Source organism: Scomber scombrus, chromosome 18, assembly GCF_963691925.1.
Source record: "Scomber scombrus chromosome 18, fScoSco1.1, whole genome shotgun sequence".
Lineage (NCBI taxonomy): Eukaryota > Metazoa > Chordata > Actinopteri > Scombriformes > Scombridae > Scomber > Scomber scombrus.
This window is the reverse complement of record NC_084987.1, coordinates 6,758,432-6,830,520: the sequence shown is the minus strand read 5'-3', so window position 1 is coordinate 6,830,520 and position 72,089 is coordinate 6,758,432. Positions and strand designations below refer to the sequence as shown.

The 72,089-nt window shown below is 40.6% G+C and overlaps 1 protein-coding gene across 1 annotated transcript; it reads left to right on the top strand.

The window, feature by feature from the left end:
• Positions 1–18,708: 18,708 nt before the first annotated feature.
• On the top strand, positions 18,709–68,324 carry ngfra (nerve growth factor receptor a (TNFR superfamily, member 16)). The gene is made up of 8 exons (XM_062438488.1): positions 18,709–18,942; positions 22,178–22,340; positions 30,897–31,259; positions 38,746–38,992; positions 40,012–40,232; positions 46,874–46,930; positions 62,250–62,345; positions 68,146–68,324. The coding sequence occupies exons 1-8, from the start codon at positions 18,904–18,906 to the stop codon at positions 68,322–68,324; spliced, it is 1,365 nt and encodes a 454-aa protein (XP_062294472.1). The 5' UTR covers positions 18,709–18,903.
• The last annotated feature ends 3,765 nt before the right edge of the window (positions 68,325–72,089 follow it).

The following is a 72,089-nucleotide window of genomic DNA, read 5'->3' as shown; positions in this document are numbered from 1 at the left end:
AAAAGAGTGATTATTTGGCAATCATGGTCTATTTATCTCTGTCAGTCTTCATCTTGGGCTTTCTCTCTCGCATTATACCTCTTTGAATATCATTACCCCTTCAGTCCCTCTCCCTGCTGTCTTATCATCTATCTTCCTGCCTTGTCAACATGTCATTCCTCCACTCTATTCTCCTCCTCTCATTTTCTCTCTGCTCACTCACTTTTCTGTCTCCCAACATGTCTTTCTCTCTGCAGCTCTACATCCCTCTGGTCTCTCCCCTCCTTTCTCTCAAATCAAATCGTGAGTGCTCAGCCCTCCCCTCTCATTAAAGGAGTTCTGCAGCCCAGAAGGAAGCGCAGGAGAAATGGATCCCTTCTCCCTCTCTCTCTTTCTCTCTTTCTCTATCATGGAGGCAGTACGGGAGACAATTCTGGACCCACATCCATCTCCATTAGCGGGACAGCGCTGCAACCGGCACGACCCCCCACCCGCTAACCTGTATCACGTTTCACTGCCTGCTTTTTTTTCCAGGTGGAAAAAAAAAGCCAGGCAGAGAGATGGGGAGATGGGCAAAGGCTGTGAACAGGGGTTGGAAAAAAGAGGTTGAGAGAGGGGGATGATTTAGATATGGTGTAAAGGAATCATCCATCCTCTACTTCCCATCCATGCTCTGATACAATGATGTCCCCAGAGGGTGATGTCTGGGACACGGTACAGTGTAGACTAGTTCACCTCAGCAGGAGGACTGAACTTTCTACCCTTTCCACCCCATAAAGAAAGACTGCATTACGACCTGACAGTTATACTGATTTCACAAGTATTTGAAGCTAAAATTGAGACTACAATACAGGAACAGCTATATCAAGTGATGAGGACAGGTCATGGCTCTGTAATGCAAGTTACTGTGAAGTGAAGTCCTACTCACTGAGGCTGAAACTTAATTTAGGTCAATCCTGTGATAAACAAGAGAGAGAGGGTTTAATGGAGCCACAGGGAGTGTGGGCATGCAGGATATTCAAGGGATTATTTTCCTAAAGAGCAAGATACTCTTCTCTTAAGTCACCAGATGTGTCCACTTTACATTTGCACTAACAATATGTCATACTAGACCTCATTTTAAAAGGTCTTTTTGGGTAAGTCCAAGTGAAATTTTGAGAAAAAACACGTGCAGAGCCAAACTAACAATGAATTGATCCAATTTACAAGTATTTTGTGTGTATCCAAAGTCTGATGTATTGTATTCCTCCATGCCGTAGACCTGTGTAGTTGTTCAAAAACAATTACAAATATGTTAATGAAGCACACCGCTGCACTGGGTTACATGTTAACTAACCAGGAAGGGTTTGAGCATGTAATTGGTTTAGAAAAGGCTCCAAAGACTAATAACAGTGATCACGTTTTCAATCTCCAGAGAGTAGTTCTGTGTAATGCAGACGCCACTGTGCATGCATGGGATTTGGAGCGTCACTAGCTTGTTGTGTTACATATCATAACCTCTTGACTTTGTACTACATTATTAATGTCAGAATAAAAGAACATGTCACCCAATGCCTGAAAATCTCTTGGGATCCCCGAAAGGAGCTGGATGATTGTTGGTTCAGAATTGAAGCCTTTATCAAGACAAGCCTCAAGGAAGTCAAGTCTCACAGCAGTCTCTGACTCATACATAGCAATCGAGCAAACTCAGGACTTTAATGTGAGTGCTTTTGGCTTTGCCGAGACACAATTACAACACAACCTGTGGGAACAATTTCACTGGAATGGTTTAAGAATAAGTCCAGGCTTCAAGGCTTGAGGTGATGGAGGAGTTTGTGTCAGAAGTAAATGAGGTATATTTGGCTTTCCTGCCACCTGGCCTGGACCTGAACAACCACCAACTCAAACACACACACACACACACACACACACACACACACACACACACACACACACACACACACACACACACACATACACACACACACGCACACACACACACACACACACACACACACACGCACACACACACACACACACACACACACACACACACACACACACACACACAGGACTGCCCTCTTCATCTTCCCAAATCCACGTCTGTCACTGAGCCCCATCAATATATGCCAGGTCAGGGAAAACCTCAAGGGCAAAGTTCAGGAAACAATTAAGGGAAATAACTGCACACAAGTGAACCAAATTCCACTTCCAGTTTGAATATATGTCTGTTACTCAGAAGGTCTCACTCGTTAAATCATTAACCCCACAACAGGAGACCACAAAAGAGGAAAAGCAACACAGTTGTATGTTAAAAATTTAGACGCCATCTGCTTCAAAAGTGGCTATTATAAGAGCTATTACAGAGAGGAATTATAGGAGAGCCCTCTGTAAATCAATGGAGGCTTACCGAGTTTGTGGTTTGACCCTGAAGTCGATTTCACCTTCAGACATTCAGCTCCCAACAATAGCCAAATGAGGCAGAATGCTTTCACAGCATTTTATCACTGTGATATGTCAGTAGCACTTAAATTAGAAATATATCTATATCTATATCTAAACATCCATGTTTTTACAACATAGCAACCTGTGCAGGATTCCAATAACAGAAAGTAATAAATGTTGTGGAGACATGCTTTGGGACACTAAACACATGGAAACGTTTCTATGTAATGATTATTTAGGTGTCAGTTGCTGGAGGGGTCACAAGGTCGGTTTATATCAGATTTTTAGCCTCACCAGCAGCATAACTGAAGAATACTCCGTCAACTGATCCACCACTTTAGTCCAGGTTGAAATATCTTAATAAGTATTGGGTTGCCATGAGCTGTTGGACAGATCTTCATGAAGACCTTCTAACTTTTTCTCTATTGCACACAATTTGGTAGAGACATTCATGGTTTCCAGGGGATGAATCCTAACAACTTTGGTGACTTTGGTGACTTTTCCTCTATCGTCACCAAGAGGTTCATGTTTGTAGTTTTGACTCAACAACTACTTATTACCACAAGTAGTAGGCCTAGACTCACAGGTCAGTCTCTAAAAGCTTCGCTCAAAGAAACTGAGGACATCCTCCCAGCTTTTGTTGTTAAAACTGGGTGGAAACAATTAGAGAGTTTTTAAAAAATGCATTGCAGAACCAATCCAAAGTCTTTAGGGCGCCCCTTTATATTTGGGCAGTGACAGGCACTACAGAGGAGAATGGAGGGAGAGCATCACTTCTGGTAAAATGTAAATGGCATAGGTTTGTTAACGGCTGTTCTCACCGCTGTTCAAGTAACTATCATGCATTTAGAAATCCCCAGTCTTTGGTAGGTGAAGATCTCAAATTGTCTGGTATTGTGAGACTAGCAGCATCCCCACCCCGAGGTGCAACACCCCTGTCTCCATGTGGCTGGCAACCATAGGTGGCACTATTTAGAGGCTAGGAGAAGCCTGTAGGGATGCTATTGAGCGCCATACACTGCATACTGGTAAAGTTAAAATAATGAAAAGGCTTGTGTCAGCAGTTCAGCAGTTAATAAGACACAACAACACATTATGTAGCGCCGAAGTTAAGTGATAACCTGACCACGCTCACTTAAGGTGGAGTGACCTTTAAGTTGGACCATCTATTCTCATTTAAGTGACAATCTCAGCTGCTCCTCTGAGTTTTGCTCAGCCTCCCAGCTTATGCTGGCAAGCTATAGCTGTGCTGTTGCAATAATTTATTTTTTTCTGTCATGTGTGAGTGTGTAAAGATGTGGGAGTGGGAAAAAGAACCAGGCGTCCTCAACAGCGCGGAATGCAACACAGAGACTGGACATTACTATCCACCTCTATTTTCCCTGTAGGCTATATTACTTTTTAAATTAAGTTGAGCAGCACAAGCTCTCCAGGTCATTCCTTTATTGTGTATTGTATTGATGGATGAGTGTTTTTTTTAATAATTTGCTTTAAAGATTAGAGAGCAATTGTAAATGCTTCCATACATGCAGTAATGTCACTGCAGAAAATATGGTGGGACATTTAAGCAGCAAAAATACAAGCTGCAGTTATAAACTTGACAGGACAGAGGAAACTCTCCAGAGGAAACCAAATTAAACTTTTAGCTTCGGAAATAAATGTTTTAGACAGCTCTAATGGAGCTCAGGATTTATCAGGAGGACAGCTGCTTTACTCCAAACAATTTCACTCTATGAAACCGGACTGGACTGTGTGTGTAACAACTGACATTTTGGTTGTGTAGACGAACACAGATCATTAATTACCATTAATTCCTGACTGATCCTGTTGGTGTGGCTGGAGATTGAAATAATCAATGAAGTTACTCTGCTGTGCCTGAAATCATGTTCCTGCAGCTATGCAACTAATGCCATGAGAGTTTGTTCAGACAATCATATTCCCATCAGAATTACATGTTTTTTTATCTCTTAATTTTTAAAATGTTTTACCATTTATCCAATACAACGAAACACACGCAATAGAAAAAAAGACATCTTCCACAGCTGTACTTTGTGTTTAATACTAAGTAGCAAATGTTACCATGCTAACATGCTGAACTAAATGGTGAACATGGTAGACAACTATACCTGCTTAGCATTGATATTCAAGCATGTTCAAATCAACTCTGTGCCTAAATGCAGACGCACAGAGCAGCTAGCATGACTGCATCCAACTTGGATGCACTGGTTTTAGAGGTTGAATTAAGATCAGATTATTCTTTAATCTTTCTTTCTTTCTTGTAAAATACTGGACAGTTTTCCTTTTCCATATATTCTAATTTATATATATTGTTGAAGTGCTTACTGCTCACAGGAAGAAATTGTTTAATTTAAGGGGTTACAAGACAATAACTTTGGCACCTGCTGATTTAGAGGCTATAACGGGCATGTGTTTATTTGCTGTGACATATTAACATGTGAATATAGACAATTTCAACATCATTCTTTTGGTAGTGACTAAAATGTATATGTGTTTGGATGTATGAATTTGGTCTGGCTTTGATACAATCTTGACTGACTAATGGCCTGTAGCTATGTGATACTGCAGCCGTTGGTCTTTTTCTCCCCCCTGAGATAGAAAATGTATGGTTGAGTGGAGAAAGCCTGAGCTCTGCGGCTTGAATGACAACAACATAAAGGGATGTAAAAAGGTTACTGAGATGCATATTGTGCAAAGGGAGATATGTGAATGTGCTTGCTGCAAAATGAGATAATGGAAAAACACACTAACAGGCAAGAAAACCCAGATGAATACAGATTTTATGTTTAGAGCTGAGAATCATAGTAAATGGTCAAATACAATACACTGGCTCATGCACATGAACGCAGACACACCGTGAGGGTTTATTTTGCCTCTGTGTTGAGGATTTCCAGGACATTAGCAGCCAGCCATGTATGCTGGATGATTGAACATGACCGGCCCACACAAAGTTGCGGCCTTTGATCACTGCCAATGAGACGAAAAGCATGATGGGTCGGAAAGGCAACATGACTACACACCAAACAAACAAATGCGCAAACACACGAGCGCACCGATCAACCTTACATGTTGTTGCATGCAGTAATCAAGATGTGGAAATGCCTTAATGCACCTGGATGCATGCATATATTAACACATAAACAGTAATTATTGAGTTGTTTATGGAAGTCGCGGGCTCAGGAAAAGATCACATTTCTGGAGGTAAAGGATGCTTGGAGGAAGGTAGAGGAAGAGGATCAGGTTATCAGTGATTGCTATTCAATACCATCCAACCAAGTAATCGTATTACTCCCCTTTCTGTGCCCCACTGTCGATACTCATCCTCTGGTCCTCTCATCCTCGTCTGCCGTCTTTTTTCTCCTCCTCTTTGCTCTTAACACTTCTTTTCATTTGCTGCCATCTCGATCTTGGCCTCTCTTGCGTCTTTCTCGTCTTTATCCAAATGATGTTCGCCCTTCTTCCTGAAGTCAAACATCGGTGGCCTTTATTATCCCTGGATGCTCATGCAGACTAAAGGAAGCTTAAAATGATAATGTCCTGCCTCATGTTCATGACATTAAACTTATTTGATCCCAGGATATTATGCCAGCATTAGACACAATACGTGCGAGGCAAGTGAAATGTAAATATCTCTGTCTGCAGGGGTATTATGCAGATGTTGTGTTGTGTGTGCTTCTATTTGAGAATAAAATTGCAATTTCTCCATGTTTGCATATATTTGAATCACAATTTGTATGTCATAACAATAGCTTTTCTGATTGGTGCCGGCGAAACAGCACATTTATCTATACCGAGGTGCATGCCGCACTTTAAGGGGAGCAGGGAATAACACCTCAATTGACATGAAGGTTTAAAAATCGCACAACACTATCAATATTCTGTCACCATCACCTTGAGAAAAACAGATTATCCGTTTGGCTGATTACAGCGGTTAGCTGGAGTGTCATCATGAAGAGGATGGAGAAAAGAAGGTAAGAAACCAGATAAGAGCTACTCCCCTGCTTTATACAAATTGTCTTATCTGTGCCACAGCTTCAATTCACTAAAGGGAGAGAAAGAGGCTACGAATAAAGAAACTGTGTCATTACTTACCAGGAAAAAGCAGCTCTCAAAACCACTTTAACATGAAGCATATTTAGTGTCATTTTGGAAAAAAACCCACATACATTTAGACAGGAGAAATGACAATTAAATTACTAGTAATTAAAAGTTCAAAAGATAAAACAGAAGGAGATAAAAGTGAAAAAGGGGTTACAATCAAGAGGTTGTTTAATACCTAAATGAAGTACAATCAAAGCATCCTCCATTTCCCTCTAAAGAATTATATAGCTCACATTGGTGGGCCAACATTTACAAAATGTATCAAGCTTATTCTTTCTGTTTTTTAAATAAAATAGGTGATTTTTTTTTTCAAAGGCAAGACATGAAGTCACTCATTTCAGCATGCTGAGAGATTCCCCACAGACTGATATTCAGTGCTCACAGCAAACATCAAACAGAGGAATGTACACTATTTAGTTGTATGTAATTCAACTACTTAGAGTTGCAGGTTAGAAAAAGTGAATACATCCATAATTATTCTTTTCATTTATCTAGATATACCGATTTATGTTTTATTTTCTCAGGTTCGGACACATTTATCTGTGAGATATCTGCTGCTATAAAATATAGACAGTGAATGAAATAAATAGGTTTTTTATATAATAAAAGAACATTTTTGTCCGTGGTGGCCCGGTTAATTTGGATAATGTACATACTGTATATGTGGCACCAATAAGTGTGAACAAGTTGTGTTTATACAGAGTTTTTTTCCCTGTTTATTGATGTCACTACATTGGGCAACACAAAGGATCTTGATGGCTTCCTTCACACCCCCAATGTGAAAATGTTGTCATTTATTTTATTGTAAACATGCCTTCATATGACCTAAAGATGCTAAAGGTATCCTGCACTCTGTGCCCCGAGCCTGGCCCTGTAGGAGCGAGGCGGAGCACCAGACCTGTTGTTGTGTAGCTGATCAGATGCTTAGTAACTGATTCACGGAGCCAGGCCTTTATAATCTGTTTATTGTATCCTTGTGTGTGTGTGTGTGTGTGTGTGTGTGTATGAGAGGGGAGTTTGTAATGTTCTGCCTGGTCTGTGATTATGTTGTTTTTGTCGTAAAACTGGAAAATATATAAAATATATCTGTACAAAAAAAAAAGGGATAATGTTTGGACCATGCTGTCAACTGTTAAAATGACTTTCCACCGATGAAATAGTCCCAGTCTCTTAACTATAGTAAATCTTTCTGCATCTTGTTATCTGTATCAAGTAATCTATCTTTTTTAATTTTGCTGAACTGATCCATTTAGTTTTTTTCTTTTCCTGCCAGTGAAATCAAATCATTTTACTTTACTCAATTTACCTGAATAAAATGTTATTTCCCCCTCACACTAATACAATAATCTGCTTTGTTCCTTCTGTAAAAGATGAGACTTTCACAATATACTGCAGTGGACACATCTGAATTATTTCACCTTGTTACCAGAGATTTTCCACTCTGACCAAGAAAAAAATATTCACAGCTGAACATGAAATTAAATGACTTGTTAAGATTGACATTTTTTTGCAGCGAGTGTGTCAGTTAATCGACTTGTATACAGTTTCCTGAGAATCACCTGTGTAAATATATCCTGTGTCTTGTATCTTCCAGCTTCTGGTTCCCAGGTATATCGGGGTCATCTGTCGTGAGGAGGTCACATGTTTTACAACGGGGTGCTTGCGTGCTGCTGCCTCCCTGCACAGTGACAGCAGGGGAGCTGGAGACGAACACGATCTGACCACCGGCCGTGTCGAGACAGAAACAGGAAGAGCACTGAGGGCTTGTTTTTATGACTGTCCAGGAATCTGACATTGCACCTGCTCAGTGATACTATCCCTGCAACGTCTCTGTCTGCTTCTCTTCATGTACGAGGGGATTGCTGTTTAGTGGCTGTGTGTGTTGGGTCACTGTTAACACACTGAACCATCTCAGGAGCGCTGACAACGGCTCAGATGCTTCACTGCACCTCTGGGACACGAAGAGAGCTGCAGCCTCTGTCAGGAAATACAGCAAGTCTGAGAGGAGATGGTCATTCTGCACATGTGGACCAGGATCAGCTTCAAAAGCATCAATCAAACACACATATTTAGGTTATTTCAATTACTTAAGTTTATATTAATACTAATCTGTGTTGCTTATTAAGCTCGACAATATTGGGTAAATTATACTGTATATTCTCTCAGGAGTGTTAAGCTTTTGGGGAATTAAATTTATTATTTTATACTATTATTTCATCACTTACACTATATATTGTGTAACATTTAAAATGCTTGTTCATGTCCTCTTGAAGGCGTGGCTCTAGACAACAGGTGGCCCTATGTAATGTATATCGCCATGGTAACTTATGATGCACATCTAACCTGCCACTGAGTAGGTTCTGTTGGAGGTAATAGATCAGCGGGTACAAAAGCACCGCATATACTGATCAATTCTCTTGGAAAATGGCATCAGCATTTATAAAAGATCCCATGGAGCTCCGTGCATGGATCTCGGGAGGGTCTTTTAGGTGGGCAAGAAAACATCAGCTCCTTTCCTGTTCCACCTGCACCTCATGCCCTCGTCAATTTAGTTTGTATTTAAGCCTTATAGTTTCCAGTTTGTTGGATCCTCTGCTCCGCTTTGTTCTGCATTTAATTCAGTTCTATTCAGTTCATTGTGCTCTGTCTGCACTAGAGCATAAATACAGAAGTTTAGTCTTCAGCCATGCTCTGCCTATGGATTCACCTGTTCTGCTCTACATAACAATTCCTTTCATAGGGTTCCCCGGAGTGATCGATGCCATAAATTACACCCACAGGCCTATCTCCACACGTCTGGATGAGAATGAAGCTGATTATGCAACTCATTCAACGTTCAGGTAAATCTTGCATTGGTCTTTTGCAATGCACATTTTAAATTTGCATATTAATAGCATTATCTTGCCTCATGATTGAATTTTTATTCTATTTAGATTTTATTCTACTTACATTTATTTAGTATGGTACTTCCGTCTCTCTATAGATCTATCTAATAAGGATACTCATTGTTTGTCCATACTGGTACATTGGACTCTAAGGGTCTGCAGAAATGGCAGCAGTCTCGATAATTAAAGGTCATTCTCTTAAAGCACATATGGAAATATTCCTACAGCACAGGTGTCACAGTTGGACTATCTCTCTCTCCGCCATGTGGTCCTGGATGCTACATCGACTTGAATACTGTTATCTGTTGGAAATATTGTTAACCCCAAATGCTTTTTTGCAGATGACTTGTGACAATCACTGCAGGGTCACCAGTGTTCAGGCGGGTTAGTCTGTGACTCCTGGATCTTCAGGGAGTCCGCAGTGTGCCACAGATTTGAGCAGGCTATGAAAACTGTACGTTGAATATTTTTTCGTACCCAATGTCAAATTTGAAGCTCCTCTTGTAGAAAGGCCTCACATTATCTTCAATTTAAAACAAAACACAATACAGTTGATTTAACATTTTAAGCAATGGCGCTTGAAGAAAGATGCAAACATCACATTTGACTAACCTGTTTAAATTAAGGGTAATTCATTAGCATTTGTGAGTCTCTTGGCCTAGAAGTGGAGGGGACAGACTCAGCTGGAGGAAGATTTCTCTCTTCCTGTAAAATTATTGTAGCAATGGAAGGAATTGATTCATTTTTACATAGAGAGCACTTATCGCTGCAGTTATTAGTCCCATGTGCAGATGACCACCATGAGCAAGTAATGAAAAATAAATCAATTACAGCCAAAGGTCCGCACGCTCACCATCTGTGTTAAGATGGGAAAATTGAAAACTGAATAAAAGTGGTTACAAAAGACTATAAAATGTCCTTCCAAAGGTCTCCTTGAGCATACAGACGCTGTCTCATCAACTAGGGCCTCCACCTGAGAAAATAGGACAAGTAAATGGTTTATTTAATACATGATCAGCAACCACAGATGAGGTTATTTTCACTGTTATCAGACAGTGTGTAAATGGGTGGTGGTCAGCAACACCGACGTTTTTCCATCACCTGTAGAGAAAGTAATAATACATTTATTATATAATCATGTTGGCAACTCAGTATTTTAACATAGCAGCTGCCACTTCCAATAATAAATATGTGTTCTGAGTTTGTCGCAGCACAGAAACATGTGTAATTAATCACATAATTAATCATCATGTGCCTCAGATGAAAGTTTGTAAAACTTATATAAAATAGTAACCATGAGTATGTACACTCTAGTGTTTTAATAGTGGGGGAGGGGGAATGCTAGTATCCCCTTTATGACACCTGGCCAGCATTTCAGGCCCGCCCCAAAAAATCTCAATCTCAAAATCAAGTCTTTTCACGTTTTCAGTAATTATTTTCAGCCTGTCAGATAATTAGTGAATTAATGAGCATTAGGTTACTAATTCTGAATTGTAAACAGTTGTTAGCCACATTGGTGGTTGTTCCAGTGCAAATGTCACAGGTGAAGTCAAGTTAATTTTGTTTATATAGTCCATTATCACAAATCAGACATTTGGCTCAACAGGCTTTAGAGAATATACAGCATACGACATCCTCTATCCTTTGAGCCCCAATTTACATAAAGGAAAAACCGAAAATCGAAACTTTCAATGGGGGAAAAAATGGAAGAAACCTTAGGAAGAACAAGACAGAAGGACTCACTCTTCGTACAGTAAATGTTGTGTGTACAATGTTTTCTAAATGGATCTGCACAAAAGTTTGTATGGACATTCATGGCTTTCATTCCTGCTGACTATGGTGACTCCTAAACTTTAAAATGTTTCAATACTTTGGTTTATGAGCAAAAATCTGAAAAGCTAATGTTATTCACTTCAACCCCGGCTGTATTCTGTGTTTAGTGCTGATTAGCAAATGTTGGCATGCTTACTGTCGTCTTACCCAGAGTTGACACATGTCAGCGCCCTCGAAAAGCAGCAGTTTTATCACATTCTCTTCTTTTATCAGCACTTCTTGGCTACTGAAATGCCTTCAATGATGTGGCGCGTGGTGTGTTACAGATAAGGGGTTACTAACTTTCTCCTTTTTGGTGTGAGACACCCCCCTGTCAGACTCTATCTCGCGTTCTCATGCTGCCTGAACAAATCTAAAAAGAAGCCACTTCTCAGCAAAAAATATTGTTTTAAAGGTTATAGGCTACCTTGGCATACAGGAAAATGTCTGAAGATCAAGCTCTTCCTCACATTTTAGCATCAACATTGGCCATAAACATTACAAAGAGTGAAAAAAAGTTCAAGCTGAGCTGTTTGCCTCAAACTTCCCATGCGAGCTGTTGGCTTCAGGTCAACTCTCCTGCTCCTCCACTTTTGAATGTACGTTAGAAGTATAGTATTCGGCTGAAAAAAAAAAAGTGCTTTGAACATCCAAACACAATAGATGAGAAGGCAACTGCATGATGAAAAGTCCTGAATTTTGACTTTGCTTTGATTTTTGTGCCGAACTGTTTCCAATGAATTGCTCCTGAACTCAGAAAAAAATGGGCTTAGTAAACATGACTCAATATTACCCTGGGGGAAGGTGTTCTTTCTCTCTCTCTCTCTCTCTCTCTCTCTCTCTCTCTCTCTCTCTCTCTCTCTCTCTCTCTCTCTCTCTCTCTCTCACTCACACACATTCAGATAAGAACACACCCTCCTTATGAAAATAACAGAGGCAGAAAATTAGGGCCCATCCTGTTCAGAGGATTCAGAGGCATTGCAAGTCATTAATCACTCACCTTCTGTAATTAGCAGGGGAGTTCATTTAGGCTTCAATTAGCACTGCTCAGAGTAAAAAGAGATGGTAGAAAAGGCTTTGTCAAAATGTAACTCTACTTGAAAATTTGTGCAAGTGTTGCTGGATTTTATCTTTCTAATTATATCAGCAGGAAGTATCAAGTAGAAACCGCTAACCCTTGGTCAGATAGCTAACAACAGCTCGAGTCAGCCTTGGGTCAAAGAACCAGGAATTTTGAAATGGAATAGTTCAAGATGCTCAGTCGGCATTTACAGTATGTGTTTTGCATAAATATACGTGACATATGGAGACATTTTTGTGAGTAAAGCTTTCTGGTTCCTGTAATAATCCTGCAACATGCCCATTAAACGACTCTGATGGGATCTTCTACTTAAAAATCCATTTTTATTCCTCTCTTTGAACGTCTGATATTTGAGCTTACCGTTTGGGGCGTAGGCAATCTTTCAGAGTTAAACTTAACCAAGGGGAGAAAACCCCAAACATGAATATGACAGCGTAAAGACAGCCTGCCATAAGAAAAGTATACAGTCCCCTACAGCTCTGGCTCAGCTCCAGCTTTCAGCATGTATACTTTTTGTGGTTTATATTTGCAAATGATTTGTGAAGGCTGAATGCTTTTCTTCCTCTGTTTTGTATAGGAACTATAATTCTTATTTCTAAATGTTGGGTTGTGTGTAACTAGTCACAGGTGATGTCCTATCCCCTACTTGGCAGTCAGTTCAAGACATATGGTATCCACTCTCATGAACCCCCCCACCCGCAGATCTCTCAATGCATGCTGGGCCATAACTTTATATGCAGTGGTCATCCAACTCTTACATCAGCCCCAATCTGTCACCACAACAGCACAACGATAAGAAATCATCCCCAGATTGTAACATCACACTTGGGTCATACAGTCCCTAAACTGCAGCAGGAAAGGCTTCATGTCCTGACCACACTGAGATGTGTCTAAATTGTACAACATCTGTATTTTATCTCCACTGAGTGATGTATTAAAAGGGACGATATACATTCCTCAAGTTTGAATTCATCACCTTGCTTCAAATCTCAAGCCCTGTTTTTTAACAAAGTGGTGTTACCCTGACCACTTATTTGTTTTGCTTTTGTGTGCAAAAGCCAAGAAGTGATTGATTATGTGGATCACTTCTCCTCGTTGCACGCATAGCCAAAACTACTCTTAGCAGGTTCAAATTTGACCAGAACAGAGTTAAAGCAGTCCAAATTTAAAATCAGGATCAAAGCAGGCAATAAAACATAAGGACATATTTGTACATGATTCATGTTGAAAGATGTTGCAATTGTTTTAAGTTGCTGACCACACAGGGAAATTATGAAAAATAAAAGTTTTTATGCCAGAAGTAAATATTATTCCATCAATTCTCCAAAAAAAATCATACATGATAATATCATATAGATACAGTTCAAAGGTTAGGGTTTAGGGTTAGGTTTAAGAGGCACAAGTAGGAATGTTGTTCATAAAGAAGGTTTTGTAATATATATCTTCATTTAGACACAATCCCAGGTTTCCCTCACCACTCTGATGAACACATCGTATTCTTTCCACCCTCCAAAAACTGACAGTGCATGCATGATGCTCAGCATAGCGTGGTGTCACAGGATTATCCAGATTTATGCTCACTCGCCCTGTCCTTCAGACGTCTCTTAGTACATCCAATTTTTCCTTTTTTTTGGTGTGTGGGTGTGTGTGTGTGTGTGTGCGTGTGTGTTTATGTGTGTGTGTGTGTGTGTGTTTTCACTCTGTATTCCAAAATATTGGATCTAAAATGAAACAATGGCCACAGTAAAAGGGTTGACATTCAACTTTAATTTGAGGCTAATTATGAAGCGGTGCAATTGTTCATGGATATAAAAAAAACCCTTCAAAACAAAACATCCTTCAAAAGCTGAAAGTCATCATTTTAAACTCCCTCCCATTTTGAGTCTTTCTTCACTCAGAGATGTGTTTTGTTTACTGGCACTACACATGAATGTTTGAGCTTCACTGTGCAGAATAATGGAGGTGCAAAGTTTTTCTTTATATGCACCAGCTGAGAGAGTTCACAGTATATCTGAGTTTAAACTGTGTGCAAATGAGCATAATTTATGCTAACTAACTAGTTCGTGACTTACACAAGTGCGATGTGGAAACCTGAAGCCTCCATTGCACAAGCACTGAGAATGGGCTTTTCAGTGAAGTACTGTAGGAGACATCTTGCATCCAGCAGTTAAACTTTTAAAATTAAAATGTCTTTTCTGGATAGGGAATAATGAGATAAAAGGATTTCTAACCAGGTACTTGACTTTTTTTTTTAAAATAGAAAAACCACACCAGCCCACATTTTATTCAAAGCTGAATGTTTTAATATGTCTTAAAACATGCCGGCCTTTAAAACTCATTTCATTTCAAATCCAATGTGTTGTAGCCAAAGCTATGTGTTCCTGTTCAAATGCTTACCGACTGCAGTTGCAGATACATCTGCTGACCAAACACAAACAAAACTAGTTTTATTGTATTCACTGGTTTTACAAGAATTATAATCACAGTCATAAACTTTATTGTCGAACGCAAGACTATGGAACTTTGCCTTTGATGAAATTTAAAAGTAAGTAAAAACACACAGAGAGAAAAGAAATACACACAGCATGTTGGTACACATAACTATAAATCAGTAAATAGTTTCTGTAGAGCTCAGGAGAGGGTAAACCACACAGTAAAGACACTCTCACTATTTTTGGCTTTCACTCTTCATGTAGGTCCATAGCTACTGTATAGCCGCAAGCTAAACACACTTCCAGTATGCTGCTGGTTGAAGAGAAGGAATTGTCATTTTTACTGGAAGTAATTGTAAAACATTGATTGTAGTACTCCAGATAACAAGACTAAGAATGATTTGATATTATTGCATCCATTTTACCTTTTAAATTTTAACATTTTTCCAAATAAATACACATTTCAGCTGCCAAAACTCATTACTATAAATAACTTTCAATATACGGTCATCAGATGATCACCTCATATAACCAAGTTAACAATTAAATTCAGCAATAAAACAACAACACACAACAAAATAAAAAACAAAAAGTGCGTTCTGGTGAATTTCCTGTGTTGCTGCCCTCGTGATATTTCCATAATGACTTCCAGCAGACTGCAAATCATCTTCATCACGACTATATTTTAGTAGTGACCTTGCAGGCTGACGTGACATTTCCTTTCGCTGACCAATCATATGGCAGGAAATATGATATGTGTAGAGAGAAAAAATACATGTATCTACGGTACCAAAAGCCCTGTCAGCACATATCCATATATCCATAACACCAATATAGCTCACATTCAGAGGACATTTTTCTATTTTTGGCTGTTGGACGGATACATTTCATCTCTGGGATGTAGTACATCTCTGTTACGCTGTTGTTAGACAATGTCAACAACATGACTGGAGAGCGTTAAAAGTAATTATTCACTTTTTTTTTTGATAGATGAGTTGGAACTACAAATCCCACTGTTGACTACTTGCATACCAGTGGTGTTACAGTGTTTTCTTTTAGTCAGACTGCAGAGATTATGTACTGTAAATACTGGATTTAAGAGACTCGACGCGTGAATCCAGAATCAAAGAAGATTTTATTGATGGGGCGGAGTGCTGTCAGAGTCATCACAATGGGGGTTAGTCAGAGGTGCTGCAGGGGTGATCTCGAAGGAGGATGTAGGAAGTGGTGAAATTGATGTGTCCTGAGATCAATACTGGAGAGTATTCGTATCTCAACAGTGTAACTAAATCACCCTGTGGCTGATGTTGCTGCTGCTGCTGGAGCATCGGCTTCTCCGTCCCCTGAGCAGGTGATCTGTGTGGAGAAGGTGGAAGTTGCAGGGTCGAGGAGGAGCTTGAGAAGGGTTTAGCAGCGTTTTCGGTGACTATATCTGCTTCATCGTCACATTGTCTTGGATCAATACCCATCAACACTGGTTTTTTCTTAAGTGTAAAGGCTAAGTACCTCAACGAGCATCAAACACAATTACTATACTTAGACGTGCATTAGTGGCTTTGGAGTGGTCTCACCCAATTTAGCATCATCTTGAAAAAAAAAAAACTAAAATATCTGTGATGTAGCAGGTAGGGCTTGATGGATTCATGTGATTCAAACCTCAATAAACCTCAATATATGAGGTAGATGGCTAAATAAGTCACTCAAACTATACAGTATATCTTTTTCCACAACACAGGTGCTTATTAACACTTTATGGTACAGTGTGTAATAAAAATAGTCCCTAATTGAATAAAGAAATGTGTTGTTATCTAAAGGTGCGGTGCAGTTGTATAAAACCTGAGTGACACATTGACAGTCTTACATGGAATCTAAATGACATTGTTTTAAGGGAGGCTGTTGCAAATACATATAGTCAGGATGCAAACTACAAGGGAGCCATGGGGAGCTTATCTCCTCTTAATAATACATGAGCTCCCCTGACAACATGATTTTGGAAGGGGTCTCTAAAATATTGACAATATGCTACTTTTCCCTCTGCATTTCTTCTTCATGTTTCTTTATCTCCACTATCATGGATCATGCATAAAATTGGGCTATTGTTGATGTATGATTCATACGTAAGGGTTTTTCCACTACTAATTAACTCATCCTGCACATTTCTCAGCATTTCTCCAAATGGCCATGACTCATTTCTCTATGTTTGTAATCAGCAAACAGATGTGTCCGATATGTCAAAAAGAAAACAAGGAAGCTTACTTGCAAATTTGCACATAATTTCCCCTCCGATAAAAAAGAAAGTGAGCTCCCCTGAAAGCCATGGCATAGCTTTCACCCTACATTAAGTGCTCAACTGTGCAGCAGTGTAATATAGTAACATATGAAACATGAGACCTTTTCATAGTGCACAATCCTGAGTGAACTGAGGTGTTTGTGGGAAAGAACACCAACCTCATCCTTCATTTTTAAGTTCAAAATCATCTCACAGATCTGAGTGTGAGCAGCTGCTGATCTGAGCTCAGCTGAGTCGCCCTCTTGTGGTAAATGATGATACCATCTCAAGAGGGCTGAGCATGACAAGTCAGAGAACCTCGTAAGTAGACTGTTGGCCTTGGATGTTGCTTAGTAAGTAAGTAGCCAAATAGCAAAAGAATTATAATAAAATAGTAAAATATAATAAGGTTTTGTGGATCAGGCTCATAATCTAATCAGAAGTGGAACTAAAACCCCTATTTTTGTAAACATGTATTTGTTTGTTTGTTACTAAGTTTTGAGGCTGTATTTAGTTGTTTTCTTGTTTTGGAGTGAATCATCATCATTATAGTAATTTGAAAAGTGTCTAATATTTTTCCCACCGCTCACATACAGCATGCGAGGAAGCAAAAACATATAAGAAACACTATTCGAAGTAATTCAAACCAGCAGAAACACACCACAAACAGCTTTAGCACTGCCTCTTCACTACCTCAACAATAAATAAAGAAATTATATGATGATGAGACATACACTGCATGGCCAAAAGTGTATGGGTACTTGAATATTACACCCATATGTGAATGCTGAACAGTTCATTCCCACACTATGAGCATTAATTTTGAACCCTCCTCTCTTCTGGGAAGGGTTCCCGCTAGATTGTGAAGCCTGGGTGCAGGGATTTACCGCTATTCAGTATAAGAAACATCAGTGAGGCACTGATGTTGGGTGATAAGGCCTGTGGGGCTCAGAGTTGTACAACAGTTCAAGTCATAGGTCTTGGATGGGGGGTTATGGTCATAGGCTCTGTGGCGGCCAGTCAAGGTTTCCACATCAAACTGGGAAAATGATGAGAGATATTTGTCCGTGGGAGAGGTATCATGTTGAAATCCTAAAGAAGAGTCCAAGCTGAAGGCAAAAAAACAGACACAAGATCCTGCTGCTACTGCTGCTGCTGCTGCCTGATGAAAGCCACTGTTAGATCAAATGTCTGATTTTTGGCTTTTGCAAACTGTTTCCATGACACTACAGTCAAAATTATCATTGTATGGTGCAGCATTGAGCTTTTCCCTTCATTGTAAATAAGGGACCTGAAAAAGTGCATTGCTCCTTAATAATAAAAGTCAATTATTTCTATGCCAATTTTGCAATGAGTTGGACCTCACAATGAGATCAAAGCATGGGAGAGGAAAGCGAGAGAGAGAGAGAGAGAGAGAGAGAGAGAGAGAGAGAGAGAGAGAGAGAGAGAGAGAGAGAGAGAGAGAGAGAGAGCAGGTTGTATAGTCTTACTGCAGGAGTATCAGGGGTAATAAACTGGAGGGTGGACGTGCCCCCTCTCCTCTTCTCTCCTCTCCTCCGCAGTGCACTTGCAGCTAAGCAGCACTCCGGACAGGACGGTCTCCTCCTCTTCTTCCTCTTGCTCTTCTTCTTGTTCTTCTTTCTGTGAGTGTGTGTTGGTGAGGTAGTGATAGTGGTGGTGCACAGACCGTCGCATCTGACTCTATAGTCCAGAAGTCCCGGGCTGACGCTTGATAGTGCGGACTCATTGATAATAAAAAAAAAAGGAAAGAAAAAAAAGAAAAAAACAACCCGTGCCGCTGGAATTAAAATGAGCACTCCTGCTGAGCGACTCTCCTCCTCCACATAGCGCTGCCTTCTCTTCTCAAGATCTGTTTTATGTGACTCCAGCAGGCGACGCAGGATGACTACTACCTTATCGCTGGTGATTTTGTGCGCTCTGGTGAGTAGTCTCTACTGTCAACTGCTGCGTGTTTGCTCTAATTGCTTCTGTAATACTCTGCAGGGAGAGTAAATTAGTTTTTAAGTAACATCACGCACTTTATGACATTTTTTTAACATTGTGATTTTTATTTTTCCTGCAATATTTCAACTGAGGTTTAGTTTAAATCAAAATTTATTCTAGGCTTTATTGCTATGATGTATCTATAATATTCCTCAAGGGACTTTGGAGGAGTTTTGACATGATATTTATATATAATCTTTTATGTGATTGCTGTGATATTTCATCATAATTTGAAAATGGTTTGAAAATGCGTATCGTTGCTGAGGTGTTTCCCTTAAAAAAAAAAGTCATATTAAAGGATTAATGTGGCCGTTTTTGTCCTGCTAAACATGCTGCATGTATCTAAACAGCCACTGATATATATATGTGATATTATGCCCAGATTAGCCTATATTATATCCCCTTCAGCTTCACTAACACACACACACACACACACACACACACACACACACACACACACACACACACACACACACACACACACACACACACACACACACACACACACACACTGGGCTGCATCCAGACATCCAGTAGCAGTCTGCTGACAGGTGCCTTGGCCCAGAATTTAACATCATTAATGACTAGAAGTAATTAGTTTTTACTTTTTAGTTTCATTTTGCCATATCTGGGTCTTTAAGTAACAGGAGATAAAGATGCTGAAGCTAATGGAAAAGTAAATTGATTCATTAAAGTCTTATCCAACACGAGCTGTAAATGATTTTTGACATCAAACATGAGAATACTGATGACGTGGGAAAGTTGGTGAAGGAGGATGGTGGGTGATGGAGTCGGTGGCAGACGCAGAGCAGAGGGCACATCCTCCTCAGCGCCCTGGTATGTGTACAGCAGCTGGTCTAATTGGACCGTGCAGTTCGGTCATCATGTGAACAGCCCTGGATGTGAGGGGACACTCTGTTGTGACAGCTGGCTTAAAGGGTGGCGGCGGTCGGGTGCACTTTGGTGGAATTAAATTTAGAAATAAACTCTCAAATTGACCATGAAATTGGTAGAGAATACAAACCAAGCATATCGCAGCTGTGTCGCCGTACATTTTCTGTGTGCATGTATGTGCCTTCTTGCTGCTGGTCAACTAATTTCACTCTGAGTTTGCCCATTAATCTGAAGCTGAAGCTGAGTGATATTCCAGGGAGATGTCACAGGAAAGGGAGTTGGCCCAGCAGTCTGGGATATGAATCCCTCTCCTGCAGATACAAGATGGGGGTCTCTCGAGGTTTTAGGCTGCATTTTTGCAGACAAAAAAATTATTTTAATCCTTTAAATATACTCAAATAAAAACTGATGTTTGAGTAGAAATTTTGAGACAACTGGTGGTAAAATCAGGAGAAATGATGAGGAGGAGAAATGCAACTATGAGCAAAAATGAGGATGACAGAAAGGGGGAAATATTGAGCAAGAGGAGCGAGAATTGAGAAGGCTGCTGGCTGCTCAGTACATCTGTTTCTGAATGAAAGCAGGCACAGCGAAGATGGGAGGGAAGGGAGGAGAGGAGAGGAGAGGGGAGGGAGGCACCGATGAGAGAGAGAAAGACAGAAAAGATTGAATTGATGTCTCAGCAAATTTGAAATAAGTAGAAATGAGCTTTGCTTGTTACGTAATAAGAGCCATAGGACTTGAAAGTGTTTCAGTGTGATGATTTTCTTTGTTCTAAAGTGTCTGGATATTATTTTTATTTTATTTAACATTGTTGTACGTATACCACTGAAACAAGCCTCAGTTGTTCTTCCAGTAAAGCTGTGTTGCATTTAAATCAAAGAGGAAAGGACTGACAAAATGCACCGAGAGAGGGAGGGAGAAAAAGAAGGCGATAACTGGAGTAGATTAGACAGATTAGATAAGATTAGGGAGTGGTGAGATCCAGTCTGAAAGTAATTTTAACTATACTATAGAAGGAAATGCGTCTGTGTGAGGAAGACAGAATCACTGTGTATTTACAGCACAGTTTGGCTGCTGCACGTATTTACAAAGAAGTGAGCTTGAAGTATGTCTGTGATCAATATGCAAATTAGGACAGAGACCTTTATAATAATGTGATCATTTTAGCTATGGGTTAAGAGAGAAGGTTTGCAAGTTTGTGCACACAACTCTTTTAATCACAATGCAGTAACACAAATATTTAAACAATAACATTATGGGGAGTCATCTCCCATTTGGAAACAAGAAGCAGATCCGCACAATATTCTATTTCAGAGTTAAGACTTGGTTTGTGGTTTAAGTTAGGGTAAGTCTCCAGGGAATGAATGTATGTCAATGCAGTGTCCTCAAAAGGGACAGAACTTCATCTTTTCTGTTGTGAGACTTTAAGGCTGGTTCTCTTATTGAAAGTAATGTTTGAGGATTACAAACTGCTCATAAAGTCAAAGTTAGATTTGGGTTCAGGGTAAGAGATGTGTTTAAGTAGTTATGATGGTTAATGTTACAGGGAATGCATTGCATCAGTGAAAAGTCATCACAAGTATAGATGTACAAACGTGTGTGTGTGTGTGTGTGTGTGTGCTCATGTCTTTCGATCTTTGACTGAACCAACTTCAGTTGAAAACCAGCACTGTGAGGACATTGATGTGTCGTGAGAACATTTTGGTTGGTCTTCACAAATTCGAACGAAAGTTTGAGGGTTTAGGATCAGTTATTTCATTGTGATGGCGAAGTTTAGAAAAAGGTGCAAGGGATTATGTATGCATTATGTCAAGGAGGGTCCTCATAAGGATATAAAGACAAATGTGTGTGTGTGTATGTGTTCCAACACTGATCTGAAGCAGAGGTTGACGTTCACAGCCTTTCTCACCTTTAGACAGTAATTTGGACGGACATGTGTGTAATATCGTGCACACATGAATTTATGGTAACTGCCTTGTCCAGAGTGTCATAAGTTTACTATTAGAGCTGATGTGACTCCAAGGGAGCTATTAAGGCAGTTTAGATGACTGCCTTGTTCAAAGTGTGTCCAATGTAGGCGGAGACAACATGATTTATGATGAATCCTGATAGCAGTTGAACAGGTTGGACACCTGGCAGTAATTTTCATCAATTTGTTTTGCTGTGTATGTTCAACTCATTGTGGCTCTGTGCTGTGTGTGTTTGTTTTGTACTCTGGCTCTGGGTGTGAGAGTGTGGCGCTCTAATGTACTGTGTCACTGTCCCGGTTTACCAGATGGCGCTAATGTTGGCGTCTAAGACGGAGCGGGCGGTGCAGATTCCCTGTCACACTGGCGAGTACACCAAGGATGGAGAGTGCTGCAATGAGTGCCCACCTGGAGAGGGAGTGGTCAAGAAATGTGGAGCTACTCAGACTGTCTGTTCCCAGTGTTTGGACAGTAAGTAGAGTTTTTTTTTTTTAAATTGTTACTGCATGCATCTTCTTTAGCTGGCTGGGAGAAATCTGGGCAAATTAAAACTATGAACTACATTTGCTCATTAACTAATTAATATCCTGGACTCATTTCTTCTTTTATTCTGATCAAATCAAAGAAAAAACATTGGCACTACTTCCCAATAAAACGCTCATTATAAAGCTTTCACAAGTTGGAACAAATGACTTTTTTATGGTTAATAAATTATTTACTACTACTTTATGGATCAGCCAATACAAACAGCTTCTGGGTTGTGAAAAAAATCACTTTGGCGTACCTTCTGGAAAAAAGCCTCTGGACAATTTATCAAAATTTACAGCTGCATACTTGATTGAATATTGTAAAAGCTTTCTATTAATAACTTCTTATAACTGCAGACCCATGAGCATTGCTACCAAATAAAAAGCAAAGAATAAACACAAGGCAAGGGGATGAATTTAACCAACAGTAGCTGTTAGCAGTTAGTTACAGCTTGCAAACCTTGTTAGGAAATGGTTTTATCATTTTTCTCATTCACCACGCTGATCGTATCAAACCATGCACAGGTTCAAATTTCTTTTCCAAAGTTTTGAGTTATCCATCTTGAAAGCTGACAGCCCTCTGTGAACGTGCATGTGGGATGTTCAAAACATTGAAAAATTACCTCATGAAGACTAAACAGCAATGTGTCTTTCAACCATGTCAGCAGTCTTCATTGTTACCAGAAAATAGTTTTCATATTGGGAATGTGGTTCCAATAAAGACAGATCACAGCCTGCATGGTCAAAAAAAATGTTTTTGTGATAAACCCTTTAAAAGTTAGTGATTCAAACTTGACCTTACAGAAACACTTCTTCCTGAAATGTGTCAGATGGAAGTGGATTAAATTAAATTTGGAAACAATCTAAATCTGATATATACACATGTTAACTGTTGCACAGCTGTAAAAGTGCATGTCATCACCAGCACCACACACACACACACACACACACACACACACACACACACAAACACACACACACACACACACACACACTCATACACGATAAACGCAAAGTTTCTACGATTACATCATATATTTTTATTAATCTACATTAATTTTGCATATTTTATAAGGCAGCTCGGGCTCTGGACTCCAAAAAGAAAGAACGTTAAGGCCAAAACAAACTGTTATTTTCCAATTTGTTTATTTGTATGAAGTGTTTGCTTTGCCTTTATCAAGTATCCCGAGAAATAAGGAAGGAATTTATATGTTTGATACTTGTAAGTGGGACCAAATGTGTTCGCTTACAGCTCAGCTCAGGCTGTGAACCATTAGCACTCACTCTACAGACCGGAGCTGGGAGAGGTGCCAACACTGCAACATCACAGAGAAGAAGAAGAGCCGCTGCTGCAAACAAATATGTTCCTCTAGATTTTGGGGGTCTTTCTGCATCACTTGCCTGCAGCAGCTTTGCCCTTTAAGATGTTGGCCTGTACTCTTTTGTCAGGGCGCTAAGTAAACGTCAAAGTATAGGTCAGGAGCATCACTGCGTAGGAGAGGAGGGGCTGCAGAATTACGACAAGACAAATGTATCACACCTGCTGGTTTGAGTCTCTGCAGTGTTTCCTTTGCCTTCATTTAAAATGCACAGGCAAATTGTGGCAGTGCGAGACTTTGTGGGGACTGACACAGAGCAGAAATCCAAAATGAGCCCAGTTTAGATGTTTAGCCAGTGTGCACTCTTGGTTGAGTATTGATTGATTGCTTTAATCCCTTCAAACATCACATGTAAACACTGGAAAATTGTGCCTGTAAACAAGAAATGTTGAGCCAAAAAACAAAAAACAAACTTTAAACCTTAATTAATAAATTTCTTGAGCAGTCCAGACTGGCAGGAATGCTTTTTGTCCAAAGATACTTTGATTATCCCTGAACTCATGAACTTTTTTTGCACGACAGATGTTAATCTCTGTGTTTTGTTATATTTTAATGAATCTCAAGTCTGGCTGATTTCACCCTTTTTGAAGTTTTTATTCTTTGCCTCAAGGGACTTAAGAGCCACAGCAGAGGCTACAGGGGGCAGGGAGCCAATACTCTACATCTAACATGTGATAGTACAGGGTAAAAATAAAGTAGAAATGCACAACGTATGAGTTAATTTCACAGGAACCAACTTTGTCAAACAAAGAGTATGTTTGAAAATGTAAAGGGGTGAAATTAACCAGAAATATGCAAAAAGAAGAGAAATAAACTGGACTTTTTGTGCTTCTGCACCAGCATTGTTAATAACCCAGCCACACCAGTAGATGGAGAGTGAGCAGGCTAAATAATAGTCACCAGCAAACGATGCATATGATAGACTGGGGCAGGAAATTAGATGAGTGAATCTAAGAGGTGCCTGGAGTCTGTAGAGGAACACGTAACAGCTTCATAAGCGTCTAGACATTCTTTCCTTTGACGTCATGAAGAATTTGAGTTGCACGTCATATTCTTTTACATATTTCATGTAAACAGTGGCAGACGATGCGTGCATATCAAAACACAGCTCCATATTTAAATGATGTGCCTGCAAGATGGTTTGCCTTATACACATTTTTTTTTGTCCCCTACACAGCTCCCCCCTTTTCTTTTTTTCCCCCACTCACACCAGCAAATCCCACCAAGTCTTGTCGTGTCGCCTCTCTTTTCTCCAGCATCCCCCCTCCTCCTCCTCCTTCTCCTCATCCTCCCTGTTGCTATGACTCATCGTCTGTATTAGCGGATAAAACGGTATTAGAGAGCCAGGAACCAAAGGGCACGATCTGCTCATTCATCATGCATACTGTTACATCAATGCATCTTTACTCATTTGATCCAGCTAATTAAACCATATTGAAAAGCCTATTGTGCCTCCAACAGCGAACAATTATCTTCCTCTGCAATACTGGAGCGTTACTCACCGCTGATAAACACTCAACAATTAAGTTCAAATACCCAGAAGGTTACACTCAATTTCCGGTGCGAGTGCATTTTCATCGTTTTCAATATTGTTTCAGTTTCATCAGATAAAACCTTAAAGTACCTAAAGCCCAAAGGAACACAGTCACTAAAATAGGGCAGAGTGGGATTTATATGGAAGTAAGAGGCTGAAACACTGACCTTAGCTGAAAAACTACAGTTATAAATACATTTTAGGTGACTTCCTGAGTGCAGAACTGAATAATTCAAGAGTAAAATGCAACACATCCATTTGCTGTTTTATGGTAAATATGGGTGAATCTTTATTTACCACGACTCCCCTTAATTCCCCACTTCCTGTCAGTGTAAGCTCCCTTCACAACCTCACGATCTCAGCTTGGGACGAGTGCCAGCGTCAGCAGTGCTGTGAAATATTTATCAGTCTCCTCCACTTTTCTCTGCTGTCATGGGAGACAAGACAACCGGACCTGCCTCACTTAGTGAACCATTCAGAAAAAACTTGCCCTGCAAACTGACTGAAGATCTGAGAGAAAAAAGGCAAAGCCTCATGAGTCAATGTAGCGTTTAAGAGGAGAGCCCCGCTGGCCGGCTGGACCAGGGCTCACTGGGGATTTCAAGAGCAGGGAAAGTAGAATCACAGCCTTGTCTGGTGAAGACTGAAACAGAGCACCTAGAATGGCTTCCAACTTTGGATCGTCAGAGATGAAGAAAGGGGAAGAGGACATTTTCTCTTGGCCGGTTGACTGTAGCCATGGCAAAGGAAGCTTCTTCTCTACAAGGCAAACAAACCAAAAGGCTTAAAAGTGCAGGATGCAAGCATAACTGTTGATTGTTAAATTACAACTTGCTTCCTTTAGTCTCCTAATAATAGCTTTGGTAATATCCTAAAACACCGGTTTCAAATCTGGAGGGAAGCTAAGTGGACCAATGAAGCAGAGCGCTAATTACACACAGAAATGTTTCAGGTTTAAAAAGACAAACAAAGCCGTCACGCAGCTTTCCAATTGTTGACCACTTATCCACAGTCCACGAAGGGTCAACGGTTCTGGTGGGAAGAAAATGGCCTCTCTGCTGAGAGGTGGACTCAGACACGCAATGGAGTGGGAGAGATGACTGTCCTCGCTAAAAGCTTACACCTAAAGTGCTGATTGTGAAGATCATCGGGCAGTTTCAAGGCTGTCCAGGGCTACATTATTGATGACACTAATGGGACCGAAGCACATCAGTGTTTCAAGGGGGGTCTTCACGGGCTGAAGTGGCAAATTTTAAGTGCATCACCCCCCCACCCCCCCGTCAAGATCCCCATCTCCCTTTTACCAATAGTCATCTTTATTGCTGAACATGGAAAGACAGATCGCCGAGCTGCGCTGACCATCGCTCAATTGAGGACAATTAGAAAGAAGATCATATTTTATTAAAGAAGACTCACTCCACCTGATTCTTGATGGCCTTTTACTTTTGTCTTTTAGCCTCCTTCAGTGTCTCATAATCAGATGAAAGCGCTGACACATTAATTGGACACACACACGCAAACCACACACACACACACACACACACACACACACACACACACACACACACACACACACACACACACACACACACACACACACACACACACACACACACACACACACTCACTCCTTTCCTGTTGAACACTCAGTGCATATGGTCACATTTAGACATGTTTACACACACACACACACACACACACATACACACACACATACACACGGATTGCGAAGGGGCTCATGCATGCAAGTTAAAATTAGCAAGGAAGCCTGTGGGATAATTGAAATGAATGAGCAGAGCTTTACCAGTTGAGCCTGACTGCAAAGAAAACAAAAAGCTTCAAGCTCACAAATTCAAATAATCGTTTACCTCCGAGGTCTGTTATTTCTCTGGGTAGGGATCACTCAGTCGGTGTCGTTCACCTCTATCGCTTCTGCCTCCAGACAGTTATGAGAGCAAAGGGTGATGACAGATATAGAAAAGAAAAAACACTGAATCTGGTGGCGTGTGTGTCTATTTGAGAAGGAAACAACAAACTTACATCCCCTACTGCTCCATTTCCCCTGACCCCTTCCCCTCTGAGTCGTACATCAGTACTTCCTCAACACTTTGATCGCTAAATCGTGTTTGGAGCTTCTTTTTTTTTACCCAGGTTGCGCACCAGACCACCCTCAAAGACTGTTTCCGATTACTTTGAGCCAAACAGTCCTGAGCAAATCGAGCAGCCACTCCTGCAGCGTTTGTTGATCTGTCTCTCTCTCTACCTGTCTCTATATCATTACCTCCGTCTGCTCCGCTCTGTCTGCCCGTATAATGTGACAGCCCTTCGTCGTCGACTTCTTAACTGCACCGCTGTTTACAAGGTGTTTAGAGCTTCAGTCTGTGCCAGTGTTTACGTGCCAGACGATGCAAAGCAAGCCCTGGGACATTGCCGCGGGGCTTTCACACTCACAAAGTGCTATTGCTCAACATGACACCCACATATGTTATTAAAAGATGCGCACATCAACCCAGTCATGTGGCTTCATTTACAGTTACACCCAATCATGATGTATTTCACTTGAAGACAGGAAACCACCAAGGAGAATCTTACCCGTCGTAACTCGCTACAAGCATTGTTTTGTAAAATAAGGAGTTAAACAAGCGTCTCTGATGAATTATAGTTTACAAGAGCTGTTTGTACATGTTTTCTTCTCTCATAACCTCATGTTATGAAACCATATTGCTGGATGGATGCAAAAGCTTCCAGCTGCACGTTGCCACCCCTCCAAATCTTTTTCTGAATGGCAGCGGGGATTAAAACGTCACATTGTGCCTTTTCTGTCTAAACTGCAGCTCTTGCAAGGTGACCGCTCTCATGTTAAGCACCATACACACACACACACACACACACACACACACACACACACACACACACACACACACACACACACACACACACACACACACACACACACACACACACACAAAAAAAAGTAAAATGGGATTTGGAGAACAGTGAAGCAGCCTCTGTAGTGAGTCTCAGCTGCTTTCCCTGTCAGCGTCTCCACTACACTCCTATCTCATTCAGCCACTAAAACATACTCATAGGACACATGCACACACACACACACACACACACACACACACACAAACACACAGTTTTTCTTTATGCATAATTCAGCAGGCATCCAATTATATCTGAAAATAATTCTATATGAAGATGCAATATTAATAGATTACATTGCGCCCGTAGGAACTCTCCGTGTAAGAATAAGCTAATTTAAGGTCATCCCTTCCTTGGAGATGAACTTTCCCCGAATCCTCCCGACACACGCAAACCTTCCTAGAGAGCAAATCTGATGTGTTTCAAGTAATTGAAAAGCAGCAGGCAATTAGTTAGGACAGCTTTTACCTCATTCTGTTCAACTCTGTTGTACTCAACTGCTGTCTCTTTTGCTCACAACCCTAAAAAATAAATAATATATATATAATGCTGAGGAGCCATCACTTGAAATTGGTGTCTTTTGGAAACATGCACACATTATTAGGGGAACAGAATTTTTATTTCTATGATTCAGGCAAAGTTAATTTGCAGAACAACCTTAGTCCAGCTCAGCAGTCTAAACCCTGTGGAGTTTTTAGCAAATGTTTGACACAAACCAGAAATTACACACGTTTTAGGCACACTAATGGTATAGCTCTAGGGATGGTTGGAATAAAATTAGTAAAAGATGGATAAAGATATTTATGGATCCCAGTTAAATGAATGAATCTTTTGAATTTTCTTGTAGCGCCATCAGTACACTTTGTTTTATGACCAAATATCTGGAAAAGTAACATGCTTCCATCACATCCAGCTCTAGTTCATGTTTAGGATCTTTATTTTTAGACTAAGCGTCAAAACAAAAACTGGTTAAACTGAGCAAAACAGATCGCAGGTCAAGACTTGAACAGCCCACAGCAAACTGAGCCGAGGATCCAACAAAAACTAAACCGTCAACCAAGACTTAAATACAGACAGAACTAATAGAGGAATGGGGAACAGGTGACACAAGACACAAGGGCAGGTTGGGAGTTGATTGGCTGGGAAAAAACACAGAACAGGGTAGGACTGACGAAGGAAGGAACAAACGGGCTGCGGAGGAGTTTCACGAACACGAAAGGGAAACAGAGCAAACACAATGGTCTTAATAAAAACCAGGCATACAATAACGTGCAAGAAAACACATGAACCCAAGCACACAACACCATCAGCTAACCAATAAGGCAAGGTGGGCCTTCAAACCAGTAACCCAAATAATATAAGCAAAACCAAATGTTGGAAAAGGACTGGACAACAGAAGTATAACACAGGAAACCAAGAGAACAAAAACCATAACTCCGTGACACATGTAACCGTGCTAATTTTAGCATCAACCTCAAAGCACTGCTGTAACTAAGTACAGACTCACAGAACTGCAAGTGTGACTTTCAATCTTAAAATATCTCTTTTCCGGGCATTTATTCACACATATCAATTATGCATATCCTGATATTAATAATTTTAACTTCTATCACGCTGCATACAATCATGGGAATCATGTATAGCATGTGGGTTCTCACATTTTTTAAAATTGTGCTCTGTATGTTATCTGTAATGCGATTAATTGAAGGTTTTCCCTCTGACTTGGGGAAAAGTTTAATTAACAGGCATTTCAATTGGCTCCTTGGCTCCTTCTGTCTATTAAAAATGTCAACTTAAGCTATAAGTTTCAAGCATATAGTTAACATGTGCTACAATAAAGCTTCATAGTCGATATTCTTTGTTAATACTGAACTGAACTCTCCTAAAAAGTTAAATGCGTCATAGATTGATCCAAACTAACTAATAAGCACAGACAACTTGTTCTAAATATTAACCAATCAGAAGCAGGAGCTGTTTGAGGTTGTGTTTGGTCCTTGATAAATATTCTACAACCTAATTAAAAAGACCATTTATTGTTTGGCTCTAACAACAGTAGATTTAGGGATGCAATATAATGAATACATTTTATAATTAGCAGTGCATTAATTACAATACATTATATTGGGGTAACCCTAAATTTCAGATGAGTTTACATTAAGCAAAGAGAATAAACTATTGGCATTGCAACATTTTGCACAAATTCAATTAAAGCACCGAAGAAAAAACACATTAACTCATCTGTAATATCCTCATTTCAACTATAGTGATCATATGATAACTTTTAAAGATAGGTCTCCATCATCTGCACCTGCGCTGCACTCTGTGTGTATGACTGAGATTAAAGCTGTTTCCTCAGTGCAGCACAAACACATCGGGATCAATATCGTAATGAGCGCAGCAGGCTTTTGACTCGCTCCCCAACAAGAGCACCTTTCCCGTAGCACAAATCACTAAGAGCCCAGTGGATCAATGTGTCCTCCTTTCTAATGAATGTGCAGTAAACATGATTAATGTCATTAGACTCAGTGTTTATCCCTCTGTTTATCTCCTCATATTTCCTGCTCTCTGCATCTTCTAACCTCCTTTACTCTTTGCCCCCTCTCTCATTTCCTCTTTCTCCTCTTTCTGTCTCGTCGCCTCTGACCTGTCCTGTCATCTACAGGTGAGACCTACTCCGAGGACTACAGTCACACGGAGCAGTGCAAGCCTTGTACTGAGTGTACAGGTCTGATGCGGATGGAGACGCCCTGCACCGACTCCAACGATGCCATCTGCGTCTGCAACTACAACTACTTCTTCAGTACAATGTCCGGCACCTGTGAGCCGTGCACGGTGTGCCCCGTGGGTCAGGGCGTGTACATACACTGCGACCATGATCACGACACAGTGTGTGAGGAGTGTGTGGACTCTACCTACTCTGATCGGGAAAGTTCTCTTGACCCCTGCCTGCCCTGCACCATCTGTGAAGAAGAGACAGAGGTACAGGACGCTGCTTGCACCCCTGTCAGTGACTCTATCTGTCGTAGTAAGTCTACACACACTCTCTATCTGTTTTTGTCAGACAAGTATCTTTTAGTTGTTTGGTTGTACAAAACAAGTGATTTTAAGATGTTGCTTTAGTCTTTAGTAAATTATGAATATGAGAAATTGCTACTTTTACCTGATACATTACACTTTTAAAGAAATTACAGAAAGTCAAAAACAGGACAAAAAGGATTGTATAGTAATAATATTGGGGGTGGGGGTGGTGGGGTAATTAAGTATAGTTGTTTTACTTTTGATGATGGAATCCCAAAATGAAGTGAGACACAAGCAATACATCATTATGGTTAATTGTTTCACTTTCTGGAGTATAAGGGAACATTTCAACACTTAACCTACAATGATTACTAAGTGATTTGATTACCAAGGGATTTTACATACATGCCTGTCACAGAAAAAACTTGTTAACAAAGATAAGTCGTCTCAAACATGCACAACATTTTTGCAGCTAGGGCTGTCAATTTAGGGTACCCTGGTAAGAGATACTGATAACATGTGTTCCAGCCCATCAAGTCAAATTTGTGAACTTTTCTGTTATTTAAAGTTATCCAATGAGCTGGATTGGATCCCTTGGTGGGCCGGTTCTGGCTGATGGGCCTCATGTTTGAAACCCCTGTTTTTAGATGGTGTCGGTTTAATTGTTTGGTCTCCAACTGAATTCGTTCCCACCTGTTGAATCAAACTGAAATAAACGCACCAGTTTGTTTGATCTCAACCAACATGTTAGGTGTGAGAGCAGCCTTACCAGAGAACAAGAACAGATCTGCACCACATACTGCACACTGGGCACCAGTCATATTCATAGCTGGGATAGAGGCATCATAAATATCTCAACTGCATTTGAATAAGCCAGCAGGGGTTACTTGCACATGTGTGTCTGTGAACAGACGAGGGCAGAGGTCAGCTCCGGTCAGATTTTCAAATAGCAGGAAGCTGAAAGCTGTGGCATTAAAAGGTCAAAGACTACTACAGTGTCAACATATAAGACACTAAATAATCTGCTCTCCCACACAGCACAAGGCAGCGGTGCGGGAGCAGAGTTGAGCTATTGTATCTCAGAGTAAAGGCAGCTTGTATGCAAGGAAGCTGTAAATTTACCAGGACCGGATGAGGCAGGAAGTCAACCTCATCGGGGGCTACAAGGCTCAAATGTGACAGTTAGGCAGTCTAGACAGCATTGTTCTCGATTCCCTTGACACATATTTTATCGAAGCAATATCGGATTAGTGAGGACTGGAGAGTAGACTTGACATCTTCAGTAATCACAACAAAAACAAACTTTTCCAACACTGGACACTGTCTGCAATTTTAGAAGTTTGTGGTCACGGTCTATTCTTGGAAAATCCTCTGCCATGTAACTTAGACCAATATTGTGGAGTGATTAAATGCATTAGAAAAAGCTTTTAATAGCCTACTTGCTAATGCAGGGCCTTCTTTATTGATCTCCAGTGTGCATTATCATTTTCAAATGGACATTTAAATGATGGCTTTTGAATGCAGAGATTTTTTATTTGAGTGGCTATATTTCTCTTCAGAAAGTTGACTCGGTTGAGATTTCATGGATTTCATGGCCTCAGATACTGGCATATATTTGGATCTACCAAGTTAATGAACCTCAAAAATCTGCCATTACCCTGTTGTAGTACAGTGGATATGCTAGCACCTTACTGAGGGTGTAAATTCCTCTTTTAATACACAGTAATATCTCTGACAGGCAGTGGAGAAATAGAGTGGGGAACGATGAGAGAAGAAAAAGGTAGATGAGGTGGAAGAAGGGATAATAACACAGATGATGACTTACCACATTTCCCTGCATGAGTGCCAAACACCATCAAAGATGCTACATTTAGCTTTTTTACTATCAATAAATCATCACCCCAATCATTCTGAACACAAATAAGACCGTCAAAGATCGGCCTGTGTCACTAGGTTGAACTGATTAGCATCACTTAAAAGCATGAAGCAGGATGAAAGTGACGTTCTACCTGCATAAATTAGTTTTTGCAGTTTGTGGCCACGCTAGAGGCTTTGGTTTAGACTTAAACATCTCAACAACTATTGGCTGGATTTCTAGAAAACTTTGTACAGACATTCACAATCCCTCTGACTTCGGTAATCCCCTGACCTTTCCTCTAGTGGCACCAGCAGGTTGGCATTTGTGGCTTTTAGTGAAATGTTTTGTAAACTCTTCAATGGATTGCCACAAAATATGACACAGACATTCATGTTCCTCTCAAGATCAAGTAAGAACCTTTTAACTTTTTATCTAGTGCCAAATTTTGACCTAATATTAGGTTTGTTACCAAATTAGTGCCATTCCCATCATCTTTAGTTATCTTTTCCACTATTTTGCTATTGTTAGCATGCTACCATGCTAAGCTAAGATGGTTAACAAGGTAAACAACATGTCTGCTAAAAATCATTTCATTCATTTCATTTCATCATCATATTCATTGTGAGCATGCCGATGTTAGCATTAAGCTTAAGGCATTACAGAGCCTAAGTTCGGCCTCACAGAACCGCTGGTGTGGCTGAAAACTCTTTGTCTTGTTTATAATGTCAAATGGTGGATGAAGTGGGATGATGATGCAAAAAGTACTTATCAAATTTGTTATCCTTGTTGAGGCTCTTGAACATGAACACATGTTCATTGCACCGGGCAATGTCCACATCTGTGTCCTCACACTCAAAGTTCATCATTGTTGACTTTTGCATTATAATCAGTAGTTAACGTTTCTTTCATCATGCAACAAGTCTTTGAAGCCTGAGCAAAGATTTCACCACTGGAATCAACTGTGCATACCTAATTTGACATGTGGCAAGAAGGAAGGAACAACTTTTTCTTTGCTTTTTGAAAACTCTACCTTTATCCACGAGACCCCAGATTCAACAAATATCTAGCCAAAACTTTAAAAGAGTCTTGTATAATCGAGACTTGTTCCTAAGTAGGCATGGAAGATGCCATGTCTCATTAGCCCCTTAAACACCCAAAATATCCACTCTAGACATATCAGATGTACAGTAAGCCACAATACAGCCTTGTGCTGACCATTTAGCGCCCACCCATGCAGCTGGTCTCACCTTTGACCCGCCATTGTCCTGAGCGATGGTGTGGAAGCAGCAGCGATGTTGGTGACTGGAGATGGCATGATAAGTGACTTTGTGGGACATCAGTTTTAAAGGAGAGCCCTGTCATATAGCACCAGTGGGCCTGTGGGTAATGGCTGCTGTCACATGTGGTCATGATGATGTTTCAAGGCTTTCCATGAATGGTGGCTGAACATACAGATAGGTTTTCTGCATCAAACAGAAAGCTATCTCACTGGGATTCTCATCCTGTCTGTCTTTCTTACTCTTCTGTACACAAACCCAAATCCTCAGTTCATACCCAGCTGTCACCAAGTGTCAATTATAAGACACAGTGACTGAAAGAGAAAGAGAAGGAGAGGAAGAAAATAGAGATAAACCAGACAGAGAGAGCTGCAGCGTATGTGCTGTGCTGGTATTCTATGCGGAGGGGTCGATACGAGTCCTGGGATTTCTTCTGCTCATGCTCAGGTTTCGCTGAGTGACCTCTATGAGCACCCACACTCAACTGCAGGACACACACGCACGCACGCACGCACACACACACACACACACACACACTCACACACACACTCACAAAATTAATCCTCTCCAGCTTCAGACACACAAACACTTTTTTTATGAGCGTCCAAAATCAATATAGCTGATAGCAGGCTAACAAGGCGCATGAACGCTCTTCCCCCGTGCCAAGCGCGTTTTAACTCCTACACTTTTCATTAAACTCCGGACACCGCACATATGTGAGACTCTTTGAAGTGAAATTGAAAACACCTCCTGCATCTTTTGTTGTGACGGTCTCTGTCCGTTTGGCCTCGCTCAAGCTTTTTTTTTTTTTTTTTTCCTCCTCAAAAAAGGTGCTGCTTAGTCTTCAGTTGAGTAGACTTGCATTAAATGTGAAGTGTTGAACGTCTGTTCGAGTGTTTGTCCTGGAGAACAAGAGAGGGAAAGATTAAAAAAACAGATAAAGGCACTTTTTTTCTCTTTATTACCCCTCTCATCCCACCCCCTCCTCCCGTCATTTGCTCCCTCCATCTCTTCCCACAGTGGCCCTCGAGTGGTTGGGCTAGCGGAGCTGTGGAAGGTGGCCAGTGTGCATTCAGTGCCTTCACCGCTGCAGGATAATTACTCCTGCTAATCAGAGCACTTTACAGCAGCTCCTCTGTTCATCCGCACCCCCTCCTCACTCTCTCCTAACACTCTGCCTCTCTGTCTGCCCTCCCCTCCGCTCTCTCTATTAACCCTCCCTAGCAGAAGACAGAGTGCTCACTTGAATAATTTGTAGTACGTGTATGTGTGTGTGTGTGTGTGTGTGTGTGTGTGTTTGATGGATGTGTGCGCATCAGGCGACAAACACAGAGGGAAGATTGAGATAGAGGCAGCGCTGAGACAGAGGGAGAGTGTTTGGCGGCTGATAAAGAGGTCATTGTACATGTGCTAAGGCAGATAGTTGCTCATCTCCACCCTGAGCTGGCAGCAACCAAGACTTCAACCTCCGCACAAGACCCTGGGGTTAACTTCACCATAAAGACCTCAATGGTTCATAAAAATTAAATCTTTTTTTTTTTCTCCCCTCTTTCTCCACACCCCGCTAATAAACACATCTCCCCGCGCGCTCATTGCCACACTCGTAAAAATCCTGGGCTATAGTTTTATTTTGTTTCATGAGTGTTTTAAACCCACTGGAGCCAAAATGAAATAGTTAAAGCACCACCGCCACCTTTTAAGCTCCCGTTCTCATCCAGTTAAGGTATGCAGCCTCTGGAGCCCCTCACATTTATCCTTTGGTCAACAGCCAGCCGTGTTTTCTACATCAGCTCGGAGAAATAGAGAGAAAGAAGTGGAGTAACAATTAAGATGTAGTTTACTTGAGCTATAGCCTCGCTCTCTGTTGAGTCAATGTGAAGCAGACTCCCAGGAGAGCTGTCATCTGGGCTCTGAATGAGAAAGACAGTTAACTGCTGAGGTGCAACTCATGCATGTATACGTCTGTATGGAGGAAACCTTCATTGCATCAAAGAAGTGCAGAATGAGTGATGGCCCCGTCTGGTAAAGGAAATTCTGTACGGATTGCAGCTTCTTTAACAAACAGTATATAAGGCCAGACTGTCTGCACACTTTTACTCACTTTCACACCTTCCATTCACATTCATTCTATTTGCCAGCTCGCGTTGCATTGCTAATAACATTAGCCAACCCTGCATTAGCTGGATGATGTATGGCGAGGCTGAGGAAACCTGACTACATCCCAGGAAAGGTCAAGAAATGCATGTAATACAGACACCAACGCTCCCTCCTTTTAGACGGATCAAAATCAATAGCACCACTTTAAATAGGTCTCTGCATTCTGCATTTGTGTTTCTAAGTATGGCGTGCACATGTGCCGTGTTTTTCTATCTGTGAAAGATATTTTCAACCATTTCAGTAAACCAATCCACCCCAGGGGAGGTAGGAATGCCCTGTCATCACCGTGCACAGACAGACCAACGTGGACTCTTAACGCCCAACAGAAGTTTTTCAAATACGTCCACATAAGTTGCCCATCAATGTCCCTTCGGACTATTCAAGGGAGTAACCGTGTGTACATTATGCAACAAATCAATGTGGAGAAACTTGACTATCTGCCATGTCGGTGAAAGGAGGATACTGTTTATATGTGTAGACAGTCTTTGGCTGTGATGGTCCACTGAATTTCTCTTTTTTTCACTCCATCTGACCATATCAGAGGTCACAGCAATTGGTTAATCTGAGTTTTCCTCCTAAAATTTCCATTTTTTGTTTAAGTTTTACATTTTTGTCATTCGGCAGATGCTTTTATCCAAAGCAACGTAGACACAACATTAGACAGCAGTGACACAAAAGAGCCATGCTAGAAATTTTAGGCACAAGTGCAATAAGAAAAAAATACATATAAGGGAATAATCACATTTTTTGAAGAGATCGATTCTGTTTGCTTAATGTTACCATCTAGAATAAACTCATATTGATATCATGTACCACCATATACATGGTATAACTTTTAGATGGTAGTTCTGGTTTTATTTGTTCAGGATATGAGATATCTGCCTCAAAATATCTATTGATTATGCCACTACCACAAAACAAGGGAGGTTAAGGAGCTCAAAAATAGTTGAAAAAATTCCTGTGTTTTGGGGTAGAAGAAGAAAATCTCAGAGACAAATGCTGCACAAATAAGAGGCTGTGTGAATTTTCTGGTAAACTGAATGACTAAACCGAATGAATCAGTGATGCAGAAAAAAAGCTGAATCAAATTACAACATGTGGCAACCAGTTAGCGATCTGATTCACTCACTTCAATGATTGGGTTACCCATACTTTGGTTTTGCGCCCCTAAAAAACAGACCAAATTTGAAATATGACTCTTAGTATTTGTATTTGGAATAGAGAGCCACAGTCTTTGGCCTTGAAGGAAGCCTCAGGGGTCTCCACAGGGTTAATCCTGTGTGCACCTTTATGAAGCTAATGAGGAGCAGCCCGATGTTCTGGGGGGAATTACAAGCTCAGATCTGAACCGTGCTGCATATTCTCCATTCCCACCAGGTTGCTGAGCTCTGGGGAGTTTTGGTTTTTGGCTGGACAGCAAGCCCTCCCCTCGGCTTGCTGTACCGTACCCTCAGGGAAGGAATAATCTGCAGGCGAATCTGTGAGCCTTTCTACTATCTAACAGAATCACTGCAGTGTTAACTTTAAGTGCATTTTAAAATAGATGCATAATGTAGCAAGGGAAGTTTGGTGGGTAAACTGTGTTTTATTCAGGATCGGTCATGCCTGTCGGAGTCGGAAACATGGATAACTACACTGAGTCATTAATTGAGCTCACAAAGAAAGAGGAAACAGGACAATTTATGAAAATGACTTCTTTTCAGCCTCAGCTTTGATAGAAACCAGACCCATCCAGTAGCACAGAGCTTCCCTGCCTCTCTGGTCTCAGCAAAGGCTACACTCAAAGTGATGACCTCCTCAAAGACCCGGACTTTGTTCTACATGGATCCATATGGCCTTAATGTTACGCACTGAGCGCAGATCACATAGAAGGGAGACATGGTGAGGAAGAGACCTGGCGTGCAGGGCTCAGGCCTGGTGTGGGGCGGGTTGGAGGGTGACAGAACATTCTTTTTCTTTTTGTACACAACATCTTAGCCAGAACCCATCTGTCTATCAGAAACAGCTGCCGCATGTGTGCAGGGTATCAGACATCTGGTTGGGGACTTAGTGACACTCCAGCTAACAAGCTCTCAGTGAAGACGTGAAAGTACATCGTCATGATTGGGTTTTTTTTTTTTTTTTTTTTTACTTCTCATTGCAGTTAAAGTCATACCTGTACATGTTTCTTATCTCACGTGCTCTCATTTTTCTCCATACAGATCCTCTCCTCCCTCCATATTTCTCTACAACCCCTGATATGGATCCGACTCTACCCTTCACCGATTACCCCCTCCCCGACAGCCCCGACAGCCCAGACAGCCCGTTGCCTGGAGGAGAGACGACCACGTCAAGCGCCGGCTCTCCTCGGTTTCTCGGCCACGGCCTCAACGAAAACCTCATCCCCATATACTGCTCCATCCTCGCTGCTGTGGTGGTCGGGCTGGTGGCTTACATCGTTTTTAAGCGGTTAGTCAGAAGAAAAGAATGAGGCGATGCGGTTAAATACATTAGCACAATTAGCTTTTTGCACATCAGCCACAATATAATGTAGGACAGCCTGTGGGGGGGGGGGTCTAGTGGGTGGTGTTAGAGTGACAGATGTTGCCCCGGGCTAAAAAAAATGGCAGGAGGGCGCCTGGTGAAATATTCAGGCCTGCCGCGGTCGAAGAGGTTTTGACCCATTTTTAAAGAATCACTAAAACACACCACAACGAGTTTTCTTTCTTTCTTATTTGAAAAAAAAAAAAAAAGGGTCACAACGCTCACCGCATAATACATTACATAGGTCACACATATAAACACATTAGCAACAAACACGCAACCACACATGCAAGCACTCAGACACACAGACAGACACAAACTCAGGCTAGAACACATTTGAAGCAAGTAAACAAGCTCATTAGCCGCATTGATTGTTTGAGAAGTGCCGACCCGGGGAAATACGAGTGTCAGATTTATCAGCTGGGTCATACGCACATCTGACTGATTCTCCTCGTGTACTTATCGTTGTGCGTAAACAGACTGTAAATGATGTGAATTTCTTCAACACTCGATGTATTAATAGTAAACATTTAGATGCATGTGTTAACTGTGCTGTACCACTCAGTGCCTCATGAATATTTTAATCATTGATTCTGAGTCATCTCTTGAAGAAAAGTATCAGATAAGAACTCTTAAGCTTTCTCTCACTTTATAAACATTTCATGAACCTTTATATTATATTCATAGGCAAATTCACAACATAATGAAAATTTTATAAACTAATTCAGCCCAACTTTTTAATCATTTGCATACAGAGCATGCTATATGGGAGTAAACATGGTTATAATCTTACATGATTTCATACAAATACATAGAGCTTGTTTCACATATTTGTATTGTTTTCTTGCTGAGTTTCAGTCACTACTTCTTTATAGGATTACATACCAATATCATATGAAACAGACTCTTATCTACCTCTGACATGCCACTTTTTCTCCCCACAGGTGGAATAGTTGCAAGCAGAACAAGCAGGCAGCTAATAACCGTGCGGCTACAAACAACCAGATGGTAACACCGGAGGGAGAGAAGCTGCACAGTGACAGCGGCATCTCGGTGGACAGTCAGAGTCTTCACGAGCAGCAGCAGCAGCAGCAGCAGCAACAGCAGCAAGCCCAGGCTGAAGTCCAGGCTCAGCCTTCACACTCACACACACCGGAACAGATAGGTGAGCCAAGGAATGTGTTAACTTAAGGCGTGAGTGTGTGTGTTATCATCTAATACCATCCAATAAATACAGCGTATGACTGAAGACAGACCAGATGTTGCTATGCCAGTGACTCCTCATAGAAACCATTCACCTCAACAAAAGCCACTCACCCACATCTGACTGGGTTCCTGTTTTACACCATGTCTAGCTGCCAAAGAAAGTCACGATCGATTACATCAAGATACCCCGGTGAGATTCTGTGACTGTGTGTTGTGGGTTTTCCAGCATTGTTCAAGCATTTCCCTCAGAGCAAAGACACATTTCCAGGAGCGGGGCTAACACCTAGCTGGCAAGAGCAGATACTGTTGGCTAAATCATACATGCATAAAGCATTAGTCAGCAGGAATATAGATTCTATCATTGGAGATGTGCCCTGAACATAAGAGAAATGTTGCTTGAATGTTTTATGTATTAGTTTGGCTGTATGCCTCCCAATCACATATGCTCAGGTATGCTATCAATAATGTCATGCTGACAGAAGTTTGACACAGTTTCTATCTTAGTATACAGTGAGGAAATGTAATATATAAGGAGTAACCACATATGTTTGATCTATATTTGCCTTTACTTCTCTTACTACACCTCTATATCTATATTTGACTCTCAGAGCTCATGAAAAGTATTTTGGGGGTAGGTCTGTAGGACAGATAAAATCTAGCTCTGGTTTCGTAAGATGAACTCCTGTCGGCCATGGAGGTCTAAGCCAAGCCAAACATGCAAACATGCACTCTACTGATCTCGTATGAAGTAGATTCATGATGTGCTAAATTTACCCCTTCCAGTGAAGTGCATTGACAGAGACAAACACAGGATGAGTGTTCAGTTTTATTGTTTAGTTTTATTATTGTTTTATTTGTCTTTCAGTGTTTTATAACTTCTGTATTGTGCCTGTGGCTCATTCAGTTCCTCCTAAAAATCTAAACGTTTAACGGTTAACATTGTTTGAACAAGCTGAATTATTTCCATCAATGATTTTCTTCTGTAGTATACTATAGAACACTAATACTTAACACTAGTGATAGCTTATGGCAAGAGGATGGTGTATTTTCCACTGACAACAATGGAGCTCAATGGCACAGAGGAATAAGCCACATAATACTTGTTTATGTGATCAATTCCTTGTCAGTTTTAGTCTTTTCATGGGATTTGTTGACAATAAGAAATATAAAGAATATTCGCCAGCAGGATCCTTTGAAGAATCAGTATCAACAAATAGGAGAATTGATCATTAACATTGTATTTCAGACCGATTAACACCTCCTGCTGTCAGTGTTCTTTAAAGATCCACTTGCTCTCTAAATCCAATTACAATTTCTTTAAATCTCTGAGTAATCAATGTTTGTGATCTGGAGATTTCACTCAGTGCCCACACAACAAGTAAAAGGCTGGCTGCATGGTGGGGGATCTGCACTGAGAGGCTGCAGAATGAGGATAACCTTTAAACAGCCAATGGGAGAATAAAAAACAAGTGCTGCAGGAATGTGAAGTGACCTCTGTACAACATAGAGAGCAGTACACTGTCCTTCAATCCTCAAATAGCACTTACAGTACATTAAAGAGATGAAACTAGTATTACCTTTCTCTCATTCTCACTGGATCCATAAATATAAACCTGAGAGGCTTTTTACCTGAAGAAGAAGTCTCAGGTTCACTAATGATCTTGTTATACATTCAGTCATTCATGCTTCTTCTGCTCACTGCCGACGGCTATGTAGATTCTCAGGCGAACAGTCCCCACCACTGTGTGTTTTCTGGAATACCCATTACTTTCTAATGAGGCTTGGAAAAAAGATTATTTAGTTTAGTTTAGTTTAGTTTGAGTCCCTCTTTTCATTCTTCCACTCAACAAATGCACCTTACAGAAAAGAAGGAATTTCTTTTTTTTAAAGGGATCAGCTAAGGCTTGCTTCATTGAGAGGATGACTTCCCCCTTAACCCTGCTGCCTCTTTCACTGATTGGCTCATTAGCAGGTGTTATGAGACGGGATCCAGTCCTGGTCTCGCTGCCTTTCAAAACCCCGTTCGAACGTCAGCGTTTAGCAGGTGCTAATTGGCATTAGCACCGTCTGCGGGTGCGGATGCCATTAAAAAAGGAAGCAAATGCTCTCGCGCTGGGGGTCGGTGGTTCTTTCCGTAACCAATGGGGTCTGTTAAAATACGCGAGGGGTTGAGAATACATCCAATAAATCCATGATAATCGCAGGGGTTTCCTGTTTCCAGTGAACCATATTTTACTGGCGGCTAAAATAATGGGAGCAGCTCCAGTCAAAACAAGTGAAATAATCTTCTAAAAGGAGAAGTGGAGCAATGAAAATGCCATGTGTTTTGACTGACAACATTCAAAGAGGGTATTCCCTGCATGAGTCACTGGTGAGGGGTGAGAGCTCCTACATGAGAGGGGGCTTTGGCCTCATTTTTGTCTTCTCATCTCCATTTAAAAAGAACCGTCTTTCTGTGCAGCACCCCTCCCTGCCACCCCGTAACCCCTCTGTTTCGTGCATATTGAATTTGTTTAAAATTTAAACAAGACTCCAAGCCCTGGCTCACATCGCTCATCCGTGCATCTCTGTCCTGTGTTTGACCTCATAGGCTACACAAAATGGATTAAAGGCGGCTGTCAATCAAAAAAAAAAGAAAAAAGAAAAACAAAATACAATAAAAGGAGGGAAGGATATATATTATTATAATCTTAAAAATCTAGCAGCAGTGGGAAACACATATTGTTATTCATCAGGGTTAAGAGTAAAATCAGGAGTTTCATTTAAATGCCACAAGGGAATAATGATAGAAATGAGCCTTGTTATAAAGCCCTGAGGGAGCTGGGTCTTTACAGCACTACAGTCAACAGTTTAGTTCCAGTGAGTGTTTGTGATGAAGGGACACACAAGCTCTCAGCCTGTAACATTATACAGCTGCAAGTTACAGTAATAATGTCGCTGAGTTATTGTTTGTTATGCATGACTAATGCAATTTCAGTTAAATGACGATGGGTGACTCATAATGGATTTTCATCCTCCCACAGTCAGAAGTTTGGCTAAAACTTGGGAGTTTTATGGTTAGAGTTATGATTTTGCCAAGAAGAATGACAACGACATTAGACACAATCAATATTTGTCCCCATTGTTCATTGACAGATAATGGAATGGATATGTTACCTTGATTTGGGCATAAATGCATTACTATAGGGCATGTAAATAGGTTCAGGAACCAAAGGAGCCATAGGAACTAAACTCAGATTAAGATTTAAAAGTCCCAATTGGCTCCATTTGTGATTCTGTCTCATCTGAAGAACCGTGAATTTTAGGCAAAGTAGTCCAGTAGCAGATTCAAAACGATGGACAGCATTTTGGGCACAGTTTCTCGCTCATGAGTAAACACAAGTCACAAGTTTGAGTCAAAAGAAGGATTTCCAAATCATGTTTATTTCTTTTAATTAAGTAATAAAGTTGTGTAGTGTTTACTTCAGCAACCTACATCAAAACAAGTTAATCACTGTATTATGTTTGTTTTAAGGCTCATAAGTTTTCTTTGATGGTTTTCTATAACATTTTCTGGCCTAAATATGCATTCAGATGCTCAGCTATGCAGCAAGCTAAACACATTTCCAATAAAACATGAGTTTGCCTTTGAAGGTTTTACTGGAGAAGCTGTGAAAAGTGTACTGGACAAGAAATGTAATTATAGTGATTAGCACCCTCAAGAGTAAAAAAACACATCAATAGCTCCCTTATTCACACACGATTTCCTTTTATAAAAGTGAACATTTCACTAGCAAGAACCACACCATCAATAAGATGTGTTTAAATTATTTATCATGACAAGGAATTGATGTGTTTGTTTGATGAGTGATGTGTGTGGCTCTTATGCTTGCTGACTGTGTTGTCGGGAAACTTATAGGGAATCTGCATTAGCACTCAGGTAACGATGAAGAGGAAGAATCCAGGAGAAACAAGAAAAGATTTGGGTTGGGGGGAAAACTGGTTAGGTGGTATTTATAGGAATGCCAGAAGTGACTCAGTTGAAGTTTGGTCCTGCTCCTGAAACTTTGCAAAGTAAGCTTCAAAGAACTATAATTTTCAACACAAACTTATAATCATTGTTTTGCCTTGTCTCCGACAGCTGGAGGGATGCAGAGTACTAATTATAAAATGTGGTGGTTTGTTAGCACGTCACAGAAACTACTTTAACATTTTTGAGGGCACCATATTGTGAATATTGACATACTCAGCATTCAGACGTTTAAATAGAATGGCAGTAAATAGAATGCATTATATAGTAAATAAGGATTGATTTCAGATACACCCTTGGAGGAATATATTAGCCTCAGGCAGCTGACAGTAAACAGGTATCAGAAAAATGCAATTACCAAATTAATTAATACTAAATTGCAACTCAACGATGAGGAGCCCTCTCCTGCCTAACAAACAGGAGGCCTTTACATATCTGTATCTGGGGGCCCATTGACTCAATCCATCCATGGATTTTGGGTTTTAAATGGAAAAGTAATAGCATAAGGTGTTTAATGAAGCACTGCCCCCCAGATAGTGATGTGGCAAAATGAGTGATATTGGCAAAAAAGAAAAGCAAGTATTACAGCTTTTTTTAATTAGTGCAACAATCCCAGTGTCTCTTTTCACTGGGAGCTTATGTGATAACCATGAAGCCAACCTTAAATGTAATCTCAATCAGCAAATAAAATTAAAAAAACTTTGGTTTAGGGTCCACTCAGGATTGCCTGATTAAAAAAGAAAAGAAAGAAGAAAGAAGGAGAAGTGGGTAACAAAGCTTTGCTGTGATTGGGAGCTCACATTTCAGAGAAGATTGAATTGGTTCAGTGAAAGACAGCTTGTATTGATTCTTGGAATGAGGTTGGACTCTATAAACCATCGGACAGCCATGTGGCTATTATTATCACCGATGCCTCTGAAATGAACTGCGATGCCAGTTCAGAAACGGTTTGTTGAGCTAAAAGTGCAGGTGTAAGCCACTGTGCTTATACCTTCACTTGCATTTGTGTGTGTGTGTGTGTTGCAGATGGTTATGCACTGGCTAATGTCAGTGTCTCTGCTCTGTATCACTGAGTGCGACTGTACAGCGTCTGTTTAAACAGGAAGGAAGACAGAGGAGTGCAGCGGACTGTTGCCGTCACTGGACAGAATCAGTACGACTGAAGGAAGCAGATAGGAAGGCAGGGTATACATAGCGATTTCAGTGCGGTTATAACAGCATGATGTGTGAAAGAAAAGATTGGTTTTGCAGGGATTGAGAGAATGAAAACAGAGGGAGGGTATGACGTTATAGGGAAGTCGACAAAAGAATCCCCCTCTTCTACAGCTTTAAAATAAACCCTCTTGTACTACACTCCCCTGGCACAAGGATGCATTGTAAAAAACGAGAAAACACCCACTGGACTCGGAGGTCCTCTCAGAAACGCCTCTGCATTCCCGAGCTGTTTCCATGGCTTCCCTCAATTGACAACAGGTTAAGAGGTTTGTGGGAAAAGAGAGCATTTGTCTCCCATCCTCGTCCTGCTAATGACTCCGGTTGATCAGTTTTGGATGACTGCGTAACACCACAGGGCCCCCTGCAGGGAGAAATGTGACGCTCGAGGGATTTAGAGTTTTTCCATGCAGGGAGACTGGCATACAGTATGTTTGTAATTTGTCAGCTAAAATCTTTCTGGGGAGGAAATCGAATGTAAACACTCAAGGTGCCCTTAATCAAAAGGACTTTGTAAAGAGGAGCTGCTCAGTGGGAAACAGGGGAAGACAAGTCTTGGTACAAGTGGGTACAAGTAAGAAAGAAAAGCTTTTGTTAATTAATGCAAACCCTAATTGAACCACCACCGCTTTAAATATCACCACAGATCACCTGTGTGTCTTCTTCCCAAAACCTGACATTATTTCTCCTTTACCTTCTCTCCGCAGAGGTGAGGGTGGATAGCGGTTCCCAGCCTGACTCGGCTCCCCCTGAAGTCTGAGCAAGAGGAGGAAGAAGAGGAGGCGTCAGAGCTGAAGACAAGGAGAAGAGAGTGTGGGGACTTGAGTTGTGGTCCAGAAAAAGCAGGGGGTCCATGCAGGAAAGCAAAACTGACTCTGATTCATATCTGATTTGGCCACAGAGGATAAAGACTTGACTTGGATGGACCTCCCAGCACCTTTGGGCCACAGTCTGACTCTTCATCCCTGCAAACAGAGTCCAACTCTATCTGTCAGTGTGCCTGGACAAGACCTCTACGGCAATATCACCCACTATCTGTACCAATGTCACTTCAGCTGCAGATACATAATCGTAGATATGTCAGTGCATCTCGTATTAACTGAATATTCCAGTATCTAATGTTGACATATGACATAATTCTCACTAACTGCTAACTTCGCATCATCTACACCTTTCTAAGTTTTCCATTTTCTCTCTAATTCCATTGACACTAGCCATGAAACGTATGTGCCTGACAGATAAATTGGCATAAAGCTACTCCATTATCTTCTCTTTTTTTTTTTTTCTCTCTCTCTCTCTACCTGCATATCAAAGAGGCAGTGGCAACCTTTTCCTCTCTGGTGTCCCACTCCCAGATAATCTTCTGTGTCTCTCCGTAGGATTCACTCTATTAGACCCCCGCCGTCATCTGCGATACAAAACGCGGCAGGGGAGCAGTGAGTCACTCCCAACTTCTTCTGAAGTTTGTAGGTCTTTTATCATTTACAGCAGACGCATTTCATGGCACGTTGTATTGCAAAAGGTTTGCATCATTGTTTGAGATCGGCTGCTCCGACTGATGCAAGTGACTCATATATGGGAAGAAAGGTCAATTACTGTCTAGCCTGGTCTGTAATCAACTGTTTTTCCTCAGCGAGATGCTTCTTCCTCAGTCTCTACTCTACATAGACCCTTTCATAATGCCTGCAGGGATTGTGTTTCTGTAATTTCATGCTTATAATGTTACATACCCAAATGTTTGTCTCCTGTTTGGGGCGCATTACTTTCATTTTGTGGTTTAAATAATACGGCTGATTCAGCGGGGTGCCTCCACGGTTCTCTCTGGAGGTTGGATGTGCAACCTGAGAGAAACATCTCTGGACTGTGGAGCTCTGCTGACTCACGCTGATGAGTAGATTTCTCTGAGGGGAAGCAAAGCCAAAAAAAGAAATAAAAAGAAAGGGGGAGCTGTGACGTCATTGATGATTTTGCAGACAGCTCTGCTCATTAAACAGACACTTTAATGCTTCAGAGCTTAAAAATAGAAAAAAAGATTGCAGCGAGGAATCCCATCTGTCGTTCTTTACACTTGCTGAGTGGAAAATCGGGACACCCCCTCTGAGGCAAACGCTCTTTTCACTATTACCAAAAACCACTGCTACCATCTTCACATAGTCACTCTTATAAAGCCCTGTCTGCGTGATAGAGCTTGATAAACAGCGATGAGGCGATAATGCATCGTCGGCGGCACTCGCGTCAACACAGGGCCCATTAGAGAGACATCCTGACAGGCAGGTAGTAATTACCTCAGGGTTTCAGCTTCATTTACCCTCTGCTCCACTTCGCTCAGCAGCCTTTCATCGGGATTAATGCTGCGGACAGCAAAGGGGAGACACGGCCCTCTCTTTGAAGCGCCAACGTGACATTACAGATCTTTTATCCAGGATTGTGGCCACTGACATTTACTATATTGCCATAGTGATATAGAAGCACTTAGTCTGGGCTTATTTCTAAGGCTGGGTGGCACATTTTATCACACTGGATCACCTTTATGTTAACCCCACCCCCCCCCCTTCCACACACACACACACACACACACACACACACACTTCCAGTTACTGTAAACGAAGCCGACACATATATCTTGTAAAGGAAGTGAGCTGGACTGCACTGCTTTAGCGTTCATTCCTAAAGGGGCACGTATTTTCCTCAGGGTCCCTCCTGTTGTGGCTCGACTAAAGATTTTCAACATGTCCGTATAGGATTTCTGTCAACAATCTGTCGATGTAAGATACAGTAGGCAGGCAGGCAGAAACACATGTAGAGCAGCTATTGTGTTGAAAAAATGAAAATTGTAGAAAGATACGGGTTGATAAGAGTATTTGCAAATTCTAACATGATTCAGAAATGGATCAGTTTCAAGGCGATATAAGATGATTTACTAGTGAGCAGAGGTTGTGCAGTTTAGCGTGCAGTAGATAAAAAAGTCAGGAAGAAGAAGTGATTAGCGTAAGTCCTTTTATCCTGCTGCATGGATTACTCGCATGGTCACCAACATCTCAAGACAATTAAACTTTCCGCCTTCTTCACGTGTGATTCATTCTGTATCACTGCAGCGAAATGAACCGAGGCAAATAAAACTCTGCTGTGTTTTGCTCACAACTCCTCAGTTGATGTGTGCATATGGTGTGGACATGTGGCTACACACACACACACATGCAGCGACAGTGTATGAATCACTCTTCTATTCAGTGAGCCGGTATGAATCATCCCAATCCTGGCTACAGCAGTGACACTGTTACAGTATGAGTGACCAGAGTGTTGATTTAAAGAAAGAAAAAAACCCATACTCCTCTACTCCGTCACCTCCTGAGGCCCAATCATCCCTGTGGCAGCGTACTCATCTATCCAGAACCAGCTTATTCTCTTTCTGCAGCAGCTTGTGAAGTGAGACATACATTTTAAGAATGTACAACCTGAATATTTACAGAAATATGCAAGACACATTCAAGGATAAGGTTTAAGTTTGCCCTCGTTCTGTTGTTGTAAATTACTTTTGTCTTTCCATTTTCCTGTTTGTTTATTTTATGAATAGTATTACACTTTTGGAATCAGTATTTTTTCTAACGGATGTTATTTTGTAGCACTTATTAGATTGTAATATGAATGCACTCAAAGAGTGTACCACAGTTCAAGTGCCTGTGTACAGTGTCAGGTGTGTTTAAGTTCAGAACTTGACTTTTTTTGTTGCATTTTTTCGCACTTATTTTGTTATTTTATGTGCAGTTTTTATATATATTTTGAGAGCTAATGAAGGTTTTTAGTCAATAAAGGTCAGACATGTAGATGAGCCTCGGAGACTCAAACAAACTGTATAAACCTGGCACCAATATAGAGAGACTTAGAGTACAAATGCTATAACATACTGGCAAGGGTCATGTAGCATTACCAAAACATATACAGGTCTATGTCAACCTGAGACTTCTGCTCTAAAACTCACTTATGCTACCAGTCAATAGAAATCAGCTCTACTGTGCAGGAGGTTTTTGCATGTACAGTTTCATCATGTACCTCCATTTCAGAGGCATCGGGACATGATCAACAGTAGTCTGCCATAACATGAACTCTTATGGGGAGGTTCACTGTGATTCTCTGTCATAGCATTATTACAGACCTGAGACAGATAGTTCAGGACTTGCTGCCCAAAAAGCTGAATGTCAACTGTACTTATCTACTAATGTAAAATGCATTGTGTAAATGTGAATTTCTTAGAGTTGATACAAGATACAAAAGTACACTATGAAATGTTTAAAAAAAAGAAATAAAAATGTGTGCAAATGAAATGAGCATCTATAATACAATAAATAGAGATGTCATTGCATTATGTGTCCAGTTTGTTATGTTTACATGTAGAAAGAATGATGATTTCAGCCATAATTCAATGGTCAGGCTTCAGATTGACGCATGAAGACATCAGGATTATAAAAACCTCAGTGATTTGAACATTTATTCAAATTATTCCCAGAGTTTAGACATCAAAATAAAATATCCTGTCTCTTGGAAATATCCAGATTTAGTTACAGTATACAGATTTTATGTCAGGCATGAGAAAAGCTGACAACCAGACATATTTGTGAATATAAACCCAAGCAAATGAAAATAAGTCTATTTCATCTGTCACTGTAAAGACCGGGGTGGCAGACCGGCACTCAAACCACAGTGGAAACTACAAAATGCAATTCCTGAAGAAACTGCATTCAGCCTGTGATTGCTGAAAGCTGAAATAGTGTTGCATCACTGGAAGCTGAATAGTATTGAATTTCTACCAAGACTAATGTTGCCTGCAGGTGGGATCGGTGCCCAATCAGGAGATTGGGAGCACCTGTTTGTGTCAGGATTGAACTCACAACTGTGGGATATAAAAGGGTTTTGTGGTTGAATTAGCTTAAACCACTGGACTATAGGGTAAAATTGTTTCTAAAGAAATGGATTCACACCTTCAAGAAACAGTAAACATTAGCTGACGTTCACCTCTGACGTTCATATTAAATTGTGTTGGATTTGCATCACATGATGGTACATAAACATCTAAAAAAAGGTCTAAAAACATATGGAATGTGTAATATTAATAAGAAGCAGTAGTGGAATAATACAGAGTCAGAATAAGTGAGCAATCGCACAACTAGGACCATATGTGCGGGTCTACTGAATGCAGAGTGTGGTTCCCTGCAATCTTATCATCACTTAAACCTTTTGAGGTCCAGCGGGGCTTTCTTCCTGTTACGTGTCAGAGATGAATTCTCAGTGATAAATCCTCCACAGAGACAGAAATGACAGAGAAGGAGGAAAGTCAAGACATACAGTGCAGTACAGCTCCTGTCGTTGCTGCCATTTAGACGGAGAAAACAGTGCAATTAAAACAAGAGTACTTAAGCTTTTACTTGACTGATTTTGTTGACAAGCTCTTCCGCAAAGCAAAACTAAATTAGCAAATGTTTCTGTATAATTTCAGTATCTCTTAGACTGGTATCTATACATATGAGGTTTTGAATGCAGCATGCCAGACGAAGATGTTGGGGACAGATAGACTGCAGATTTTAATTTGATCAGCAGGGTGCACTTATATGGCGACACTAATCAAACTAGGTTTTTTTCCCCCCCTCTGTCTGCATGTCAGCTGAAAAGGCGGAGAAAAGAGGTCTTAAAGAGATAAAAGGAAACAGACATGCCAAATAAAGACATTAAAATATGCTTAGGGTGATAAAATTCAACTATGTCATTGAATCAGAAATAAGCCAGTCATCTTCAACCAGAAAGACAACTGTTTGTTTTAGTGCTTTGATGTTTATAGATGCTTTAATTTGAAATGAATAAATGACTTTTATTCCATCTGACTATTACTGAAAGGGCTGACAGCCTCCATTAGCACCTGCTGCACTGATATTTACACTGTGTCTAATTTCTTTACAGGCAAAAAACAGATTTATTTTATGATGTAAAACATGAAACCATTTTTTAGGGAAATAGTCCTATGAAAATCTTTTGAGTGTCAATTACCTCCTACTGCAGCCTGGCTTGAAAGGTAGCTCTGAAAAGTTTGCCGCTTGTTACTTCATGAAGGTTGACAGCTGTATTCAGTTATGATCACATCAAACAAGAGACTTTCTTTACTAGAAAAAACAGATCTGTCATTTTGTTCCAATGCTTAAAAAGTTTTACTGGCAAGGAATATGTGAATTATACATTATGTTTATCAGGAGAAAAGGTTGATATGGTGCAAAACCCCTTGAAGTACGAAGCTTTTGACTTTGACACACATGTGACATCTCCTACTACTGTCCATGCTCTTCCACTTGCATTAACCAAGTATTGTTTGTGTCTTAAAAAGAAAATCTCAAACACAGTGGTAGCAGTCGTATGAATCATGTGTCATATTTGGCAGGCAATGACTAACAATGACATCCTGCTGATAAGGGTCCAGGATTTAAAAAAGCCATCCCTGTCCCTTAGAAATAGGTGGTCTTGGTGGATGGTGAGTGTACAAAGCACAGGACTTTATTTCCTCATTATGTTGATGAAAAACATGATTCTGTTTGTATTACAGTGTCTGCTGTTACACATTTGGATAATAAAAATATCACTTGTCAGAGACAGCACTGGGAAATGCTTATGTGGATTGTTTTTGGAAGGCAACGACAAACAACTCCCAACATTTGGTGCGAAGTCAAAATGCATAAAAATGTTTTCAAACTACTCTTGAAGTATAATCCACTCCCCCGCTGTTGATTCATAATTTCAGTTTGCTCTAAACAATTGTCACGTTGCCAGTAAAACAATCCAGTCGCCAGAATGACACGTTGGCATCGTACAGTTCTGCAGACTCCAGATACGCTGATGCTCTACATTTCAATCGTGGCTATTATCAGTTGAATAATTATGATTTATGATGTGAGAATGCTGTGGTTAGGGGCTGGTTAGTTTTAAGCAGAAAAAAACACTTGGTTAGGGTTAGAAAAAGAAAAAAAAAGCTGATAATTTCCCAACATCTCATTAAAAACACCTGGTTTTGGTCTTGAAAACTGCTCAATGTTGCTTTAATGCTTTTCCAACTTTCAATCTGTACTAAGTTTGTAGCCAATCACCCAACCCCTCCTCCTCCTAATAAGAAAAATTGGCTCATATAGATGTCATCTGAACTACGTTACTTGAAATGTTGACATGCTACAATGTATTGAAACGTAGAGATTCATCATATCTGTGGTTTTCGGAAATGTACAATGCCAAAATGTTATTCTAGCGACTGGGCTGAGTAGAGCTATATTTCAATCAGTGAGATTAATAAAGTTTTATTTTAGTAGTTTATTTATCTTGTCTCAATCAATTGGGGTTTTCATTGCGGTTCCTATGGATATTTTAACATTCATTGACATGTTTTTTTTTTTAGCTTGGGTTGCTTTTGGAATCTCTTCTAAATGATTGGATTCAATACTGGAAACATACATTTTGAGATTTTCCACTTTCTCCTTGTATCAGTATTCCAGCTGCGTTCTATCAAAGTGTTATCTTGCTCTGTGTGAATGAATATGGGCTGTTGATAATTTTTATACTTCCTTTTTCTTTGTGAAATAAGTGATAACAGGGAAGAGGGTGAAATCACTACATCCCCCTGAGACACACAGCAACAGGATTTATGAGCAATGTGGCTTTCATTTTTTTTTTAAAAGGTTGCACCTCTACCTCGGAGTTACACCGAAGTAAAAATGCTGAAACACTGACACACATTTGCGCTGAGATGCTTCGGACTTCGACTCCAGTCAAGTCAATCTACGGTACATCTGCTCTCAATGAGATCTGACGAGGGTATTTTTAGGGAGTGATGTTTTTCCACAGCGGAGAGGAAGTTGTGGGTCTGCGAAGGCCTTTAAATAGGATCCAAATGGTTTAACTTCTCAATGTGATGTCGAAACACCTGACAAATAAATATACAACACACAGGGGAACTGAAAAGAGCACACACACACATGCACACACACACACACATACACACACACAGATGCAGAACAGCACAACAAACCAGAAACCTGCCTTGATCTCTATCATGTTATAGTGTTTGTGTTTCTATTGGTGTGTTTTATCAGTGTTTTTTACACAGGTCTCTGCAGGGTGAGAAATCAGTAAAAGCTGGCTCTGAGCCTGGATACCGACTCTGGATCATGTGTGAGGCACATGAGGAAACCATCCGGCGCAACGGCAGTTAACAAATCAACCAATCCACCCCTGGCCTCACCCATGTGCCTGCATCCCACGTAGAAACAAGAAGACCACCCTGTCCCAACTCAGTTTTATGTAAAACGAAAGAGAAATGAAGGGAAAAGAAGGGTAAAGAAAAGGAAAACAATAAAGTTGGAGCCACGGAATGAGAGAAGAAATAGACCCAAGAGTGATGGCGGCCAGCTGTGGGAGCTTCATCCTGTAACACCTCACCGTGGCCCACCAAGTCAAACACGGCCAACCACAAAACCCTCATCACTCAGACTTATTTTAATTCATCATGCTGCACTTGTTGCTCAGGGATTTCTAAGGCTGGAAACAAAGAGAAAAGAAGAGGATGAAGTGTTTTGTCTCTGTCTAGAAATATGACTCTCGATGTATCACATATTTTAGGCTTTGTACAAATCCATAAATCAAATCCATATGTATACAGACTCCGACTTCTATTTACACCTTTGCTATAGAAAAGGTAAACTTGCAGTCCGTTACACTGTAAGTTTTGCTCTCTTAATGACAAGAAATCAACCAGATAAATATACTTGCCTGCCAAGTTCAAATATTCCTATTTGTTTAACTTTTTTTATATTTAGATTCACTAGAAAACCTCAAATATGTCTCAGATCAACGCTGACGCACCAGCTCAATGGATTTCCATGCATGGATTTGGTTTGCTTTTTTCCTGCTCTGCTGTGGACAACATAGCTGACTAATGAAATGTTAGAGTGAGTCTCGGTGGGATTCAGTTCCCCGCATCCATAACTTGACTGTCGCCTCGTATCAAGATAGAGATGAATAATTTCAGGGTAGAGTTCATTTTATTTTTCTTTCTTTGTTCCAGTGTCTGAGAGAGAGTGAGGAATTATAGTACGAGCGTCACTGTAATGTATTCACCACCCACTTTATGCACAGTACAATTCATTTTTTAAATATATGGTAGAAGTCATTGTTACTCAGTAAAAAATGGTAAAAAATGTTGTCATTTCAATAGAAAAGAATATCCAGTCGCACAAACAGAAAAAAAACTAAACAGAATTCAATATATTCTCTTAGATGTATTAACTTTAACTTAGCTAGTCAAATTTGAAGGAAATAGTGTGTTATATAAGAAAAAGAAAATAATAAAGCATAATATGACTCAGATTTAGTTTTTTTCAACAACTATAATGTGAAAAAAGGTGTTTTTGCCAACATCCTCTTTATATTCTCTGTTTCTTCACAACAGAAAAGACATGCAGTGATCATAATAATGACTTTATTACACTCCAAAGAATACATTTTATTATTTTTTTGAGACTATTGCCTATTTCTACAATGGAAATGTAGAGGATTGGGGACAGAAGGATTATGCAGATGATCATAAAACCAAATCAGCAAGTTATTCTGCAGGGGACTGAAATTTAGCCTCAAACCCAAATGGTACTGACAAATTTCAGAACTGAATTTGACCCCAGACCTGAAGCTATATTTCTGCTTTATTTCATCCATAACTAACCGTTAACTCACCAGGCTAATGTCTGAATGTCTGGCAGCACTCTCTGTACTCTCTCCCCTTCCTCCCACCAGGCATGATGTCTATATGACACTCATGGATGCAGATTTTTGGCATAGTCAGAGAGAGAGAGAGAGAAAAAAATAGAGAAACACTTGATATATCACATTTAAAAATAGTAACCCAATCCATACCCATCCTGTGCCTCAAGCATCATGCAACAAAACCCCTAGCAGTCAGAAATCCGCACCAGCAGCTTGCAAATGAAGTGACATGAGGAGCTGATATTTATGACTTTTTCCAGTTTACTCAGTGTTGCATGGAATTGTTTTACTGGACTTCTAAATAGTGGATTTAATATATTTTGAGAATAATCCTGTTGTTGGATTACAGTCATGTTTTTGTGTTTTGCTATTCTATTAAGAGTTACAACATCCAGCTAATTGTTTGGACTGCGCTGGGAACCGCTGCAGTTGTCAGTCTTTAAAGCTCATTGAAACATTGTAGGCCAATGTGATTTTAAGCAAAACAAATAAACTTGACTTACATACCCAGCCGATGATGAAACTGCCTTTTTCTTTGTTGTGAGGCAGCGTTCACCCAGCACCCGCAGCAGTTCACCATCTGTTTATCTGTGACACCCACAAGTGGCACTGCCTGTCTGTAAAATGGAACATGAAACCACCAGTTTAAAAAAAGACCTAATCACTTAATCCCAACCACACAATTTGTATATAATTAGTTTTTTTTTTTTTTTTTTACAATAGAATCTGTGAAAAACTAGTTTGTGCCAATTTGTGATATCTGATTTCTTGTTCTGAGAAAAAAAATAATCCAAAAGAACAAATTGTTTTTGTGTGTGCATGTGTGTGTGAGTGTGTGATGGACTTTTTCCACAGTTTGATTCATAGACTGTATATAAAGATGGATGCAGATGAGGTGTGATGTTGCATCAAGGTTTGCACTGGAGACCGTTTGAAGCCCGGAGTTGCACCTTATGGTCAGAGCTGTCTTTTCCATTTGGAGCCAGGACCAAATAAGGAGTGTCAGGTGTTGCCCTTTATGCTCTGGTAACACGCACCGCTACCTCAGACCGAAGCTAACACTACTTTACTGGGAACACCGAGCACACTCAGACTAAGGTTAGCTAGTTTGGCTAAATTGTGCTACCAGGGCATCGTAATCAAATAACATTACTTTACCAAAATATTGTGAGTGTGAGACCCACAGCATGGGAGAGCAGCAGGCGGACCAACTGTCACAGCTGTCAATCAACACCCACACAGCAGACATCAAAGCTACTAGAAATCTTAAAATCGTATTAATGGAGAAAAAGTTTCCAAAATGACCACCAGCACACTTTTAAGAGGGCCTGAATGTAGAGATTGAGACCATAATGACTAACTGAAAAGATTGACTTAGTATTTTTAGATAGAAATTGATGCTTTTTAAATGGGAGTCATTTGGAGCCAGGGATTTTTTTTTGGAGCCAGCATTTAGCGGCTGTTGGTCACATTTCACTTGAAGGTGCTTCCACACTGGCGTCAGCCTCAAGCGATGGTAGTTGCCACTTGGCTTGATTACAAGGCATGGCATGATGTCTTCCCTCTAATCATCTCGGCTTTTCATCCTCGTAATACTTTGTATATAACAAACAGATAAACAGATCATACAAACATACGTGTAAGTACTTGCACGGATAAATCAAGCTTCTTCACATACAGACGGCTCATTTGAACTTTTCTCGGCTGTGCGGTTGATGACCGATGATGAGTAAGCTACCTCGGGGGAGCTGACGCTGATCAGAGAGGCATCACACTAGCCTTTTGTCATTTTCGATTCTTTCCTAAAAAAAAAGGGCACGGTAAAGAGATCTCATATCGTTACGCTGAACTCAGCTTCATAGAGCACTGTTGATATCACTTACATGATGTGGAACATTGAATGCAATCTGACTCCTGATTTCAAAACTCATCTTAACAAAACAATAATTGACTGGGGGACAAACAAAATCTAACTTTTAAGTGAAGCAAATTTAACAATCAAGTTTTCCTCATTTCTCTGACATTCTCACCTTGTAATGGAATCCACTTCTGTCAACAAGAATACATTCAGAGCTGTTTTTTTCCTGCATTAGCCCTCTGCTGCTGCTGCTGCTGCTGCTGCTGTAGCTGCAGTACCCCGATGCTTTCAGCTCAATGCCACATGAATACTGAGTATCCAATGTATGCATGAAAAAGAATCTGTGGGATCCCCTGTGTGTTTACTCGGTAGGTGTGTGAGGAAGATGTGTGGGCAAGTCAGCATGCTGGATTGTTTCTGATGAATTGTAGTGGTAAATATGCAGGAGTTCATGATACGAAAGAGAGAGGAGGGTTGTTTGTGGAGATAGGAGAGAGAAGTGGTGAATGGACTGCACTTATAAAGCATCTGATGGCAGATGCTGCCATGCAAGGTGCCAACGTGCTCATCAGGAGGATATTCTAATTAATTAAACATGCTAATACACTGATGGCACAGTCTTTTAGGGCAATTTGTGGTCCAATATTTTGCCCAAAAACACTTGGACTTGCAGAACTGGGGATCAAACCGCAGATCTTCCAATTACTGGACAATCCACTCTACCTCCTGAGCTTGTAAATAAGATAGACACCAGCCAGCGAGGGGTTGGGTTGCTATGGAGCCTTCCTCCTCCGGGCCAGAGATACTGGGTACTCATAGCACGTCTTGCTGCATCTGCACCAAGCAGTATGTGTGGGTGACAGTGAGCAGACAGCTCGCTCTGCTCCACAGCACACCTCATTGAAGGGATGGACCTGGAAATCAGTTTTATGATAAAGCATTATGTCCTGCATATGTTAGGGCTGAGACAATTACACTGAGACAATAAAGTACGGCTGTCTCACCGTGAAAGGAATTATTTCCATTTCTCTCTGCTCCTCTCTGAATAAACTCTATTTGGGGAAAGTCATTATTTATAAAGGCAGAGCATAGGAGATGGCCTCCAGTGACTCGCCTCCCTCCCTACAATTTTTAATACCTGAAAAGGCAAGCATGAGCAAAATACAGGGGGATTTGCTTTCTGCAATGACAATAACAAACAAATAACGAAAATCCGTGATTTTCAAAGGCCAAGTTCCTATTAAAAAAAAAACATTGTTGTGTAAGGAATTAATAAGCCAATTTAGTATCAGGAACAAAGCACACGCCTCATAATCATTCAATTTCCTGTCCCAACTTGTAATTAGGAAAATGTCACTCTTTTGCCTTTTCCTTGGCTTATGCTTTACTCAGTTCTAACATCCATCCATCCACTATTACTCTGCCCTGTTTCCTTTACCATTTTTCTATTGCTCACTAAAGGAACCAAAGAAAGGATTCACCCCTTCATCTTCAAAACTTCAGTCATTTATCCTAAAATTGTTATGGAATTGCTCTACAGTGTATGTAAGTAAAATGACTATTTTTATATATTTAATATTTTTAAGTCGTGTCAATACCTTTTACCCCAATCCATCTAGTTAAAGCAGATATAGCATGCTTTTTGTGATTCTCTGTGACTTTTGATACTGTTACTATGTCAGATGTATATGTTAAATATGCTGAAAAGTACAAAACAAATGTATGTAAACATGCTCTCAGCAAGTCAAACGCCAGGACTTCAGCCTGCTCTGAATTCTTTGTTTGCAATATTGTTTGTTTTTTTAATCCCCATGTTGATGTGAAATCGTTCATGCATGCCTACAAAGAGCCATCTGCTCCAGAGTTGTTGTTGCTAAGGTTGCTCCACGTGTTGTTATTTGATGTTAACATATTTATTTGTTATTTGAGAAACTTCTACTTCCAGCAAAGTCTGAGAAAAAAAGAAGTAAAATCCTACTACAGCTATGTGTCTATGTAGCGTCTTGAGCTGATGGAAGTCTGCCAAGATGTAGCTTCTGGGAGCTAATCAATCAGAACAGAGTGGGCTCATTAGATGGGGGCTTAAACGGCCTGTTTCATACAGATGCTGAACTGCATAAAGAGCCAGTAAAAGATAAATAAGTTTTAAATCATGCAAAGATATTCCATATTCCAGGCTATTTACACTCACTTTCACATCTACAGGTGATTTATTTAGAATTTCAGTTCATCCATTGCCTTTCTGAGAGGAAACCATGCAGACCTGAGGAGAACAAAACAGAGCAGTGAGCAGGCAGCACAGTGGCCTTTATAGTGTTAACAAAAAATCCCATTTTCTACCTGTTACTTCACCTATTAACACAGCCTGACTGAAAAAGACTCTGCTGTGCGGTCTGACAGAAACAGAGCAGGGTGTAGAAGGCACATCCAGTATCACTGACATGCTGGAAAAAATGAGAGAGCAGTCCACAGAGACATGCCATCACATGAACCTATTGATTAATAACGAGATGGTGGCAGAGAAATGTCAAGAGTGACATGCAGCGGTGACTGAAGTGCTGACAGCTTAAATTAAATAGAACTGCAAGTCTCATTAAATCATATCTGTCATTACTTTTTGGGGCTCTGGTCATGTCTCCTCTTTTTCTTTCTAAAACTTTGCATAAAACTGCTTCTACCTCAAATATTTAACCAGACAAAGTCACACGTTTAAAGCATGTTTTACATTTTGGAGGGCATGAAGACAATTATTAGAGGAAACAAAAAAACAAGGACAGCATCATGAACCACTAAGACTGAAACGTGCACTCAGAAATGGGAGGAAACATTAAATGTTGTAACTTTGACCTGCTAAAATGTGGGTTTTTGTGAGAAAAGTCTGGCAACATATTACCATTTATGTGTTTTGGCAGCAGATCAAAAAGTACAAGAGGGATTAATTGTTTTGGGGTTTGAAGTATGTATTTTAACATAATGGCGGCTTTGAGACATTCGTTTTTCTGAATGAATATTAATAATAACTTCACTGTTCTTTGAGAAAGCCAGTGCCATGTGGTGCCCTGATATCACATATATGGACGTTCATCAGTTTTACCACTTAATTTCCATTTGACAAGTATGAAGTCATCATCTAAATTATAATAAACAGGATTAATGACAGACTTTATCAAGGAGGAATTTAATGATGGTTATAAATACAGACCTTTTTCTTTTTTTTTACAAAGTCAATAAATAAAAAAAACACTGACAAGACTTTTGTTGTGTGGATGTTTGTATTTGGTGGCTGATTAAATTGGTAAATTATTGCTCCCGAGATGTTTGGTTAGTTTATTTGTGGAAATATTTTTAAATGGTGTGCAGCTGTTGAACTGAAAACGATTAATTGTTAAGATCGAACAGATATTTTCTAAATAAACTCACAGACTAGATGAGAAAAATCATCTACATACTCTCATAATGAATCATGATGTAATGATTATGTCCTAGAAATCTGCTCACTTGCCATTTTTTAAATCTTGAAGTGGCATCAAAGTGATAATAAAAACAAAACTGAGTATAAATTCTTGCAGTTTTCTCTGCTGTCAAACAAGAGTGACCTTTAAAGTAATTGAGCACCACAGTTTTTTCCCTTCCCACATTTTCAATAATAGTCTTAAGTGTGTGCCATAAAGCTTTTTAATTGAGTAGTTTTAAGGCTCTGACTCTTTGCTCTCGTGGATTTCTGCAATGCATTTATTTTTAATTTCTGTCAAATCTGCACAGTTACGTAGCCTGAATGACATGCGGACAGTTCACATGTGGATTGTTGATCTGAAGATATAAAATCCAGAGCTGAACTGTGCATGTTATGTAATATGTGTGGCTTTATTCATTATCCGGTGAAGACTAGATCCTTCTGCTGCCATTCAGCTAACCAAGAACGTATGAAAAAGATGCAAGACAGGAAAAAACAGGCATTAAGCACTGTGGAGAGTGTGGGAAGAGTTGCACACAGATGGGAATGAGAGTCACAAAACACATTTGGTGAAATATGTTTTTTTAATTAACAAATGGACCTAAATATATACAGTAAAAATTACCAAATTAGTCATACATATCATTGCAATAGTTTTGATTAATAAGGAACCGATTGAGTAGTAGACTAGGAGTTATTGAAGTTAGAATAATTGATTTGTAGTTACTTCATACCATAACTCTGGTCATGTATGAGAGCTCATTACCTGTCATTATGAGCAGTCTTTCATGGGGAAAAAACCAAACCAAATCCCAGGCATCCCTTTTAGCTGACCATTCAGAGAACATCTAATAGATCTGACACATCTAATGGATAATTACCTCTCCTTCACCAAACCACACACCGACCACAGTGGCTTTTTACTGTTCCGAAAAGCCACGCTGAAACAATGCCGGATTTCATAACTCACTTGGCACGTCAACATATTGCCATAAAGAAGCCTTTATTTTCCCACTAAAATCCTCTGCTGACCAAACTCTGATTGCTGACTTGACTTAATGACAGATAAAGTGGTGATTAAAAACACAAAAGAGGCAGTAGCACCCATTAGTGAGAGAAAGTAGACAATATAAAAGAGATAAAAAACTGCCTTGATGCATATTGAAAATGTTACTAAAAAAAGAAGAAAAAAAACACCTTATCATCACCCCTGTGTCCTTACAGGAAATGGAAGTTTCAACTCGGAGGACACCCACATATTGTACATGAACCCCAGAGCACTGGAGTGAATTTGCAGTCATCAATCAGAGCTCTGTAGCTTTATCAACACCGTGAAGGTGTGGGTGGTGTTGAGAAACAACAGGACTCCACAGTCCCAGCCTCTCCCTCACTGTAACCTACTGAGTCAAACACAGGACTACTTGGATAATAGAAGCATGAATTTGAATGTATTGATAACTTGTTACTCTGCCAAAAGTATTAAGTGCGTTTGTCTGTTCACCACATGCTGCGTGGCAGAGGGTCGACTTTTGTGAGCTCAGGTAACAATAACCGGCAGCAAAGTAATAAATGGTTCAAGGTAGTGAGGAAAGAAGACAATACAGAGTGTGAGTGCAGCACTCTGAAAAGTTGACACAAAGTGTGTCATGTTAACTCCCAGATGAGGTCATCAATCAGGGCTGCAGTGGAGGGGATCTGACAGCTGCTAATTTAGGGGGACGGGTGAAGGAACAGTCTGAAAGGGAATATGACCGGGGTGCGACTAAGACAAAGTAGAAGGAAAAAAGGAGCTTTTTTTTTTTTAAGTCTTCCTCTTTCTCTCTCTCTTTTTCTGTATTTCTTCTTTTTTCAGTCCCATTTGTCCCATTTTCGCTTTCCACCTTTGCCGCCTCTTGCTTCCTCACAGCGTCACATTGAAGCCTTTCCTTTTGAGGCTTTATCAACACATGTCTAGAGAAGTTAGTGTTCCCATCCATTTTTACACCATGTTTTCCTAAAGTGTCACTGGACTCCTGAACAGCCCTGTTAGCTCTCTGTGTCCCTCCAGGCCTCCCGGAGTAAGAGACAGGGTGTGAAACTAAAGAACTGACCACCACCTCACATTAACCTGCAGACACTCTCTGAACCTCTTTGACTGATTTAAAAAAAGCTTTAGTGTTACAACATGGGAACTAATGAAGAAAGGACATGGTGCGATGGATTTCACTGTACTGGCCTTGCATGAACAGGTTGATCTATAAATGGAGTCAATGAACATCTGTTAAGTCACAGATCCCTGTAGAGTTTGACATACATTGCAGGCTCTTTTAAACATAAAGTCTCCTTTACAGATGGAAAACTAATTCTTTCCAAATGGCATGATGTCATCACACCATTAATTTGTAACTGCACTGTTAAAGTGTGATGCATGGGTGTATTTATCAATGAGTTTTAATTTATACTGTAATCTGATATCACTAAAAACTTCTCACCAAAGTCTGTGAGAGCCTGTGTCTATGCTATCCCTGGAAAAGCTGTTTTTCATCTTGAATCCACACCTCAGACAACTCGCTGCATGAATATATTACTTCTCTATTGACACGTTGATGCCAAACATCATGTGAAAATTACTCCTGTGTTTTTCTCCCCCGAAAGAAAAACAGAGAATTTGCAAGCTAAGAAGGTACATCCAGTAAAACCCGAACCTGAGGAGCACTAACTGACAGGCAGACAATCATTTTCAACTGAGCCAAGGGATTGGGCAAAATTTGCAGATACAGCTGTGCTTGTCGTTAGCCAGCCCACGTGGATCCACTCACCATCTTTATGGAAGCGCTCCTCCTAAATTGTATTATACAGTATTAGACTCTAGCATACCTTCCCCTCTGGTTTCACACTCCTTTTCTCCAAGCAGCACTTGGCTGATATTGAACAACCAGAGCAGAGCAAATGTGCCTTAGAAGTCTTTGGCAAGTTTTTAGGACAAACTCTTTTGCCTGTATTGATGGCAGGGGAGCAGGGCTACTGGACAAACCCAGTGCCTGTATTCAATCAAGGGGTGGAGGAGGTTGTAGGGATGAAATGGACGGTATCCTTTGTAGCAGTAAATATGCTAAAATACCCAGAGGTCCTGTTTACAGTACAACGCATATACAGTTAAGTTGTGCTTGGTGAGAACCATTAAAACAGCATAATGGCATAATCACTGTGGGGAGAGTAGCTAAATAAGCACTTGTTAGCTTTATGGCACCAGTGGTATTGGCACACAGTCTGAAACCTACAACAATATACTGCAGGCAGGCCTCATGGGCCACAGAAATTTATATAAAACAATACGTTTGTGGATGTCAGATTAAACCAACTCTGAAGAAAATCAAGCAAAATAAGCATCTGAAAGGTGATCGTATTTAAATTAAGATGAAATAGTAAAGTACTTTCAAGAGCTCTGGAAGTGTGATGAGAATTAAAATAAAGACTGGGAAAGTGTCATGTGTAAAGACATTAAGGGGATTATAGCACCTTTAACTAGAGTTGAAATTCTTTGAAAGCTCTTTTAATTAGTGTATTTCAGCTGACTTTGCACCTCTGAACTGTGTGAATTTGGCCTGTAGAAGCAGAGTAGGGATTTCTTGCAACTCTTCACTCTTTAAAATGTTGAAAGACCAGCCAGAATGAGAACAACTTTAGCGTAACATCATCCGGTAAGCTTGTGCACGTCACACACATCAGGGACTTTGGATTGTCGCATATGTAGGCTGAGACAGACAATCCTGAGACAGATGTGGTGAAATCTTTGGTCATCAATCCAAAATGATGATGCTAGACTGCACTGAGATATACCAGACGCTTATTCAGAGCTTATCCCAACCAAAACAAGCTAGATTTCTATTTAAATGGTTGTTTCCATTCACCACTGTAATGTGAATATAAGGAGTTGGTTTTACAGAGATAAACAGCTGGTGGTGCCTTATTTTCCCAGTTGGGTGCCATTGAACCATTGCAGATGGAGGGGCGGGGCGACAATATGACGCAATTGAAAGAGCAGGAGTCAAATCTCAAACTGTGAATGAACAGGTTGATCTATAAATGGAGTCAATGAACATCTGTTAACTCACAGATCCCTGGATAGTTTCAAACACATTGTGGGCTCTCTTTAACATAAAGTCTCCTTTTTACAGATTTCATTTTGAATAGTGTTACAGTCTCCTTATTGTTTCACACATCTGAGTTTTTTCATCTGACTATTTATCTGTAGCTTCAATCTAATCATTTCTTCAGTGGGTTTTTAAATCACATGCTTTGTCTAGGCAATGGTCTTTTTGCTGAATCTGTTTCATTGCACTTTGTCACAGGTTTATCTGTTTACAAATTAAAAATGTGCACAAAACTAGAAACCCAATAACTGCCTATGTCAAAGCATTCTGACAGTAGCCAAAATTTAGGATCAATATCTACAATGTGGCTACTAGTATGACCCACTTCAGTGCCACTGTTGATTAAAGTTCATGGGAAAATATTAAAAAAAGGAAGCTAAACAAGCAGAAATGTGTGGGACTGTAGCAGAGAGAAAGGATTTGCAGATAAGTGCCAGAGGCTTATTGTTGATTTTGCTGCATTTTAACAACATGAGAATGGTGCAGATTAATGATGGTATTTTTTCTATTATCTTGTGCATGCTACAATTCACCTGGCCTTCATTACAAAATCTGATGTCAGATCACGAAATATATTTTATTAGACCCATCTCACATAGTGTCACATGCAATGAACCTCCAACATTCCTGTTGTCACACAGTGTGCAGGCACCTTTTAAACGAACCGATATGAAAGTGATTGTTATCTTCCACCGCATACAGAAAACCATTTACACTTAATTTGTATTCAATGCAAACTACGACAACATTACGTGCAAAGAGCAACATAATGCACCTCTAATGCACAACATAATGATAACAGTAATATGTAACTGTCTGGTTTTAAATGTGTCTGCGTGGAGATGGGTGGCTTAATGTGTTAAAGAGTCATATTGTGCAGCGAGGGCTGTAGAGGCAGATTTTACAGAGTTTCATAGAGCCATTCTTGAACATGAAAAATGAAGTGACTCATTTATGAGTGCATCTGCAAAAAGAACTGAGTTAATGTATCACACAGCCGGGGGAAGATCAAAAACAAAGACCTGAGTTCTTTGCCTTCCAGGACCGTCGCGGAGAGTGGACATGTTCATCATGGATGCCCTCCAGATATCACTTGAACATGTCACAACTTTAGAAAGCTTGCCCATCTCCGCAGTGAGCTGGGATGTAAATGCAAACAGTGCATTAATGGGTTTGGGTTACTGCATCTGTGCAGGGTATAGCTTTCTATTTCTGTCTGTAATGAGCTCAGTGATAGCAAAGTTAGGAACGTTAGTTATGTAAACTGCACTTTCTGCTTGGCGTCACTGAGCTGTTTGTATTACAGCAGGTCTATAATTGGGATGGCTCAGACATTCAATTTGCAAAAGAAAGAGGTCACTCAGGACTTAGAGTGATAGACTTTAAATCCCTAAAGCCTTAGTCATATCTAACAACAAAGGCTAATGTAAACTCTGTTGTCTCCACTGTCACAGACTTACTGATGTTATACTTTGCAATAATGCAGCATGTGTTATAGCATGTGTCCCAGGTGTAAGCCATATTCTGCGGTTCAGAGGTTTCTGCGTCCACTGCTGTCAACACTGTTGATGTATTCTGCAGGTTACAGACAGCAGATGCTCTCCTCTGCATGGTGCCTTTGGTACGGGCCAAACTCATCCTCACCTTCACCTCCAGTCACTGACACTGTCTGACGACTTGTGTCAACCCGTGAAGCAAACATTATCCAGGTCTGGAGAGAACTGCATTAGCTTGATTGGGGAACTGACAGGTCAAAAATTAAGGTGGGGATGACGTGATTGATTCTGAGACTCGGTTTGAATACTTTAAGCTGCAATAAACAAGATTTTTATATACAAATAAAAAGACATTTACCACTCAAACAGGAATACTTCTGTAAAATGGTTGAAATTGGTGTCCGGTATGAAACAAGTAAGAACATTTCTCTAGTTGATTAAAAATACCCTTTTTTCAACAAATATTTAAAGCTTTTATATAACGAGAGCAATCTTCCAAGTAAAATATCTTGCATGTGGAAACTCATTTGAAACTCAACCTGCTGGCTGCAATTTGAATGATATAACTTCCCTGAATAATCATTTTAAAATGTGGTTCAAAACATTTGCAGCATTAGATGAGCAGCAGGTGATTTTGCAGTTTAGGAGTGCCTCAAAATGTTATAGCTTGTTGCAATTTTCTGTGCCAAATCTTATAGTTGTACTGAGGTTTTGCTGGATGTATCATCAGGCTGTTCAGGGGAGGCACTCAGGGGCCAAGCATTAGCGGGCTACTACAATAGTAAAAAGAACATGCAAATGACTGCACAAAGTCCTAATACTAACTGGCATAGGTACAAATTGCAAAATGTTGTCTGGTGAATACACATCAAAAACTAGGTGCTGGCCCTGGTAATGGCATATATTGAAGGGAAGATAGTAATCTAGCAAAAAACACCTGCATTGTGTAGAGTTTAAATGACAAGTATACATTATTTAGTGGCATCTAGTAGTGAGATGCTGATTGCAATCAGCTGAATACCCCTTCCCTCCCCCTGCTCTTCCAACTGTGCAGCAGAACCTACATTGGTCACGCAACTCGCAAAAAAATACAAAAAGCTCACTCTAAAGCCGTGTTTGGTTTGTCTGTTCTGCTACTGTAGAAACATGGACGTTTTAAAGGTTGTGCTGGGGGGAAAAACACAGGTGAAATCTTTTGACTGATAGTGGGACATGTTCTTTAAGTGTAACAACAAAACACACATTACCTCTGACAAACTGTGTTGTTAAAGGTCAGGAACTTTTCTGATCATACACACTCATGGAGGTCTTGAACCACGGTCACAATCAATAACGTATTTTAAAAATGTGAAAATAGGCTGTGTGTCATTAGTAATGGTTTCTTCATTATTCCCTTATTTTAACACCATATTAAGGATAATAAAATCTCCTGACTCTCATCTTCAAAAGGTGCAGCACTTTGAACCTGCCTGGATGCAATTTCAATGAAATAGTTTCCGAATCGTAAACTTAAAATCTAGTTTAGCATGTTTGTGGTTTTAGATTAGTATTTGGTGCACTCAAAGCTGCCGACCTAACCACAGGCCTTTCAACTGGTTTGGAGGTGTAACAGGGTGTAATAGTAAATTCTGTTTGTGTTAAAAGATTGTTAAAATAGTCAAATTGATATTATGAAAAAAACGGTTAAATGTTAACAAATGTTTAATTCATTCATTGAGTATTCCATTCTTTATTGTAAAAAAAGTAAAATATATAATAGTGTTATCAGTGATCTACATGGTAATCTTGATCTGCGAGTCTGGGATCGATTGTTTTGGTCTCCGCCCACAGTACCCAGGAGAAATCGCGGTAGTTTCCTCATATCAGTAAATGCTCTTATTGAGGAAACATCATTATCACTTTTGTGATTATTTCTCCCTGTTTTCAGGGCGTAACATTTTGGAGGCACCGCTGGGATCGGGTGAGACGAGGTTTGACTTCTGCCAGCAACAGACGTCCCCGGCTCTCATTCAGTCCCGTTCAACTTACACAGGCAGGCAGCATCCAGTGACTTACACAGTGGCAGTTCAAGTGTCTACAACACAGAGCACAAGCAATCTGAGGTGAACTTAAGGCACCAGGAGCGCTATTGCCAAGGTTTAGCACACAAACTACTATTGCTACAGTACACTGAGGTGTTGCCACAGCGACAATGGAGTCAACTGAGACAGAGACATTGCAGTTGGAAATAATTGGACTTTTGTGTAAACTGCCAGCAGACAAGCTAAAACAACTATGCGACTCTCTCGCTATTGCTGGAACAGACTTTGAACATGTGGCAGGAAAAAATAGAGCATCATTAATCACAATGATAAGTAACCACCTGCAGAGGGAGGAGTTACAGCAACTTGAGGATATGGGAATGGCAGAGCTCCTGTCCTTCAAAGACGAAATAAGTGAGCTCTGTGATGAAGTAGTTACAGCTCAGCACATCACTGAGCCTCAAGCACCACTAAATAAAGAGCAAAATGGAGAGGACAAGACACAGGGCAACACACCACCAGAAAGCAGGCCCCCTCAGTTACAGCCAATGCCCCCTATAGGAAGTATTAATGGAGGAAATGAACATAAGGCTCAGGTCGCCACACTCCTTCATACAACATCAGCCTCAGGTACAGGTCTAGGTCAAACCCCTATCCCCTGGCACAAAGAATTTAAAATATCTGGACAAATTGGAGAACCAGGACAAAAAGACCGCCTCACATTTTCCAGCTTAGCCCGGCAGATTGAGCATGGCCTCCTCAAAGGCTTCCCAGAGACTGAAATTGTTGATGCTGTCATAAGAGCCATTGTTCCAGGAATGCAGTTGCGCAGTTACTTAGAGGGGAAAAGTGACCTCACGCTACCAACATTGAGAAGGATACTTCGTTGTCATTATCAAGAAAAGAGTGCAACAGAGTTATATAAGCAGCTGTCATCTGAAGTCCAGGGCACAAAAGAGACTCCTCAAAACTTCCTCATCCGTGCTCTGGATCTAAGGCAGAAGATTCTGTTTGCCTCACAAGAGTCAGAGTCAGGCTTAAGGTATGATCCAGTGCTAGTGCAGAATATGTTACTTCACTCAGTTATGACTGGCTTGCAGAACGATAATATCAAACGGGACCTCCAGCCATATCTAGAGCAAGCTAGTGTTTCTGATGAACTCCTGTTTGAGAAACTGAATACTGCATGTGCCTATGAAAGTGAGAGGCAAGACAAGAAAAAAATGACAACACCACAGCGACCTGTAGCCGTTCACTCTGCTCAGTCTGACCACACTCCAGCTGAAAAGAAGGAGAAAACAAGCCAGTCAAGTCATGGTAAGAATCAAACTGATATTCTCACAGAACTGCAGGAGATGAAAGCTAACATGTCCCTCTTAAAAGAACTTAAGGCTGAAGTGGCTTCCATTAAAGAGTCTATGCAGCAGCCCTCTTACTTACCCAGGCAGCACCCAGATCCATTAGCTGCACCAGACTGCACTCCACATCAGCCAGCACCAGTCCACTATCACCCACCACAGAGACACTGGGCTGCTCCTGTCCCCGCTGCACAACACGGCTATCCTCCACTCAACCAAAGGTTTGGCAACCAACATGCTCCTCCCACATCTGCACCACACCGTAGAGGGAGATGTTATGCTTGCCAGCAGACAAATACTGAAGACTGCATTCACTGCTTCAAGTGTGGCAGTAGTGAACACTTCTCAGTCGGTTGCAGAATGGGAAGATCAGGTCAATTCAGAGGGAGTGGTTTAAACGGGCAAGGGTTACCCCAGCGGGGCAGGGAGTGACCGTCTCATCAACAGTGCCCCAAATTTGTGCACACTGTGGTGCACATGGAAGAAATGTGAGGCTTAGACGATGTGCATTATGTAAAGGTGTGTTATACTGTTCTAAGGCATGTCAACAAGAACAGTGGGAAGTCCACAGGAATAAATGCTCCACAACCTCATGCAATACAGTCCGAACCACACCACAGAAGAGAAAACAAGTCAAAGTTGCTCCACTAGTTGGAAAGAAATATCTAATTGACTGCCATATTCAAGGCCAGCAGGTTAGAGCTCTGTGGGACTCTGGCTCACAAGTGACTGTAATGAGTGAACAATGGAAAACAGAGCACTTACCACATGTAACATTGAGGGACATTTCTGAACTTCTTGAAGCTGATGAAACTTTAAACCTCATCGCAGCAAATGGGGGAGACATGCCATACACAGGATGGATAGAGGTGACATTTAAATTAGCTTCAGATGGAGTCCCCACAGCAGAGGTCATTGTTCCTACCCTGATCATTAAAGGTAACAGTCTTGCTCAACCTATCATTGGCTCAAATGTTATTGGACTGATTGTTGCTACTGAGCTACAGCAGGATAATGCCACCGATAAACAGCAGCTAATCAAAACTGTCCAAGCAGCTTTTCCTGGCTTTGGGATGGATCAAGCTGAAGTTTTTGTAGAACAAATTACTGCTGTGCAACATCCACACGAGTATGTAGTTAAGACAACCAGAGAGAGAGTGCACGTCCCCAAACACACATCTTTAAAAGTAGAGTGTCGCGTTTTGACAGCACCTTTGCAAGAGGAGGCAACACTGATTTTTGAGCCTAGTGTTGATCCACAGTGGCCAGAGGGCCTTGAGTTCACTGATACTCTTGTGACGCTGAAGAAGGCAGCAAAACCATTCATAATTGTTGATGTGCAAAATCCAACAGATCATGACATAGTGCTCACTGGCAGAACTGTTATTGGGACAGTACAGCAAGTTCAAGCAGTTTATCCAGCGACAATCTTTGAACGGCTCTGCACCACCCCTCCTGTAACAGTGAGTAATGTGGGAGTAAGGAATGAACAAGCCTCTGGTGGTGGATGGGATCCCCCAGTCGACTTGAACCATCTCAGCCCACCTGAAAAAGAAATAGTGAAACAAATGTTAAAAGAAGAGTCAGACTCCTTCTCTAACTCTGATGATGACATCGGCTGTATTGAGAATCTGCAGCTCGCCATCTCACTGAAAGACACCGAGCCTGTGGCCAAAACTTACCTCTCTGTACCAAAACCATTGTATCAAGAGATGAAGAGCTACCTACATGATCTCATCACACAAGGCTGGGTGCGCAAATCGAACTCCCCCTATGCGTCCCCAGTTGTGTGTGTTCGAAAAAAGGATGGAAGCTTACGCCTGTGTATAGACTACCGTGAGTTAAACCGCAAGACTGTACCAGACCGTCAGCCCATCCCCAGGGTGCAAGACATTATGGATGGCCTGGGCGGCAACTCTTGGTTTTCGCTCTTAGACCAGGGGAAAGCCTACCATCAGGGGTTCATGGCAGAAGAGAGTCGCCACCTCACTGCTTTTGTCACCCCCTGGGGCTTGTATGAATGGATTCGAATCCCCTTTGGCCTAATGAACGCACCAGCTGCCTTCCAGCGATGCATGGAAGAATGTCTTGAAGGGGTTCGAGATGAGATTTGTGTACCATATCTTGATGATGTCCTTGTGTTCAGTCAGTCATTTGACAGCCATGTTGAAAATGTCAGAACTGTGCTAAGGCGATTGCGAGAGCATGGCATAAAGTTGAAGCCGGCCAAGTGTGAGATGTTTCGACGGGAGGTTCGCTATCTCGGGCGGGTCGTTTCATCAGAGGGCAGTAAAATTGATCCTGCTGACACCATAGCTGTCAGAGCCTTAAAAGACAAGCCACCAACCACTGTGGGAGAATTAAGAGCCATCATGGGCCTCCTGAGTTACTATCGTCAGTACATTCGTGATTTCTCTCAAATCGCTGCCCCTCTCTACGACCTCATGAGAACCCCTGCTGATGTACAAAAGACTGATGAACGTGGTAAAAGA

What these genes read in the sequence shown, in the direction of transcription:
- ngfra (XM_062438488.1), top strand. Translation starts at nt 18,904, where the DNA reads ATGACTACTACCTTATCGCTGGTGATTTTGTGCGCTCTG. An exon ending in CAGTGACTCTATCTGTCGTA is followed by an intron (nt 31,260 to 38,745) that starts GTAAGTCTACAC and finishes TTCTCCATACAG; the next exon opens with ATCCTCTCCTCCCTCCATAT. An exon ending in ACACACACCGGAACAGATAG is followed by an intron (nt 40,233 to 46,873) that starts GTGAGCCAAGGA and finishes GTCTCTCCGTAG; the next exon opens with GATTCACTCTATTAGACCCC.